We start from the raw sequence: 72,089 nt of genomic DNA on the forward strand, positions 1-72,089 counted from the left end.
CTGTTTTATTTTCTTTATTATGCCTACCCTGGACACACACTACTTATTGTGTATTTTTCTCCTAGTACATACACTTTAACACTCTCCTCTGAGTGTGACTGAGCTTATTTCAAGGGAAATTCAGGCACCTTCTCCTGTGCATGTATTTTCATTAATCACTGAAGTGCCAGCAGGGAGAGTGGTAAAATTTACATCACTCCAGTAATCACTGTGGTCTGATCTAGGTGGAGACTGAGATTTCCTGATCTCAGACTCCTATCTGTCTCAGCATTTCAGAACAAACTTGGTTTTCCCCTTTTTTGCTTTTTAAAGTATCAAAATTTCTGATTTATTCATTAGAATAACATGTAGGAATTGACTTAAGGATGTTTCTTGTGAGCCCAGTTTCTTTTTAAGACAAGGAAATATGAAGAACAAAGCTAAGGTTGAGAAACTGTCAAAAATAAAGTTACACACAGAAACTTAATTTTAGTTTTTTTAACAAACACAGTTTTCACGGAAACTTTAAGAATTTCATCCTAAACACGAAGGTCTCTTTGTAAAGGTACTGCCACAGCCAGCACATGGGTTTCAGTGGTACCTACCCCTCCTGTTCCTGTAACCATCAGAGACACGGTTATTTATGAAGTAGATCAGCAAAGAAAAGAGTAATGCAGTGTTCCTCAGAACAAAGCAGAATGAGGTTGATGTCTCTTACATCCCTATAATTCAGGTAACAAAGCAGGAATGAAGGAGAGACAGGACTCTTGTGTGCTCAAAGCACTGAACTGGAGTATCAGGGAAACGTGCTCTTCCACTGCCACTGACACTGTTTTGCCATACACTTCGGGCATATGATTAGTCCAATGATTTAGAAGTGTTCTGTGAGGGGTGTTTTTCAGGATGGATGAATATTTACCACTCTAACAAAACCAAATGGGAACAGTCAGTCCTTCGGTGTTTAAGATTTTTACACAAGAATGAGGAATACAGCAGCAAACCATTTAGAAATTTGGGGTTTAATCTCTCTGCACTGTAGTTCTCCCTATAACAGGGGGAATAACAGGATTCCTTAACTTCACACATGGATTTGATGTCTAGGGTCCCTTTATAATGCCTTAGAAAGTAAACTACCTGGGAAAGACATTCCAGTGCCCTGCTCCTAGCTGCCCTGTTTAGCCAGGGGCAAACACAGCAAAGGGGGGAAAGGAAGGATGTGAGGGATTTTCAACATATGTTTTTATGTATTACTTATTTTAACAATAGTTGAGAGCTAGCATGCTCTTGGGAACTGCTGGCAAGCTTCCATGCCTGGCTGAAGAGATTTGAATACCTATCTCACAGAAAAGTCCTTCCTCTGCTCTGCAGTGTATTCATTCTTGCAGGAGGGAAGGAGTAGGAAAGGGAGAGTTTAGTATTTGTCTCACTGAGGACATCCCAGTGTGCCCCAAATTATTAGATACTTAGTGGACGAGAGGATGAACTACCTTGAGTCTTACTTTTTCCTAGATTTAAGTAGTTGAGTTTAAAAGCTTAATCTTTTTCTAAACACGGGCTTTTGTCAAAGTGTGTTGTAAGCTTTATAAAAACATAAAGAGGGTGTGAAGTCTTAGTACTGTTGTAGCAACCTCAGACTCTGTGGTTTTCTGATTTTTAAGTGGATACTTGTCAGCTACCCTTTTTAGCCTAGCTTTTGTATGTTATTTATCTTTTTAGGATTAAAAAAGGGCAAGAAACAATCTGACCATACACATGCAAAAATTGTCATTGTACTGACTAAGTAAGATCATCAGGTCTGATGCATAAACTGCTAAGAACTGGGAAAGGAAGCTGACAATACACAGATATACTGAAGCAATGATGTATATTTTGTCTTTTTCAACTCCATTGGTCTTAGCAGCTGGGGTTCTTGACAAATGCATCCATAACTGAGATGTCATTAAAGATATTCTTAGCAAATGAATCCCTGGCAAACTCATTTTAAACAAGGGTTTAAAAACTAAATTAAGAAAAAGAGAGAGGGGAAAATGAAAGAGGTCTACAGAGTATGCAGAAAAAATGGCAAGTTGATTTAAAACTGCTTAACCAATTTTCTTTAACGTAAGATTGTTTTCTTGAAGAGGCTATATTGCAAGCCTACACAAAGATTTCAGTCTTGCCATTTTTGACTTAAACAGTTACAGAAGATTTCGATAACAACATATGGAATATATTTTTTTCACATTCATTTAGCTGAAAGAATTTTGTTCAAACTTGTCTGATATAATCCAAGAGTAAAACCAAATATGGAAATCCCAAGTCCCAGAAGAATGTGAGAAATTAATGAGAGCTGCTAAGTTGATGCTAAAACGAAAGTTGGCACTGAGCTTTACCTAAACAGTCATGAGGAGGGATTTTTAATAGCAGCCATCTTGGGCACTTTGTTAAGGAAGGATAAAACACCAAAACCAAGCAAACCCACAAAAATCCTCCCTGGTCACTCATGGATCTTTTAAAGGGCAGTATCAGCAAGCTTGCTACTTGAATTTGAGATGTTCCACCAGGCCTTTAAAGAAATATCACTTCTACTATATACTTAAGACCCAGTTATTAAAATTACTAGAGAGATTTCTCTGCTCAAATTAAGGTGCAAACAAGACCATATGCTGAATTCAATAGTATGTATTTTTACTTAACAGTAAATGAGATGTAGAAAGGGGGAGAGAGAAAGAAATAGGAAAAGGGGTCTGTATAGAAATAGGAAAAGGGGTCTAAGGCAGGAAAGAAAAAGAGTGACAGAAAGACAGATTAAATAGAGACAAATATCACCACTCCATGGATCCTGACAGCATCCATTTGGTCCTCTTCTGGTCTTCCGTGCTGTGGGCATCCCAGCTTTATCAAAGTGATGGTTGCAGTCTAGATCCAGTGAAAGAAGCCCACAAAGCACAGGGTCTACTCGGTTTATATTTGCTCAGGTTCAGGTGGGAATGCCCAGGTACCTCCTTGGTGGTCTGTTGTGTGTGTCATTAACCTTTAACAGTCCAGTCTCTCACAGATGTAGATCTAAAACCCCGTTTGTCTTACAGGAGATTACTATTGGCATATGGCACAAATGAACATCAGCCATAACTTTGAAAACCAGTATTAAGCATGGCTGCAAACATTTTGGTGAAGGATGGCAATTGTATACGGTAACTGTCAGAACAGAAATTGGTAAAGGCATTCACTACACCACTGGTGCTTTGAAGTCCATTGAAATCGTGGCTTTATGCAATACTAGAGTCTCCTCATCGTTTGAACACAATAAAGGTTTTATTTATAAATTTTCCCAGTATGTTGTATCGCTGGGTTGCTGGTTTCACCATGTCAATTATACAGTCCATGGTGAGAGCAGAGCTTTACCTGTGTGAAGCAAACTTTTCCTCTCCACTGAAGAATGTGAGATGAGGATGCTCCCTTGCGTCAGTCCCAGTGCTTTCAGGTAGGGCTGAGGGGGGATGCAAGTGCCCAGGGTCTGCACCCTCACGATGTGTAACCAAGAGGACAGTGTTGTAGGCAGCATCTGTGACAAATGTTCCCCCAGCCCATGGGGACAATCATGAGCAGATAGGCAAGGATGTGAATACACCAACAGCCACACCAACACTGACATGCACTGCAGGAGCTGCTTTGGTGGCTGGAGGAGGTGAGGCTCCAGCTGCCCTGGACGAGTCTTCTCCTGGCCACCACCCCAGGCATGAGTTACAGCACAAGGTTCCCCCAGCTGCACACCAGACCGTGCAGCCCTGGGTGGTGGCTGCTCTTGGACTCTGCTCAGAAAACACTCCTCAGGGATGCTGAGTGCTGCCAGCAGTGTAATGCAGTCTGGCTCCTTGCAGTTGGGGAGCAAAGTCAGCTGGATTTTGGCCAAGCCTTTCATAGGAGCCCAGTAGGGGAGTAAGGGTTCCCTCTGCAGAAACATTCTCTGTGGCTTGCTTGTAATTTGATCTACAGCTGTCAAGTCTGAATGTTGCCTATACTTACCAACTTTCATAAAATAGCATGTATAGGGATGTCCCTTGTTAAGGAACACCCATTAAGTGCATTAAATAATGGAAAGAAACACAATTTTTATACAGAGAGCATTACACTAAATCCCTAGCATAAAATATGTTGTGTACTAATTGATTTTATCTTGCTGTGTTTTAGTCAGCTTTTGCTGTGATGGCCTGAAATAAACAGCAAGGCCTCAATTTTGCCCACTGTGAAACCCAAATTCTGCATGTTTGTTTCATGGGACCCATCTAAGTAACTTCAGTGCCAGTACACAGAGCTACTTCATGTGGCAGGAGCAAGAGCTGGCTCTTATCTACTGCACTGTGGTGGTAAATACTGACTTAAAGGCAACTAATTATACAATTAATGGACAGACTTCATTAACTTGTTCAGAAAATAAAACACATTTCCAAGCTCTAAAGAAGTCAGTGAACGTTCAGAAAAGTTGATTTATCAGTAAGAGGCAGCCAAAGCCTTCTGTATCCCTTTCAAATAAATATTCCTTTACAAAATTAAATAAGTATATGAACTGCTACAGAATATGTCTGTACAAAGAAAACCACAAGTCATAAGATAGTTTCTGCTGATCTTTCTCCTTTACCCCTTCAGGTTTTCTCTGTTGTCAGCAATTTTAAATCTTAAAAAACCCCCATAACATTATAAATGATCCAGAAAACCTCACTAAAGCTTCTAATTTTTACCAAACTGACCATACAAATTGTCTAGCATGGAAGTAAAACAACTGCATTGGAAATGTGATGTCATGCTATTGTACAAATTAGGAAGCATCATCACAAACAGATTTTAGTCCTCTTTCAACTAAAATTATAATTTCTTCTCCAAAATTTGTATTCTTCTGTTTATAAATTCAATGAAGCACCTTTTGCAATTAGTTACATGTGTTCAAACCAGAAGGCAAAAGCCTATTAGAATAGTGTGGTATGTTAGCCTTTTATATGGGAAAAGCTGGCTCCGTCTCCTTGAAATGTTTCCATTTTGACTTTCAAAAACCACCAAATACAATTATTTTAAACAATAAAGCACTTCAGACATATTTCAAGCAGGGAAACCATTAAATTAAAATTCTCAGAATCACAGGTCATTTTTTGAAGTGTAGATCATTAAATTTAATTGTCCCTTACAAGAACTGGGCAAATCAAGCTCCTAGGATTTAAAAAAAAAAAAGATCCAGCTGCTGTGCTTGAGGAAGATATAACTATTCACATTATTTATTTTTTATTGCACAGCAGTATTCCATGTAGTATTTTAGACAACTGTATTAAATATAACACTCTCTGACCATTTTTGAAATAGAGACACTGTCATTTTCTTTCAAAATAATTTAAGCAACGTAGATCTGAGTTAATAGAAAAATTTTTCAGGATCATAACACCTATAATAATTATCTTTCTCAGTATTTTATTTCATAAGGGCTTTGCAGCTGACGTGCTCAGCACAACAAAAGGAGTTGGTGAGAGTTTTGGAAGATACTGTGAGCAAAAAGAGCCACTGTCAGCAACCCATCAGGTGAGCAACCCCTGGCTACTGCAGGGCTTGTCTCCCCCTCACTGTGGAGTCTGCCCAGCTGCTCACTGGATTGCTGTTCCAGCAAGGGTATCACATCTCCACGAATGAGCTTTTTTCACAAATTCATAGAGCATCTGAGACTGCCACACACAAGACCCCCTGCACAGTATTTGGGTTGCCCTAGGAAAAACAGCTGCCCACAGCTTGTTACATCGTTCTTTAGAAAGGCTCTGCCTCTTTGTATTTGTAGTAGGTTAGCAGTCCCATGCTCAATCCTGTAGGGTTATATGCCTGCTACCCTGACTTTTTAACACCCACACGTCTCATAGGGCTGCAGAGAAGTAAGAAGGATCCCAAAGTTTCCCTGTTATCTACAGAGAAGGGGATAAAACCACTTTTGCAATGCTTAGTGCCTGACCCCTCTCAGTAGGGTCAGTGGAGTGGTGAAAAAGCCTTTGCTGTACCAAAGAACAGGGCAGACCCCACCTCCTGGGCACTCGGGGTTAGCACCGCTCCTGGGACCACCCTACTCTCCAGATGTGAGGTGATCAGCCTGGGGCTGAGTATTTTAAAAAGCAAAAGGCCTCTTCATGTCCCAGTATCAAGGTGAGCTCTAGCCCTGAAGAACAGAGTGCTGCTTTCTGACCCAGCAGAGCTGCATGGTGTGTCTTTCTCCCCTCCTCCCCCCCCAGGTCCCCAGGTGATCAACCTTCTTAATTCGGCCCCTCGGCATGGGTGACAGAGGCTGGGGGGTAAAAGGGGTGAGCATGAGGGGATTATATGTTCCTAGCCCACAGGATGAACAGCTAGTTGACTCCCGCTCCTACCACATCTCAGTGCCTCCTCAAAGACCACCCTTCACCCATGAGTTATTTGATCTCAGAGACAAGTTCCACATTCCCAACTTTTATCCCTCCTTTGACCCCTCCTAGGTCAGTGCTTGGAAGCAGCTCCTCTCCACTCAGTTTGTAAGCCCACCCCAATGTTTATAGCAAGAAACCATGTTCTGGAGACAGGACATGAAAGGGTGGTGTCTTCAATCTGCATGGGATAAAAGGGAGGGATAGACCTAAGGGCCTTCCCAAACAGCAGTTAGTCCCGAGGAGACACACTGTGAAACGCAAAAATACTCTATTGTTGTCAAGTGCAAACAAATTTTATTGGCCTCACACAGAGAGGCTGCTGGCAAGGAGCAAGCTCTGAAAGCTAGTCCATGCTTCATAGCCTTTCAGGGACTGTCTTCCCCACTGGGACACTAAAAGAAGAGAAAATATGTATGCAGAAGTCAGGCTTTCTAACTAGTCTCAGCCTACATTGCTATGTTCACAACGAGGAAATATTTCCAGATAGGCCACCCTTGTTTACTGGGGCCATTTGGATACCCTTGGAGTCCATTCAGAATTAAATGCATGTGGAGGTCCTTCTCAGGCCATGGCATAGTCGGGTTACTCTGAGAAAAGCAAACATAACACAAACAGGCTATGTTCTGGCCTGGCCCATAAAAACACCTGAAAGACAGCAAGGCCCCCATCCTTCTAAGGACCACACATCCTTAGAAACAGAGTAAACAAAGGCAAGTGCCCATAACCCTTCCCACCGTGCAGTTCTGAGGCACAAACCCAGACAATAGGCTGTCTGTCCGTGCACTCATTAAAAAGCATCTGTTATTTCAGGCTATAAAAACACAGACAGGGCACTCTGCTCCTGGAGATGAAAGCAGGCAGAACCCAGGAAGAGAAGAACTTTATATCCCACAGTGATCCTCTAGCACCCTTCTTCTGACCTCCACACCCATGAGCTCCCTTGTTCCTCAGGGCTACTGGTTCATCTGCTATGGAGGAGCACACACTGCCAGCATTCAGGAAGCTGCAGCCTCTCCCACCAGTGCCTACAGCACTACAGACACTCCCACCACTTGCCAGCTGCAAAGGGAACATGCTTTCCCTTTGCAGGGAATCTCTGGCAGGGTAAGCCATCCTTGTAGCAAAGCTATGGCACTCTGCCTTCAAAATACCCCTCTTACCACCACATCCTTCCTCCCTAGATACCGAGGGGTCACAATATTCCCACTTAACCCAACCTTTCAAGCGGCCTGGAGACACATGTAGATTGTATATACATGTAACACCTACAAGAGCTCTGCAGGCAGCATGTGAATTGCTCAGTGTGAAAAAAAGTGAACAAGGCAAGGTCTGAGCTGCTCCTACCCTTGCTCTGTTCATTCACCTGAAATGGGAATAGCTAGAAAGGATAACACAGAAATGTTTTTGAGGGATAGTGTAAAGACTGCTTGTCCGTCTCTTCATATTGTGTGACCTAGAAAGGAAAGAGAAGTGAATCCTTTCTTTGGCTGTTGCAATTATACAGCTTGAAGCAGTCAGGCTGTCTACCTTCCTGCAGGAGATGTGACAGCTCCCAGCGCCAGAAAGCTGCATTCCTCTACTTTGAAGAGCAGATTTATAATCCATGAGCTGCAAAATCTAAAGGGAGCCATAAAGGTTTACTCAAATAATAATAAAAAAAGAAAAAACTGCTACAACCTCAATTATGGAGCCTTTGGATCTGTTTTTAGTATTTTCACATGAAAAAAAAAGCGCATCAGCTGAACCAGAAAAAGATGACATGTGCCAGATGTTACCATGCATTATAGAAGATTTCTGTCACTGCCCAGCATCAGGCTGTGATGGGCTTCAGCAGATGCATCCTTTGGTCAGGGAGGATTCCTCTTGCTTCTTCCGCACCACACCCTCAACAGAGCCAGTGTGGCAAAGGCAGGCCGGAGCTGCAGCCAGCCACTTCAAAGCAGCCAGCCTCACTCAGAACTTGCCTCCGGTGGCCCAAGACAAGGAAGAGCCCAAAGACATCCGTTTTACCTTTCTTTCTTAACTGCTCCATTTTGTACAAGTCACATTAATGGGTCTCTTTGAATTCAGCCTACAGACAGAAAAAAAATCTCCAATGATTTTATGAGAAGATGACTCTGACAGTTTTCAATGCTCCATTTTTCTTCATACAAATAATGGAATTGCAGATTTAATTTTTTCCTTCCAAAACAGTGTTGAAAATTCATCAGGCAGTCGCAAAATCTTCTCTCAGTCTGTTTTCCTTGTAAGGGCAAAAGGCTTTTAAAAACTGGGAGCTGAAATGTAAGAACTGGAAACATGCTGGCTGAAACTAGCATCTCATTATTAGAGTACATGTGCAGTGTGAGGGCCTCCCAAAGCTCATTTATTTAAGTGTTTAGCCTACCTTTTAAATGACAGACATGACAGACTTTAAGCTTGGCCTTTTCTTAATGACCAGGCAAGAGCTTTATATCTTGATTTTCCTAGCAAAACGATGACTGTAGGGAAGTTCTTCCAGCCTCATCATATGCTTAATGTACAAAGTAAGCACTGCTCTTTGCCCTGCTCCACCATTCCATGGGATCAAGCTCCTCTTTGGTCCCAGAAGATTTCTCTCCCTCTTCTACCCAGAATTTGCACGGAGTGAATGGACAGTGAGAAAGGACAGGTCCTTCCAGTTGCTTGGCTCTCTCCTGTTCCTTCCTTAAAGCACATGAAATACACAAGATTCCAATAGCTTCACCATCTGCCTGACTGCCCACAGCCAGAAATGCGAACTGCAGTAACCCAGTCACTTAGTCCCTGTCAGGCACTGCTGTGCTGATAGCCAGAATTTTCCACACAAAACCACATGTGCTTTCTCCAAACAGCACAGACACAGAGTCCACAGAGACACCCCATACATGCTTGTCTGAATCCTGCATGTCAGGAACACTGTTCTTCCTAACTGTGATTTGTCTGGGAAAATCGGATAGAAATATTCATAAATCTCAAATAGTAAACTAGGCATCTTAAATTGTACTGAAACAAAGTTTTCTTCTTTTTTTCTTTTTTTTTTTTTTTTTTCTGGAAATACTGTAGTTCTACTACAGATTCCTTATCAAGAGCTCAATCAAAAGAAGAAAAAGGACAATATATTTCTATTTTCTGATTTCCCAGCTTGATAGCTGTTTTCTTTTTATTATTATTTTATTTTTATAATTTTTTACTAGTTTAGACAATTTTGCTTGACCTGAAAACTAGTCCCAGCAGCATGCTATCACAGGACTACCTCCATTGCAGCTGGTTTTAGGTACTCATTTGGTTGGAGAAGGGGGAAGTAATTAAGTCTTTAAGTATTTATTCCCAGCTGCTACTAAGCTCCTGTCTTTGTCATTTAAACTAAAATGAAGCAGCCACAAATTAAATCTGCCTTTCCAGAGGAAGAAGACTAGACTTTCATGACAACTGCTTGCAGTCATCATAAGAAAACCTAAAAAATAATGTACCAGCTGGGTGTTCATCTATAATATATGGACTGGTAAGTCTGTCGTGCAGTGGGGATAAAGTGTGTGTGTGGTCCCTGGGCAAGCCTTCTAAAACAGAGATGTGTCTGAGAAAGATTTGAAAGATGAAATGTAATATCCTAAAATTTGTATGGCTAAAGAAGAAAACATAGATGTAGCTGCCTTGTAGAGATTTTCCAGGCTCAAGGGGATCTGGAAATGGTTTTTGGGCACTTCTACAGACCCTACTGTTGCATGCAGGTATGACACAACCTCTCTGTTTCCTGTTCCCTCCCTGGAAGTTGGAAGTGGTCTCTTTTCCCCATGGTGGAGTGTTTGCTGGGCTGGTTTCCTGTTGGTAGCTTTATGAATGCAGTATGTTGGCTGGCCTGTCTGTCTGCAAAGATGGCTTGAGGCTGTCCTTCGTGTGTGTCCCCTGCAGCTGTTAAACTGATGGCTTTAACACAATGTTGAACAAAGGAGAGGAGAGGCCTCCAAAGTGTTTGTTGTGCAATCCTACTATGACGGAAATGAGGTTCTCTGGTTTCTCCTGCCCAACACCTCTAGAGAGAATGAATCCTGTCTTTGCAGCTGTTCCGTGCCTAAGGAAACCCTGTCTCTCCCTATGAACAGTCCACTCTTCCTTGGTCCACCAACCTGATTTTCTGCCTTTTGTTACACTTCATTGCTGTGGATGTCTCTCTCAGGGGCCAGTGCTCAGGAACATCTCAATCGCTTTGGTGTCATTGACTGTGCCTCACCTCTCGGATGAGCCCTGCACAGGACCAAACTAATATGGGAATACAAGGAAAAGCATAATAGAGGCTCTCACATATTCAGGCAACTTTACCTGCTCATAATCTCTTTTCCTCCCTCCAGATGTTATTTTCATCCTTGCATGTACTTATGCTGTTTCTTCCTGCTGAAATAGATCCTCTCAAACTTGGAATCTTAAGGGATAAATTTGCTGATATTTGCGGAAGTCGTGAGGCTGAAACTGGTGCTGGGTTGCCTCCATGCTGCCAAGCCACTGCATTCCCCACCCAGCAGCCAGAAGAGCTCCAACCCTGCATCCCAGGGAAGATTACTGCCCTCTCCATTCCATTGGGAGTATAATGTTGTTTGGTATGTAGCCATAAAGGAGAACCTGAGCCCTAAAAGCATGAGAGGGACTGAACTATTCCCTTCACACGTAACCTCAGCTGTGTTATCTAATTACTATTTCACTCACATAATGCTGTTTATTAGGCTGGGGCTGAGTAGATGCAACTAAAATCAAAATTTGGCTCTTATTAAATTCTTTCTGCAGTCAAGAGAGATAGTTTGTGGTCCCAGAAGATTGAGAAGGGATGATCATGGAAACAAAAGAGTAAAGCTGGGTCATAAAATAGCCTAAAAAACTTCTATAGTTTTTCTTGGGTCATTCAAGGACAGGAGGATGATGTGCATAAGGAAAATGGATAGAGGCCTAGATAAAAGAAAGAGGGAATTTAGTCCAACCTACATCTCAAACTTGTTGTCCTGGGAAGCATCTTCATTGCAAATGTATGCAACCTAAAGAGTCTAAACCTCTATATTTTTGATGGAAATGTTTGCATAACTTACTATGACAAAATCCAGCTCTGTGTAACTCTGAAAATGAGGTCTCCAGGTAGGCTAAATTTTTTCCTCTGTTGCTGCTTTAACCTCATTACTTCTGTCCTGCTCTCATTAACTAATGATAGGAATTTGATTGTAGCCTGCTTTTTCAGTCTCTCTTAAAAAAATTCAATGATCATGTTCACTCCTGCTTCACCCATCAAAGCAAACCTTCATTAAGAGGCAATTAATGTTGCTCAAGCAATATGCCACCATAACTGAAAGGAGGGACCTCTTCAGGTCACCCTGTCCCCATAGGTGTTGGCTTGTTTTCTCTGGAGCACCTCATCTGCATCCACTGCTCAGACCTTGGAGGCTTTCTGCAAGACCTTTCAAACCCCAGCAAATGTCATTGTCTGTAATGACAAACTGGTGAAGTTTTGGATAGAAATAGCTTCCTGTTTCACTGAACAGCTACTGCTAAAGCCTGTCTCGCTGGCAAAGAGGTCTGCCATTGCTAGTGGATCCTGTGTGGCTGTGCTGATTAGTGCCACAAAAATCCCATGAGATTAAGAGGAATAGAGGAACAACTTCTTGTACAACATATTTGTGCACTGGGGTGTCAATCCATGTAGCACTCTGGCTGCTTCAGGCTGAAAGAGAAATGAGCTCACTGCTTTCAATACTGAGGTGGCCAAATGCCTCCTTCAGCAACAGTTTTGTAGAACGTTTGTACATTTAAAATTTACCTTGCCTCTGGCTGTTTAGCAAATTCCATGGTGGAAACTAGAAGTCCATGAAAAAGAATTTTACAGGAAAACCCCTACATATAGTAGTCAGGTCTTTTTATTTCATATATTTAAGAGATTTATTACTTCTTCTGGGAACATTTGGTGCCTACAGAAATTTCGCAAGCTATCTACCCCAGCCTAATTTATCTGGGTAATTAATTTTGGGGGGCTATAGAGCCCCTCAGGGAGCCTATGCTTTTGCTGCTGGGCACACAGAAAAATAATATCTTGCCTTCAGCTTTGGACTAAGGTGCCTAAAGAACGACCTTCCACAGAATAGAAGTAATAAAGTCCTGTTCTGGAGCTGCTGCTAAAGATGACCAAGTTTAAGACATAGTCCTGTTTCCCAGTTCCACTTGTTTTACAGGTCTGCATCCCAGTCTCAGACTTGCTTTTGTGGATCTGATTCTCTGAACTCTGAAGGACCATATACAGACATCTGAAATTCCACCTAAAGCTGTATTTTCTGATGGCAGTGTTAAGCTCTCAGAGGCCTCTTGTTGGCAAGACACTGCGAGCTCAGGTCAAGACTGGAATTGAGGTCCCTGAGTAAGGCTCTGATGGCTCTCTATACGAGGTTCTTACTACCTTAAGAGAAGGGAGGGGAGTCTGGAAGTTAGGGCACTACATCACCCTTGTCAATATGTTACCTTCTTTTTTGCCAGATGTCTAATAAAATAGTCTGTGGAATGATATCCTCATAGATCAGTTTTAAAGTTAAATGAAAATCTCATGTTCTAAAGAAGAAAAATGCTGATCTATTACCTACTACTGCAGAAATAAGAACCACACAATGTTATAGCTAGGGCATATATATGAGACTCTGTATCAGAAAAATTCTAGATTCAGCAAAAAAACCCCAAAAATAGATATTGCTGGAAACACTTTGAGCATTCCCAAAGGAAAAATGCTTTCAAAACTATATCTAAATCCTGTCAGTCGGAGAAGAATAATTTTCAAGGTAGGGTAAAAATACTGATCTGCATGAGGTGTTTCTGATTCCTTCTTGTCCCCAGAGAAGCACAGGTAATACACAATTACAGGTACTCTTCCATGCTGAAAGTTCAGTGTTAGATTACTGGTGGAGAAAGTGGACAAAAAAACAAACAGACTTTAGCAAAACTCACATGGTAAAAGTAGAGTCAACTGAAATATTTCCAGTCTTCGCAGACATTTTCCTTCTGGAGTACTATTGTTACAAGCAGTATATTTTAATTTACCAAAAGGCAGATTGCTTGCCTTTCCCTTTTAAAAATATGCTCAGATTTTGTCTCTTCCATTTGCAATTCCTAGTTGCATATTTTGCTGTGTTCTTTTTTAGCTGCTACTTTATTGCTAAGCCTAAAAAGACTAAAAATTATCTAAAGACTAAAAAGACTAAAAATTATCAACCACAAGATAAAATTGTGTTAGTATCGATCAGGTCACCCTGTCTATTTAAAACAGACCAAATGTGCTGTAAGGGACATTTCTGCCACTCTGATAGTCAGAAGCTTCTGTAAACAAAATTATTTTTGCTATAACTATCAAAACATTAATTCAGGAAAGCTGGAACTGAATAAGTGGAGTTAACCTGTATTTGCCCTCCTCTTTACACATACACATATTTACAGAAAGTTTCTGTCTCTTCTGGTTGTGAAGATAACCTTTCAAGTATAAACTGAGAGGAATGCTGGCTTGAGTCTGGAGCCAAACACATGGAAACAATAACACTAGACATAAGCTGCCTTCATTCATCTCAGTGGGATTCTAGCAATGAAGTCTCCTTGTGACAATGTAAAAGCCAGACCTGTTAACTCTTTCAGTGCTACATTTTGGTAGTGGAAAGTTTCATGTAGCTGATGTATCCGTCACAGCCTAATTGTATTTTCTTTTGAAAGGATATGTAATATGACTATGTATTTGAAATATGTACATAACCCATCTTTATTTTTGTCTTGTCCAAACTTTGACTCTTTTTATAGCTGATGTTCTGCATATCAGATTCTGCTCTGTACTAAATGGGAAATAAAATCCTTTCTTGAATAAGTTTTCTTTTTCCAGAAACGTTTTCCCCCAAAGGTTTTCTTTTTGTTTTCATTTTTCCCTTCTCTCTCACCCAAAAGGCAGTTGTGCCTGAGCAATCCAAAGACTAAACTTAAACCATCTTAAAAGCACGTGGACCGATCATCTGTCCAAATGTCTGTCTGCCCCCTGTTTTTATGCAGAAAGCAGCGTGTCAGTTCCTATGGAGAGTGAACATGGTGTACTCATTCTATCAGCAAGCAGGCTTGGTCAAAGGAAGACTTACAGGATTCACTAACAGGATCTGCAGGATCTGATATCAGTCTGCCTTAAACCTCTGCTGACTAGGGTCTTTGGCTGCTGTTACCGAGCTGGGAAAAGTGAAGTGTGACAAACCTCAAGGCTGAGCAGGAAGCTCCTATGTCAGAAGAGAAATGTAGGTCAATGTGCTTTGCAAAGGAAAACCTCTGTTTTGAATTAAGTACATCATAAGAAGCAACTGTCAATTGTCCCATCTCTGCTTTTCCCAAGGAGGCATCTGCTCTTTCAATCTGTCTGCCACAACTGGAAGCAAGGGCCATGGTAGGAATCAGTAGTGGTTCTTCTTATCACCTTGCTCCAGTTTGTATTGGGACTGACAGGAAAAAATGTATTTACTAATATTATCATTTAATGTTATTTACTCTCTTTTGCTATCTCTGTCCTCCTTCCTCTGTCCCTTGCTAGGGAAACAAAGTTAAAAGAGAATCTGATAGCATCACTCCAAGGACTGGGCTGGGTAATAACATCAGAGTGATACAAGACCTTGGAGTAGTTAATGTTACAGCAAGCTAAAAAAAAAAAAAAAAAGCTAAACTATACTGACTTCTCAATGGTGAGGAATCAATCCTGTATGATGTTTTGCAGTTTGTTCCTAAGAAAGCCTTAATAATCTTTTATTTCTTTCTTGGCTATTTGTTCCAGTTGCATAAAGTGTTCCATTCAACTCAGTCCCACTGGAAAATGAGGAGAGGTTTGGGTTTTTTATTTCAGTGGATTTGTGATCAAGCTTATAATTGAGATAAAAAAGACTACATGAAAGCTGTCTAAGCAAAAGTATTGACTTTTGCTGAACCCCATGAAGCTGAACAAGTTGCAGTAATAGTAAGAAAATTTGAAGTTTCTTAGTCTTAGCAGAGATATCTGTTACACTAGGTCTTGTTTCCAAAATCTATGAGTGAGTTTTTTAGAAATTTTTATTCAGGAAAACTGCATTTTCTCCTCATCAAACTGTTTAACATAATTCCTAAATGATTATACATAAATGGTTGTGGCATTCTCTTTCTCCAGCTGCAAGCCGCTGTATTTCAGAAAGTGTTTAGGTCTGTAGCAAGCATTTGTAGAAGAAGTTTACTTTCTTAGAAGTATCACTTATCTAATTGTTTTTCCAAGCATGAAACATAATCATGATCGTTGTTTAGTTCTGGGTTTGTGTTTTTGTGAAGGCTGCTGTTGGTGGGCCTGAAGGAGGTTCTTCACTGTGGGAGACTTAGAAGACTTCCCCTTCTCTTCTTTTGGCTTTTAGTCTTGATACATTACCCTCTGAAGATACACCCCTGAATCCAATTTAATATGCTGCTTTAAAAAGTGAAAAGTCTGGATGATTGGGGAAGACCAGGAAGGTTGGAATGGGGTATGATGCCTTCCTACACTCAGGCTAGTAAAATCCTAATCCTCCAGCAAGTTACTCAGAGCTTTTATCTACATGAGGGCTCTTCAGTACCTTATGTGAAATATGTAAGATGTGCTCAGCCTAACTCTCAGGGGAAATATGTTTCTCTGAGAAACATACGCTCCTTCTCACTCAAGACAGATGGGCAGCTCTCTGGGATGGGGGAATGGAAGGTTTTACTTCCAGCTGTGATTTCTGTTTGGGAATCCAATGGGTGGGTCATCCTGTTCTTGGGCTGCCGGGGAGCTGGTTGCTCACATGCAAACCTACACAGAGGAGCAGCACCTTTATGAAATAAGCTGAAGCACCTCAAGGTAACTGGGGTTGAGCACAGCCTGTTGGAAGCAGAACACAGGTATACTGATGCACAATATGGACTTAGATCTGTCATTTTCTTTCAAATACTCCTCGATGGAGAACAGAAATTGTAATTTCACAAACATTAAAACCACATTGTTCATTCAAATAGGTAAATTCAGGCACAAATATCAATCCTAGTGGCACAGACTTATTAGCTTTACACCATGTATAAACACAGTTTCTTACATTTGCAAGTAATATTGAATCCCCTGTGTTCCAGTCCGACTACTATAATTACTACTATACACCTGGGTAGAATGCCAGTGCTGACACTTTTGGGGAGGTTCAGTCTGTTAAGCTGTCAATCAGTAAGTGATTTTCTCATGAATCCTGGGTGCTGCTGAAAAGAGCCAGATCAATGGGTTGACTACATTTAAATTTTCTTTTGTTTCATACTTTTTCTCTCAAAACTTTTAATGGGCTTATAGGAAGTTAAACTATAAACTTGTCCATCTAAAAGCCTTATTATAACAATGCAGTCCTGGCTGAAACAACCATTTTCAGTTGGATTGTGCTGGGAGAGCAGCATACGTGTATACACACACACACACGTATATGGATGACTAAAATCTCATGCATAATACTGGTTTTACTATTGCTGTGATGGTAATAACAAAAAACTCCAACGTCCCTCTAGACCATTAAACAAGGAGAATGCAACAATGTGGTGTTTTCCTTCCCTATCTCCTCCCTTGCTTGCAAATGTGATTTGTCCTCAGCAGTGCAACACTTACCACTTTCTGTCCGGGTGGAAGAAATTTAAAGCTCTGGAAGTTTCAGGGTTGTTTTCTTCCAGAAGGATGAACATCTGAGGGAAGTACCTTACCTTCCCACATAACTTGGTTTGGCTAAATTAATTTCTTCTTCGCTCTTCAGCTTAGCTGCTTGGGTTTCTGTCCTTTCTCCAGCACTGACGTCGGTATTTTTATCCTGAAACCCAAGCTTTTGTGGTTGAATGATCATTACTCTTTTGTTTGTATATACATTAATTTGCGATTCTCTTGAGCATTTTTTCATGCTCATAATTTTGGTCCTGCTCACTATGGGGATTTCAACTAATGCATTGTAAAGAAACAGTATTACCTCAGACTAAAAGAACGGGGGTTTACCAATCCCCCAGGCCACTAGATGCTCCCTTAGCAAAACTGAATTAAACAAAATTGTATTTCATAGGGTCAGTGTTTGTTAGCTCAAGGCCTGGACATTACACAGTATAGGAACAGCCATTCATTCTTATAGCTTTGGGCAGACAAAAGGATTTTGTTAACTGAACCACTTTGGAAAAGGATATGTTGACTGTCTTTCTGTAAATTTTCTTCACTGCAGTATCCATGCCCTGGTGCCGCCCATCTGGTGAACCTGATTATTTCATTTCAAAGCTGGCCAACAGCACAGAGCAGTTCCTGGGGCTGCTGTGCACGTGTGTGGTGATGCACAAGCAGAAAGTGCTCTGATGCAGGACATGGTGATAGTCCTGGAACAGCCTTGGGAACACTTGGGTCCTATCATGAGAATGCTGCGCGCTCATGAGGTTGGCGGCAATGCTTGTGGGGTTTTTTTCTCCTGTAGGTACAGCACTAGAGGAAACTGGGAGAACACAAAAGTTAGAGACCCATTTATGGTTTGCTTCTCTGAGCCGCTCTGCTAAACACTGGTTTTGCCAGTGTGGTCAAACCACCTTGAAACCTTGCTGTAAAAGCCGAAAACTCTGTTGCATGTTTAAAAACTAACCTCCCTGTCCCTGCACTCAGGTTATGGCATTGCTGCACTAAGGAAGAGAGCAGGAGCAGGACTGAGGCCATTGTGCTCTGAAGCAGCCTGGCTGCCTGGTTGACAGCCCAAAAGCTTCCCACAACTGGGCTGCCTGTGTGTGTCTGAGAACACCTGGAGGCACCTGGCAGGCTGCAAGGGGTTTTTGACACAGGGAGTCCCACCAGTGCCAGGGATTACTTCAGCTGTGCATAGGACCAGGCTTACCCAGGCAGAATCCTTGGGGTGAAAGAAAAATGTACTTCTATTTTTGTTTTGTTTTAGTTAGAGAGCACTTTGGAAAGCTGACACTGATTTAGTCACCCTGAGTTTTCTCTTTGAGCTCCTGGCACCCTGCTGGGGACAAGCATGTTCAGGGAATGCATGTTGCTTTGCAGAAGGAATTGCTGTTCACCAGGGCATGTTGGGGGGACACCCGAAGGAAAAGAGTTGCTCTGGAAATCTTCTGCAGACACTACTGCCACAGGTAATATTCCCTTCCTCATGAAATTAAAAGCAGACAGATGTAAAAATGGGGTGCAATATATTAACTGCAGTTTTTCATAGCAAAAAGGCACTTCTAAGCCTCTTGTGCTAATGATGAATCATGAATGAGTGTCTTCAATTTACAGGGCAGGCTTTGGCTGTGTGGATATGGCTGGGATTAAAGAAAATGCGTTGGCACTCGAGAGGTTGGTCAGCTGCAATACACAGATCCTGGGGCTCAAAAGTAGCTGGGCTTTGATCCAGAAGCTTATATCTGTCTCCCTGTGAAAAACAGAATGAGGACTCTCTAATGGAGGAGACTTTAGTCTGCCTCAGACTTCTTCATTTGCAGCTAAATCAGAGGCACACACAGTTTGAAATGCCAAAGTAAGTAAAACTTCATAGTTACTGCTATCTTTAAAATTCTCTTCTCATATCTTTGCAGAGATAGGGAAGATTTCCTGTCACCTCCATGCAGACAGCTTTTATGTAGGGGAAAAAGTTAAAGAAGCAGTAAAAATAATCCTCTGTTGGGATCTGCATACAACAGAGTTTGTGACTACAGTTTAAACATTTTTTTTTCTGTTTATGTAAGTAAAAGGAGAACTGTGACAAGCTCTTTAAAGCATGAATATTGTATGCTCCTGGGATGCTGTAAAGACTTATTGAAGTTGTAAGTTTTTCTCCAAGCTCAGTATTATTCCATAAAGACTGAGGATGGCATTCTTGTTCCTGAGGGGAAAACCTGTGATAATCTGTTACATTTTCTCATTTTGAAAGGAAAATAGTGAATCAATTCTGTTATGTCTTTGGATCAGTTTGAAATCTGGTCAGTGGTAATGGCTCTTTCCTTGCAGTTATGTGCCCTAGCACATTGTAATGTCAAACAATAGGCAGTGGACTTCAAAGCTGTTCTTCTAGGTTTTAGTCTGTATAAGAAGTGGATTTTGTTTATTAAATTTAATACCAATAAATCAGTAGCTCCACATCCAGTGTCATATGTCACCCTTGGTTTATGCTTAAAGATCTCTATACATTATTTGATCACCGCCTTTATGAGGTGTGAAAGTCTGCTTTTGAATTCAACATGTATACATTAAATATTCAGCCTTGTCAATGCACATGGCTCACCATTGCAGTCTCTGTTTAGCAGATGAGACAATCACAGTCCATGTGGCCACAGACATAGGTAAACTCAAGAGCTCAGTGAGAGTCTGGTGGCTTCAGAACTCACCAGGACACCTTGGATTTCAACCTTACCCCAAATAAACCCTACTGTGTTTAGCAAAATAGCATAAAAGGGAGGAAATAAATATATTGCAGCCCTAATGAGAAAGCTGACGTCCACCATGCCAAATTTAAAGGTTAGAAGCATCTAAATATTGGCATGATACAGGCAAGTTGCTACTTGTTTCTCACTCCTTTTTTGAGGAATAATTTTACTCTGAGCATCCTTAGAAACTGGAACATAATTAGGGTAATGACTTTTCCAAGGTATAGGTTTATGGTTATCATTAAGCTACTCAGCAGTGTTGAATGCTGGGCAATTCTGCCTCAGCAGAAATGGGGTAGTTAGGATTTATTTTTTTTTCTGGAATAAATTTAGGAATTGAGACTTAAACCAACTATTTATATACAATGAAGCAGAATGGTAATTTTTGTAAATGCTCATCTCAGCTTCCCATCTTACAGAAATACGTGCAGCAGTTTAATGCACATGGACTCAGCAGTGTTCCCTGCTCAACCTCAAAAATGAGGCTACTCATGTCTCAGCAATCAGCTGTATTCCTGCAGAACACACTGTCAGGCATTCAGAGTCACTGTGCCAGACTGTCCTGAGGGAAGGAGACAAAACATAAGGGAATAGAGATAGAAATGTCCACGCTGCCAAACTTTTAATCTTTTAAAATATGTTGGATTTCAGGACATTCACCCATCATAGGTGCCTGAGTTAACAGACCTGCAACCCTACACATTCAGGGGTTAAATCCTCAGAACAGATTGCTAAAGTATGTTTTTCATTTGGCCTTAATTATGCAGGAAGGTCAATGTAATCATAGTTATTATTTACACATCTCCTGGCATCTGCTCAAATCCATCTTTTTTGCTACTTCCTGGAAGAAGTTAAAGTATTTTCATTTCTTGGTAGAGTGATGTTTTGTTAGTACATTTAGTAAGAATGGATGTTCAGGTTGCTGCCAGTACTGTTTGGGATGCATGTATTACTGAAGTATCCCTTACTGTAAGTATCATTTACCCTCCCATTCCAAAAATGGGTAGGCTACTTCCAGAAGTACCACTCTGCTATTACATTCCTATGATAAGCATGATAATGAACCAAATACTTCTTTTGCAGTTACTGTTTTCCAGCCTCTAAGAGGAGGATGAGATTTACATTTGACCTCTTCCCCTTTCTTTGGCTAGAAAAACGGCATGATCTATTTCAGCTTTATAAACCCCAAAGTCCCACTGCACTAAGAAATGTTAAATCTATCCAATAAATTATCATTAGGATAAATGAATGAACACAGTTTAAGCAGATCTTGGAAGACTATTCAGGATTCTCCCAGAGAGCTAATTTCAAAGGAGTTCTGCCCTTCCACTGATAGGTCTATCTATTTCTACAAGGTGGTTAATTTCAAGTGTAACTGTAAAAGTATGTACCTATCCATAAAAACATTCCTTTCCCTCTTCAAGGAAAGATCCTATGCTGGCACAGGTTTTCAGCTCTCAAATCACGAGATTACATAACATCTAGAAGTCATGTCATATTTATGCACATGCCTCCCTTCCACTCGAGAGGTGGGCCAGGTCGACAGCATCTGGAGGGCTGCTGGATTTGTGTGCAGTTAATAAAGACAGCAAGACAGCAACCTGGAAAGGAGGTGCAGCTGCTCAGATATTCCCATATAGCTGCTACCCCTGTACCCACATCTTGCATGTAATATTGCATTATATTTACCCTTGTACAGATCCTCGTGTGATAAATGTGTCTAGTTCTCAGCTGAGAGAACAGAATAAGGAGTGATCCCAGAACTGTAGGGAAATGGGAGATGAGTGTGCAGTCTTCAGCACCAGAACTAGGATGGTTCACAGGTTTTCTTTGGGTTTTGTTTTTTGATCTTTTTAAGACATCCAAAGCATATTTTTCCTTGACAATAGGAAATTATAAAGGCAGAACTCACCACTAATTCAAGTTTATTCTAGATTCAACGTTTACTTAAAGGTTGTTATGTTGTTGGAAAGAATTGTTAAAAAGAAAAGATTTTTCAAATTATATATTTGATCATTCTGCATAGTTTTAGCTTTTGGAAGTGCTCAAAATGGTTTCAGTTGATACTAAGTGACATATTTTGGGAGTAAGATCTGAAAAACTTAATCTTATTCTTACTCTGAATGACCTACTTTACAGCTGGAACCAGGATTAAAAAAAAAAAAAAGTTAAAAATCTGGAAACAGTTGACAAGTTTAAGAGCTTAAGCAAGGACTATGAGAGTGGATAAGTCAAGCATGTCATGGTATCAGCAATAAGAAACAGGGAGCAGCTTTGCTGTGTGCAGAGGACCAAAATCTGTAACTTGTTGCATGTCTAAACAGCCCACTTGAAAAAGCAAGTGAAAGGTTTGCTGAGATAGCAGAAAGCCTGAAAAGAATTGGCTCCAAAGCAGGAAGAAACTGCAAAGCATTTTCGATTTTACAAAGAAAAATTAAAGAAGACCAAAAACTTTTCAAAACACAGAATTCTGGGCTCTGTTCTTTAACTGAGAATTATCAGCAGAGATACTGGAAAGCTGCATTTGCAACATGTGGTGTGTTCTGCAAATTATTATCAGGCAGAAGTCATCACATAAAGAACACATGCATTCATACATTAAACACTTTCACAGCAGTTACACTTTTCCTCTCAAGAACAAACACTATAACAACAAAAAGGAACAAGATTGTGAAGATCACCAGTTGACCTAAAAAGTAAAGCTCCCATTTTATGGCAACCATTTTATTTCTTAAAAGCAAACTTCCTCCTGCTAATATAGATGAATTGGCAGAGAATAGTATAACTTCTCCACCAAGTCTCTTATTCCAAGCTCAGTGAGCAAACTTGATCAAGGATGTGCTGATTCAGTAGTGCCACAGCATGGCTATCAGAACTGATGTATTTGTGTGTGTAGATATACAGAGCTGTAAGAAGCTACAGAAAACGTGGTGTCTTCCAAAAATGTACAAATCCTCTTTTCCCATACAAGGCTGTAGATGGTAATATGCACCACGTGCTAAGTTACCAGGCTATAAAAAAGGATATTGTGGGCTTTTGGCACAGAACAACAGAGAGCCTCAGGTAGATTGTAAAAGCACTGAATGCCAAAGGTTTAGAAAATCAAAACCTCCAGCCAACAGAGAAAAATAAAATGAAAAAGGAAAGTGGTGTTTTTTAGGATTGTGCCAGGACCTTAGGATTTGCTAATGTAAATTGGTTTTGAAGAGGGAGAAACACGTTTTCCAAATAGAGGGAAAAGTTAGATGTAGGACTTTGGTATTTTGAAAGCCTTGAGTTATTCACCAAGCCTGGAACGAGAAGGGAACCTACCAGTAATGGAAAGAATCATGTTGTCCATAGATATCCATGTGAAGCACTAGCATAAAATGGATCATTGTTTTCTTAAAGCAGACAGTATGTTTTCCTCTAGGCTGAGGAGTATTTCTTTAGTACCTACCTAGATCAAGCTTGTGTGTGAAACAGACCAAAGATGAGCTCGAGGTGTTCTTCACAACCAACACACATTTGCACCCTTACAGCCTTGTTTCAGTACAACATGAAAATATTATTTGTACATACAAGCTGTTGCAGACACTGAGTGTTTCTTGGAGAAAAACAATCCCATGAGAGCATCTCAAAAGACACTTACATCCAAATGCAGTCCCGTGTTAAGAGAGATCTTTCATGCTAGAAAAAAGAGCAGGTTATTGCACATTCTGCTAAACAAGACCATTGATGATGGATTGATAAGATAATTAAAGCTTTTATCCAGGCCTTTAAAACCCTGACCTACTGTAGCCTACAAAGAAACAGCGAGCACAAAGATTCTCACTGAATGCAAGATCAAGCAGTCTCAGATACCCACATGATTTTCACATGGAAGAAAAAGTCTTTATAAAAAATTCCTGAGCTAAGGAACCACAGAGACCAGAAGTGACACCTAGAATGAAATGCATCTGCTGCCTGATGGAGCTGAATTAGTGCCTAATGCACGGGGGGAGGGAACCAAGGACACTCAACCCATGTATGTGGCAGAGTATTCTTTGCCCCCTGACAGTTCTGAACAATGCAGCTTCACTGTCTTCTGTGGAAAACAGCACACCCACACTCTGCTACCAAAGCCAAGACCTGTGTATTGGAGGGTAGTAAATAGCTATTTAGTGAGCAGACATATCAATATATTTTTTTGTTTTCTGAACACTCTATAGCAATAGCATAGTTTCAGCAGGCCTGATGTCAGTATGGCTGGGTTTACAGGCATCAGCTGAGAATTTTCCACAATGACTGTCATTCAATGCACTTTTACAACAACTTCCCAAATGAGGTATTTCCTCATCATGTCTGTTTGACCTTTTAAAAGATGTTTCTCTGCAGTTTCCATATTACATAGACACTTGATTTTGAATTATTTGTCCCTTTTTTATGGATAGCTGCTTAGAAATAGTGTGATCAGTTAATGTAGAATATCCTGTATGTTAAAATAATACATATGCCTTTAGGGTGAATTCAACCTGAGTATCAGATTCGTAAGATAATTGGCAGATGATTTAATTGAATTGTTTCTCTGTCTTAATCCTACATGAGGTTTATAATTTTATTTTCTTTCTTTCTTTTTCTTTTTTTTTTTAATTTTTTTTTTTCAAAAAAGTGTTTTCTTCAGCATGGCCATTCCTAGGATAAAAAAGGGGATTACTGGGTTTATCAACAGAGCTACTACAACGATTATCAGAAACTAATTTTTAAAAGTGTCTGTTTAAGCTTGTTAAGACTTATCTTTCTGATTTCAAACATGAACTGAAGGATTTGACCAGCTGTGCATTGGAGAGCCAACAGAGATGTGCAGCTACAGCACTGCATTTTTAGAGCTAAATACAGGTCAGCCATGCCCACACGGTTCTGCATCAAACAAGTCCTCTCCTTCAGCAGAACTTAATTTGGGGAAACATTATCCAATATGATTATGCTGCACCTAGCTCCAAAGACAGCTCAGGAATGCCTCATCCTCATTCTAGGATGAGATGTTGATGTGCCATAAATATTTTTCTTGAACTCAAGACTCTTCAAAAATTCCAGGTTTTTAGTCCTATCCCTTCTCAACATCTAGTTTTTTACTTTTATAAAATCCAAAACTTGAGTACCTATTTTCAGAGGGTCCAAAGTAAAGAAATTGAAGGGAAATGAAGCATCTCTGTGTCTCCCAAGGGGAGCTTGAGAGATATTTCTAAAACAAACATCAGCTTCTATTAAGGCCTCCTTTAAGAAACTATGTGTTCAGTAGGCTTCCAGTGGAATGGCCTCACTTGTATCACAGAAAAGTTGGGAACAACACTTTAGAATCTGCATGCATCTGGGCAATCAATACAATACAAGTCATGCTAAAATTCACAACACTTAGATCCAGTTTACCCATGTAACCCTCAGCTACCCCATGCAGAGCACAATTTCTTGGCTGCTGAGCAGAAAGGAAAAGTTTACCTGAATAGATATACATAGTTAAAAAAGCAAAGTCTTAAATTTTTTTAAAAGATTTTAATAGGAAATTATTTCACAAGAGCATTCCAAATGATGGATCCAAAACACACAAATAGATTGCCATTCCACTTCAGCTCTTTTGGTCTGCTATTTTAATGTGAGTTTTCCAGGAGACTTTGGGTCTTGGAGAGAGGAGTTCAGTTTGCCAGTACTAGGCTTTTGAAAATCTCCAAAATGCATTCCTACTCCAGTGTACAATGTGTTTCCATTTCAAGAAAATGACAGTGGAACAGTGAGCTAGAGGTGATGTTTGTTTTTTTTTTTTGTTTTGTTTTTTTTTTTATAATGAGGGTGAGATTAACAAAAACTGATTTATTTCTCAGCATGCTTTCTCAGTTTTCAAGCATTCTGGTATTAAAGGAAAAGGTCAGCAGAATGTATGTGTTGCTAAAATTTTTTACCCTGTGCTACGCATGCTCTTTCAATGCCTGTCATGTCATGTCTGCAGCTATTCAGCTATTTTCACTGGATCTTTAGCTATTTTCTGCTTCAGATCATAAAAAGGACACTCAGTGGTGGTATGAAAACTTAAGAGCTGGGATGGAAGGGAAAATAAACCAGTAAAAGAATGTCTTCAATTTGCACTGGCTTAGTGCTTACTAACTGTTCCCTCTGATTTTATCAATAAGAGGAAGCAATAAAGGTCAGCTCAGAAGGGCTCATTCAGAAGTACACAAAGTGCCAGCTCATCCCAAAAAGTTCAATAAAGCAACAATTTAAACAAGGGACTTTACATGAGTAAGTAAATAATTCTGCATAGTCTCCACAACTATTACATTTGGGGTTTATGATGAATCAGGAAAAACTGAGCAGTAAAAGTAGGGATAGGAAAAAAACCCATAAAAGCAGCTGCAAGAAGCCTAGGACAATAAACATTTGAAGGACGCGTCCAAGTATCTTTGGCAATCACACACTGAACACCCCACCCCTTACAGAACTCACCAAGCTGAGAAACTCCAAAAGAATTTACAAACAAACCCTCCATCTACAACAAAACTTTGGGCAGAAGTGAAACAGTAAATAGGACTACACGTAGTAGCAGGACCACAAGTTTGTGTTTGTAACAGCTCTTCAGTTCCTCACAGGTAACGTGCAGCACCATTTCCCTGACTTACCACCTGGGGCTGGAGGACTGACAAAAGGAAAAAGAGCTGAAATAGTGAAAAGATCAAACAAGACAAATTATTTTGCAGTCAGACCTCTTTTTTTGATGAAGTAGATAAGGCTTTACCCTGATAAAGTAGTCATGTTTTTATCACAGATTTGACAAGATGTCCTTGCTAGAGCAGCAGCCTAGGAACTCAGTGGGAGTTAAACAACAAATGTGCAAGTCTGCTTATAAAGGAAATAATAAATTGGAAAGGAGAAAATCCTTTTAAAAATCAGGTAGTATTTTCCAGTAGTATTATTGAGAAGGACTGATTTACTCCCTATTTGAACATTAATACTGAAAAGACTGGTCACCTTCAGTATGGAATACATCCATAGCACTGCTTTTAAACTGATATAATTTGTACCCTGGGAAGCGAGCCCTATGTGTAACAAGGAGGAGGAACACCAAAGAGAAACTGTTAAGGTTTTCTTTCAGTACTGGTACCACAGTAGGTAACCTCTGCCTCTTCCATTTACCATCCACACTACAGTGGTGGCAGCCTTAAAGAGAATGAGTGCACAGAACCTTTTTGCTGGGTCCTTCCAAGTCCCAGAACAATTCTCCAAAGCAGCTTATTATGTCACCTTTGACTGCGTTACTGGCACAGGCTGAGGAAGTGTAAGGGCAAGAAAAAGAGCAGAAATAAAGAAAACAGTGCTTGAGCTGACACTATGGAGACGAATGCACTCATCCAGTGCTCTCAGTCTCTGGGACTGGGGTCTTATTCCAGCAGGGTGAGATGGGGATACTCTGAACACATTTTAGCCTTGAGAAACACTTCAAATTCCTTAAACAGGGCAACAGTGATTTTAATGACCATTCAGAAGTTCAAGAAAAAGACTGCAGGATTTTACCACATGTTTTCTGAGCTTCTTTTCAAAAAATCAGAAGCATGTTAGTTAAGTGCTTGGTAATGAGGGTTTTGGCTCTGTTCTTTTGCTGAACAGTTTCTCTAGGGCCTTGCACATCTTTTATATTAGCTGTGTTTAGATTAACAAAGAACTATCACATGCAGGCAGCCCTTGTTTACGGCATTTCATTGCAAAGGAGAGCTGACTGAGGTCATACTGAAAATACCTCTTCTGTTTGTCCTGGAGGGCAATGTCCCCACGGGGTGAGAGCCTCCCATATAACTTCCTGCACAGGGAGGAGGGAAGAGGTGGAGCCCCTGATTCCTCTCTTGCTGGCTCCCACCCCCTCAAAGGCAGCAGTTCATGCTTCCCAGAAATGACTCCAGGTTCTGGTTGGGCACAAAAACCTGCTCATATCCACAAGCTCAAACAGCACAAGGACTACACACAGAATTAAGCTGCTCTGCCCCACAAAGAGAAGTGATCCACCAAAAGAAAGGGAACAGAGGAGTGCGCCCTCACCAACCTGCAACATCTGAAACTGTAAACACCTTTACCCAAAGGCCGTTCTTGCAGGGTTCCGTGCTCCTGGTAGCCAGGAAATCCCATGGCTGGGCCTGCACAGGCAGGACCCGCTTGTTTTTAAGCAAGCAGAGATGAGATTGCTGCAGGGGAGAAGGAGGCAACCCTGGTGAAGCGAGATCTCCAGGACTAAAAGTGAAAGTCCCATTGTTGCACCCTCTGATAAGACCAGCAACAGCAAGATTTCCTTTCTATTTCCTTTCTATAACTCAGCCTTAACTCAATTAACTGTTTCAGTCTTAAGATTAGAGTTCAATGCCCTGCTGTTGGAACGCATTCAGCCAGCACTGTTTCATTTATACACAAGCTCAGCCTACCTGAGACCTATTTTTAAATTTTAAAATAAACCTGAGCTGAACTCTGTCCTGGCAAGACTATTGCTGAAAGCCGAGCAAGGTCGTTTCAAGCCTTAGAAGAGACGCGCCTTTATTTGCGGTCTGTCTCAGTGCTTGTCCCTGCAGGAGCTGCCCCAACCATTCATCAAGGTTTGTATCACTCTGGGCTTCAAAGAGCCAAACCAGCCATGGTATCGTGCCCTGCTGCTCCTCTGTGGCGTGCCCAGGCATGCTCAGCACACACTGACAATGAGCCCGCTGGGGACATGCCAAGGCCTGCCTTGCAATTCTCCTCGCCTGCCTTCAGGAGACAGCTTGGCAATCTGAGGAGAGAAAACAAACAGCAAACTCCTCCTCCTACCCAAGTGGATTTGTAGCAGCACTGCAAATACTTTTAGTATTTAAAATAGAAATTTGTAAAGGAATTTTTCATGTCATTATGTAGAGGAACTTTGATAGGCAAGTATGTAGTAAGTAATGATTGTTGCTGTCACATAAAGGCTTAACTCATGCTCCAAAATTTCAGTTCATCAATTTAGAAACTACAAGATGTCAGGCTCTCCATAGTAACTTTCATTTGGAGGCATTAATTTGCAGAAATGCTGTTCATCTACCTGCCTCTCAACATCAAATCCCAAGTAGCTCTTCCCCTTTAGGAACCCAAAATAACTCATAATTTGAATTTACCTCATGTTTTAAGCCTTAAGGCACCATCCATCTGAGAACAGGAAATAATAGTAAGGTAAACAGAAGAGAAAACACTTTTGTCAGACTTTACAGATACCAGGGGCTGGATTTTTCCTTTCTGCAAGCCTATTTCCCTCTAATACAACAAACATAGCTCTAGGCAGAGGCACATAGAATGGTTTCCAAACTAAATAAGTTTCAGAGCTTATGTGAGCCTTAGAAATGTCTCTCAAATGCAGTCCAGGCTAAGCAATACCTGCCTGTGAAAAGGAAACAAGCGAAAGTCTAAATTAGGCTGAACAGAGACCTGGATTACCCCCCTTGGACTTCTGCTTCAGCTTCTGAAAGCTGAACAAGTGCAAGTGCAAGTGCAGTTCCCTCGGGGCTGCAGAGAAGCACAGCCTTGCTGGGGTGCTTCTTCATGCCACAAATCAAGCACAAGTCCTTACTTCTGCAAAGTACCAAGCTCTGACTCTTTAGTTTTTGCTCAGTGTGTGCAGGTGTCACAGACTCCTGCTTGGTGTGGATAGAGAGATTGAGCATCTGTGTGTTACTCCCATGTTGCTAATGGTTTAGACCAACACCTGGTTTGAGGAAAATCTACCATGTTTAGTGGTTTTCTCAGGTGGAAGAAGCACGTAAAATTCTGCAGGGCAATTCTACAAATATTTTGCTTTTTCTTTAGGAAAAAAAAAAGAAAAAAAGGAGAGTGTCTAGCCTTTTAATGTTCAGGTGCACAGCACAATTTTTTTGACTGGTAACATATGTATCTGCAGTTACAGAAGCACTGGCTATTCATGGATTTCTTTTGTGTTACCACTCACTGAACAGGGAATGAAAAAACACTGCCAAAAATAGCAGGGGAAGGGGACGAAGGAGGCAAGGGAAACAACACAAAAACCCTGCACAGTAAGTAGGAAGACATGGCCCTTTCACTCACATAATGAAAAGGTTAACATGAAAACTGTTAGCACAGAAAGGATCCATTTAAAAATCCATGGTGCTTAAGTATTGTTCTTCCAATCTGAGCTGTCAGAAATCTCCCTCATAATTACATTCTCCACAGAAAGGTACTAAGCAGAAACTTTAGAAGTATGTTGCTATTGTGTTTGAAAACCTTCCTGACCAAATGAGGTCTCAGTCAGCCACACGACAGCATGGCTTTCTGACTCATAGTCCTTCTCTGATCATAACTAACTCTGATCTTCCCTCCACTTCAAACCCAAATGTCGATTTGTCTGTCTTCAATTGCTCACTATCCTGAAAAAGACTGCTTTTAAAATACTGAGTCAATTTTGTTCTAGGCTTAATACAGCAGCACGATACAATCTGCAATGATATAGATTTTTTTCCTCCACCAGCCAAGTCTCTGGGGCATTTTATGGAATCAAATATTGCTAAAAGAGTATCATATAAAGAAAGTTTTAAAAATAGATTTAAAAACAAAGAGCAATTCAGCATATGCATTACCCATGTGGAGATGGTTTGGCAAATGCGACATGGAATTGCTTAAAGCTTGCCCACAACTTTTTTCTTTTCTTTCCTTTTTCGGGGGGCTTTTTTTTTTTTTTTTGGTTGGTTGATTGGTTAGGTTTTTTTGGTTATTTCTAATTATGGCAACATGACCATAGAAAACATTAGGCCTAGACTGTTATTAATACAAGTTTGTAATCTAGGAAGTTATCCTTATTTCTGCCTGCTGGTATCCAGCTTAAATAGCTTGTTTTGCCAGGTCATCCGTCTAAAATGAATGTCATGTCAAAGATATAGTATTTTCTAAAGTAAGATGGAAAGAAGTGAACACTTCACTAAATTTACTGTTGAGTGTGGAATATAACATTTTTTAAAAATAAGCTCATATAAGCTGTGCCAAGACACAGCCACAGAGGGGGAAGAGAGTGCAGCTACTGTCTTGCCATAGGATGGGGAACAAAGAACATATTTGGTGGTGCTGAGGAAACAAGGGTGATGGCTGCACTTCACCAAATCCCCCCCTCTGCAAATACATCATTCATGCTAGTGCTTCAACCATACCCAAGCACAGATGCTTGCATTTGCATTTACAATTCTATTTGTTGAAGTCAACCTTCAAACATTTGGAGTGAATTATAATATGACCAAATATGGTCACACATTAGTCTCCACGTTCTATGTCTTCACCTCAGAAGTAGATAATTATTACAAATTACTCTTTTAAAAAACAAACAAAAAAAAATCCCATGGTTGATAACTATTGATAATAGTTAAATAAAAATACCTATTGATAATAGGTACTTTTCCTGCTGGTGTTTTCTGGATATTGTCTTACAGGCTGTATGTTTGCAACATCTATTAACCATAAATAATAACCCTTTCTAATATGGTTCTATTTAGAGATTTCTAAATCACATTGAAAACCTGGCTAAGCACAGCCACATCAGCCATCTTCAACTACTAGCATAGATATATGTACAGAAGTAAGCAATTCTATGCTCTGAGCAAAAGAAATTCTGAATTCACTTGCATTTTTTTTCCTCCCCACACACAAACTAATGTTCCCAGAATGCAACCCATTGAAAGAATGGGAAACTGCAAGCACCTGAATTGTATTTTCTTTGGGGCTTGCAAATCCATAAAAGCAAACCATTTATAAGCAAACCAAGTTATAAATTCAACTTTTTTGGCTACAATTACAAGTTCATTTTGAAGAAGGTGATTTGCTAAAAAGAAAGGACTTGTGTCTGAATCCATGGTTCAATCATGAAAATGAAAAAGCAGCAACTCTTCCTCAAGACTGTTAAGATCAGAAAAAGCATCTCTGAAGTTCTAGGTGCTCTAAGGGGGCATATATGATTCACTGAAAGATTAAATAAGTTAATGTTTACAGCAACCATCCAATCCCTTGCCCAAACATTCTTCCCCAGTCCTCACAGAGGTCAGTCATAGACCATGACCCTTTTACAGCACACAAAGGCTGCAGAGGCAATGTTCAAAATATTAAGTAAAGCACCTTTCCACTTGGAGTGGGTTGTATTTTTTTTGTTGGTTTCATTTGGGGTTTTTTTTGAGGGGGAGCAGTGTGTTTAGTTTGTTTGTTTTGTGCATGTTTTTTGGGTTTTTGGTCTGCCTCTCTGGGTTCTTTTTCAGAAAAAGTGAGCTGAGAAGTAACATAAGACAAGAGGAAGGCAAACAGACCATTTGGCCAGAGCATGGTCCTACAGCATTTGCACCTTACCTACCTCCATTCAAATGAAACAAAGAAGCAACACTTCATCACATGGGTATTTCTGAAGAGGTTCTCAGTCTAGCAGAAACATGTCATAGTCCACTGCCAGCAACAGTCTAATCCATATAAAACCCTCCCACTGTTTTGTCCTCTTAAAGACCGTATTTCAGTCCACAAATTCTACTCTCATACTTAGTCTTCATTTCCAGCAGAACCAGCAATTAATCCACAAATTATTTAAAACTAACAGCGTCTTAAATGACAGAGAATTGCCATCCTTTTCTAAACTTCAGATGAAAAGCTAACAAACACTTGAAGCAGGAAATTAAATACTAATTTTTGTAGAACTGAATTGTAAGTATTCTCTGTAGTCATATATAGGAACAAGTTAGCATAATACTTAAATCACTGGGAAAATGTACTTTTAAAAGATCATGCAAATAGCAGGGAATCACCGGTCAGCTACGCCGAACTGCAGTAAAATTTTAAAAGCGATTTTCCAATAGAGTAAGACAAACCCTAATGAGAGTCTTATGGGTACTTTCCTGGAAGAAAGAATATAGCACGTGAGTGTTGAAAAAACTTTTTATATCTCTCCCTACATGTTTAAGGATCTAACCCTTATTAAGTTTACCAAATTAAATGTTCAGAAAGATCAAAGACTAAAAAAAAATCAGAAACCAAAGCATGTACTAAAAAGGCATAAGAAAATAAAACTTTTCTTCTCACACAATATTGAAAAACATCTGAAAGACAACTCAGTCACTGGTCACAGTCAGCATGGCTTCATTGCAGGAAAGTGCTGCTTATCAAACCTGATTCCTTTTCATAACAAGGTAACCCATCTGGCTGATCAAGGGAATGCAGTTGATGTAATCTTTTTTAACTTTACTAAACCTTTCAATACTTTCTTTCACAGTATCCTTCTGGACAAAATGTCACACAGCTGGATAAACACATCATGCCATGGGGTAAGCAACTGGCTCACCAGTCAGGGATGAAGGGTTATAGGGAACGGGGTGACATCAGACTGGTGACCTGTCACTGATGGGTTTCCCACAGGGCTGCATCTTCAGCCCCATGCTCTTCAACATCTTCATAAAATTACTTGGATGTAGGACTGGAAGGGATACTGGGAGGAACTGTTGACTCCCCTGAGGGCAGGAAGGCCCAGCAGAGACCAGGACAAAACGAGGGAAAGGGCTGGATTCTACACCTGGGATGGATACATGGACAGACTGGGCGATGAGATGCTGGAGAGCAGTGCTGTGGAAAGGGACCTGGGGGTCCTCGTCGATGGCAAGTGGAACATGAGTCAGCAGTGCCCTGGCAGCCAGGAAGGCAAGCTTTGTCCTGGGGTGCATCAGGCACCATATCAACATATACCACAACACAGAGAGAAAATAAGTTTAAAAAGTAGTAAGAAAAAATTATATTTGAAAAAAAGAAAAAAGATTGAGTAGCAGTGTAGTTCTGCTAACTTCTGTGTTCACTGTTTTGAAATATTGATTTCAAAACTAATATATTTCATTAAATATCAACCTGTAAGACCATTACACCATTCCCATTAAAATGCGAGTTCATACAATGACATTATTCCAGCATCCCTTCACCCATTTATTCAGCCTGTTCAAATCTAACTTGTATACCCATACATGTGTTTGCACCTCATGTAGGAACCACTGGAATGTGTGGAGTCAATGAAAGCAGCACAGTTCAACTGGCCTGTTTGCCAGCTGTCCATTTAAACTCACTAGGTACTCACAGATAAGTCTGCCTAATTTATACAGTTTTTCCTCTTTGTACGTCAATGATGGACAAAAGACAACTACGTGCAATTTTTTTTTTTTTTTAATAAAGATAAAATTACAAAAAAGGTAAAATCAGCTCAGGAAAGGCAAATTACTTTAATAGATCAGTTTAGACATTTAACATAATAACTCACATCCATTTTTAAATACTATTACATAAAGCATGGTGAAGAAAGGAATTTCTGCCTCATAATTAGAAAACTCACAATACAACTTGCCAAAAAACAGAACAAAGCCGTTTGAAAATAAATACAGTCCATGCCAAATAGTACAAAATGAAATCAGCAGTCTCTCTCGATACGAAAACTTTTCTCCTTTTAGGTATTCTCAGACTCTAGTATTATGTTCTGCAACTGATGAGAGGCTATCTTTTGTTCAAGGGTTGCTGAGCTGTTCTGATTTTGCTCTGTACAAAGGTAAAAAAAAGTATTGTTTTATTATATTTACATTTATTGTTTTTTAATTAACTGATATAGAAATGCAATTTTGAATTATTAGTCCTGATTCTAAAATATTTAGTATTATGACGAACTGAAAGTGATCTCCACAGAACCAAAAAATATTATACAGTACTGACTTAAAAAACACTTTGCAAAAAATGTCATTATTAATTAATTAGTGCTTACCCTTTGGCGTCTGTCTTTTCACCACTGCTGTCCTTGGCTTTATCCTCCTCCTTAACATCTGAAAAATCACAAGATTTTAAATATACCAAAAGATGCAAGAAAGCCTTAAAATTCTTAAGAAGAGCATGACCAAGTTTATTATTTTGTATTATTTCTAGCCAGAGGAAACTGGCTTTTATAAGAAGTCACTAGTTACATATTAAAGTAAGTGTTAAATCCAAAGGAGAGGTCTGGGCACAATGCCAAGTGATTCAGAATGCCTCAAGACAAGGTCTCTCTTGACTGGCCATAATGATGGCATGCAGTAATGAGACCTGGAGTTCCCCTGAGCTCAAGATGTATCCAGTTCTTAGAAAAATCAAGAGTCCTTGGAATTACACTGTCCCCATAAGCCTATCTGGTTTCTGTTTCAGAGAAAACTAGCTGGCTCACCCCACAAAAGCAAACAGGAACAAATGCTTTGCCCAACATATATTTTTTCATCTCTATTTTCATTAAGTCATACAAATCCCTGGCTCTAAGACTTCAGCTTGTGGGGAAGAAACAATAACCCTTGCCTCAAAATATTGTACTAGTCTGAACAGCTGTATCTTGAAACTGATTAATTTAAAATAGATTATTTAAAAATGATGGAAAAGAATATATCATCTTAACAGCAAATTAACTGTTACCAGACAAAACATCTCTCTTCTGGCAGGACTGACATTAGCAGTTCAAAAATATAGGATGAAACCATACTGCAGTCCTACCTGCTTTTTTGTCCTCAGTCTCTTTTTTGTCTTCTTCTATTCTGGCTTTCTTTGCTCCTTTCTTATGATCTGCAACATTTCGTCGTCCACCTTCCCCTTCATCTTCAGAATCTGAAAATTCTTCATCACAGGCTATGCGCTTATCAGATGCTCGAACTAGGATTCAGATTTATGACATTAATTAATCAAAAAGTCCAAATACAACAGGCCTAATAAAAAGAACTATCAAATTAAGAATGAGTAGTAATATACTGTAATGATTTAAAGCTGATAAACTAAATTACAGTCAAAACCACTTATTTTTCAAGATACCCTGGAACTCACACAATAACTTCCAAAAAATAGCTTTGCAGAAACACAGGGGGAGAGTGGGAATATTTTAACCAAGTATCAAATAAAATTTCAAATACTGAAAACTAAATCACAGGAGAAAAGAATAATTATTTCAACAGTTAGCAAATGGATGGTGCACTAATAGGAGGTTATAGAATTATTCTAATCTTCATCAAAAAAGACTAAAGGTAGCAGGAAACTCTTGATTATAGCTCAAGAACAACTCAAAGTTCATGGAAGGGTTATGGTAATAAAGTCAAGGGTATTGTCGCAAATATGGAAAATCTCTGTCTCACAAGATAGAAAATAAAAGGCTTTTTTTCCCCCTTAAACACTGTATCTCATGCTACTGCAAAGGGAAACATAGTTTCTGTCTTTTGTAAGTCACAAAAAAAAATTACTGATTCTTTAGTTAAAATTCATTAAGTCTTATGAAGTATCTATTATAGATTTGAAATAGCCATGCTGTTCCATAAGATGCAAAAACACAGGGCTCTTCCAGCACTTCATTAGACCCTTTAAGAGGCTCAAATGTGCACATGGATGCCACCATAAAAACATCAAAATTGGCAGACAAGAGGCAAAATTTTTTGTTCAGGAAACAAAAGTGCCAGTCTTCTAATACTGCGCACTACTACAACTTAGGTTCTGAGCAAATAAATCCAAAACAACTACGGACATGTTCTATCATGAAAAGATATTTCTTACTAGAAATGCGTTTGTCTGGATCTTCTCCATCCTCATCTCCACTGTCTTCATGAACAGCATCCTCAGGAATGGCCTGCATCTGTACGCCAGGTGCGTGAGGTAACATGCGTAAGTTCTCAAATAAGCGTTGCCTGCGAGTAACAGACAAGAAAAGTTGTTACCACACAGAAGTAGCATTTCTTTGGATTTCTATGTTCTGAACTCTGCATTCAAAGTTAACCTGGCTTTGCTTTAGAGTCAGTTTCATTTTTCAATTAAAAAAATTAGCATGCCAAGTTCAGGAAGTTTTCCATCCCTGTGAGATCATTAGTACCCACAGTGTACTTGAATATAATTTTCTTTGTACTTTACATATACTTATTTCAATCAACTTCAATTGTTAATTCCCCACAGAGTCAGCACAAGTACTGCCCTTGTGGGCTAAACTGGTGTCAATACTACTCTGTTTGTAATAAGCTAGAGTATTAAGTTAGATAAATACACTATTCTCTAGTTTCTTAGAACGACAGTCAGATACTTAAAAGCATGAAGACTTCCCAACTGTGAGCAGCAATGACAAAATTAATTCATCTGGATATGTTTCCTTATTGGCTTTTCCAGGAAGAAAAGAGACAAGTTCTGTCCTGTCTAAGCAGCCTGATGTGATAGATTATATACTCCAAAGCACCATGTACCAGAAGAGAGGATACTGGCCTTCTTTTGGGACTCAAAACTATCATTCCAAAGTGCAAGTAGAAAGACAGGCTTGGGAAGCATCAAATATCAGCATTTGCAACAATTATCTTAGCATCCTTCTGCACAATTTGAAGGGTTAAAGGGTAACTGGTGCTTTTTTGGAATCTTTAGAGTCTCTCCCTCTGTTTAAATCACATGACCTGCCAAAGTAGTTTTGCCATGCATGAGAGCTCCCTAAAGCCAGATGTCTATGAAAGCACACAATGAACTGAAGGAGGATTCTCCAAAATGAGTCAATGATCTTGTGAGTGCTATTACAAGAATGTGAGGCTGCTTTTTCTATTGACAGAGAGCAATCTCTGCCTGGGATTGTAGTAGCAAGTTTTGCAGCCTACTTGTACCACAAAAGATCAACAATACCATAAAGCAAGCAGCCTGGCAGATCACCAGCTGGAGAACTACATTACTGCTGTGAAATTTTGTACAATTATTAACAAAAAATAAGTGGGCTTTTTCTCCCAACACACATTATAAACTCCTCTAATTTGATTGTGATTGATACAGTTGTGCTATGAACACCCATCACAGTCTATACACCAATCACTTAAAAATTAGTATTTTAACAGCTTTGGTGAAATTTGCAATTTGTAAGTTTTAAAGGTTATAGCAGGTATTGGCAAACTAATACATGCAATTTCACATCTTTATTCAGCTATTTTTAGTAACCAAAAGAATTAGTACCATTAACAGCCTGTTAGAACTCAGGTCAAGGGTGGCAGTTTACTCTTTTAAACCCAGAGCAAGGACAAACCACAGTAAGCCAAGAGTACTTCAGGCTAACCAACTGCATCCTACCAGTTCAGCACAAAATTGATTTTATGTATGCATTACTTCATCCCTGAAGTAAACTATTTGTTTCCAATGAAAATTCAAGATGAGAGGAGGAATAAACTAAATATCAAAAGTGGCACAGCCTAAAAACACACAACCACCATAGCTTGTCAATGAGCACTAATCAAACCTTGTGGATTTGTCAAATCACAGCCACTCAATTGCCTGCACACATATCACTGTCTTTCCAGAGTTCTGGATTTTCTAGCTCACATATGACTTTTTATTTTTGCAACTGACAGCTACAAAGAATAACATTCTCAGTCCATGTTTAGACATGGAGCTGAGAATTAGAAATCCTAGTCATCATGGCACACCAGCTTCTTTCCTGGCAGAATAAAGTTTCTACAAAATTAGAATGTGAATCTAAATAAAACAGTCATCTTTTCAGATGCTGGAAAAAGGAAAAATCCAAGCTGGGTCATAAATTTTCATATTTATAGTCATAAGACTTCATAAGTATGCATTCTGTTGGAGGAAGAGGCTTCCACAAAAACCCCTGATAGAAATAAAAAACATGTCAAATATCTTCTAGTAGTTATTTTTAGTGAACAGTGAAAGGTATACAGTTTTCAAAACTGCCTAACAATTAAACCTGCGGAGAAACATGATCCACATGACCTACTTGATAGATAAGATAATCATTACTTACTTGATCTTCTCCATATATTCTGGTGTATTCTGATTAGTCATATTTGAAGGACTAATATGAAGCTTGAAGTCTGGTCCAAAATACTCGAAGTAGTCATTGTATGGCAACTCTATAAGCCAAACACCAAGACAACTTTGTTACCCAAAAAAGATTTTAAACATTTTAAATACAACAGCAGATTTGACAGGATTTTACTTAGATAACCATCAAACCCTAAGCATTCAAACAAACAATACTTATCATCTGGATTCCTCAGTGTTTTTCCTCTAAATTATTCAATAAATGAACTTAAATTTGCTGGCAAAATACAAAGAGAAAGATCTACTGCAATTATACACTGAAGAATTCAATAACAAATTTGAAAAAATAATTAAAAATTATACTTCTGCAGGAAAAAGAAGATTCATTGATGATTTCTTGTAGGTGTTTTCAAAGTTAGTCCAGTCTGAAAGGTTTAAGTGAGCCACTCAAAATATTCCTTCAGGACAAGCTTTAATACTTTTTGTTAGGCTGAAGATCACAGCTAGTTCAATATCTTTGCTAAGTGCTGGACATTGGTTCAGTGGTGCTCACTGGTTCAGCCTGTCTGTTTCCCTCTTTACCCCACTTTTTGTACTTTCACAGAAAAAGGTCCCCTGACTAGAATACTGAACCACCAAAATGAAGTTGATGAAGACTACATAGCCAGGACAACAGCTATTTTACCTTGATGTATTTTTCAGTATTTTGTATTGAATATGACTGTATCATTCCAGATAAAGTAAGAGAAATAAAAAAAATAAATCCATAGAACCTTTAAGAAATAAGACACTGAAATCCATCTTAAAGTGTCTCTTTTGTCTTTCTTCCTTTATGATTATTACAGGATAAGTGATCTTGGTTAGGTGGATAGAAAGCAGACTGGAAGACTAAGTTGCTATTGCAACATTTAGAAGTGCATGGTTATTTCTCAGAACAGATTAAAGATAACAGGGACCCAAAAAGTAGAGAGGAATGTTAAAAAAATCCTTCATTTATATATATATATATATATATGTAATCCACTGAAAGGGGGATGCTAATGGAAAAAAGAAGTCCCAAGATAAGGAACTGCTACTGTGTTTTCAAAAGCTTTGGCTGACAAAGAATATATTTTGACATGAAAAATATGTATCTTGAAAGGCACATTCCAAATAGTCTTTTCACACTGACAGCAACATTCTGCTGAAGTCAGGTAGAAACAATGAATCCACCAAGAGACACGTGAATAGCAAAAGGTTATCAGCAAAAGTTGCGGTTCAACATGCAAACTGCCAGTGACTCATTTGCAACTAATCAGTCCAAACAGCAATTTTATATAAATGGCATTCCAAAAGCATATCCAGGAGCATATTGAGCCAGAAGTAAAAGGAGTCCAGGATCTTTAGGGATCTTCCTCAGAGAAATTACGTCAGTATTCAACTATTCTAAAGCAGTCTATTTGTTTTATGTGGTTTTAAATTTTAAGATAGCTTGTATAACCAAAATCGAGTGAAATGGAAGAGTGGAAGTCAATACACTTTCACAGCTACTTCTGTCAGATAAAATGAAGAAGCAGTACTTTTGCTATGTAAAATGGACACTTGCACAGTCAATAATTTCTTAGGTACACCATATCTGTGTTGTACAACTTACAGGTTGACACCAGTACAATCAAAATGCAGTATATATTCTTTCATAATGATGATATTCATATTAGAAATACTTACAAGTATGGTTCCATAAGTTTTATATTTTGAATTTCTGAAAAGTGATTCAGTCATTTAAAGCTTTTTGCTTAGGCATAAAAAAAGCCCTAAATACTTATGTTTATTTAGTGCATAGGATACTGAAAATTTATTGGCTAAATCCTAGCAGTCATTTTATACCTAGTTTATTCTAAACTGATGCATTACAGCTAGATATACAAATATCTGATGTTTACTTAAAATTTCCCATTATTATTTCTTAATAAAATATGAATATTTACCATTAGGAATTTCACAATCTAAGGCAACAGCAGTTTCATATGTCCAGCATCGCGCAACATTACGAATTGTGTAGCCTCCTCCTCCTAACATCAGCAGTGGCAAGTTAAAAGTCTTTACAACTTCCACACATTTAGCATGACCTGTAAAACAAAAAGAGTTGACAATATATGCAAAATATCTATTAAACAGAAAAATATATAACAAACTATTTAATCACACATATGCAGTCACACTTAACAAGTAAGAACTGAATTGATTCAAACAGAGCTGTCTCCCCCTAGAGCTAAGCACAACCTCACAAGAAGTCAAGACCTACATATTAGAAATGTACAAAACACAATGAACATCATCCACCCCAGTCTTCATAGATTTTGCATGATGGTTTATTGCTGTAGTTCTGAAATGATACTAGAATAAGTGTTTCATCTTTTCATAACTGATGTCATACACAACGACAAATTTAGGGATACCTTCTCAGTCAAATGCAATGGGGGAAGAAGGGAAAACAAAATCAGTACTTGGTCCTTTCTACTTCTAAATTTGAACCTGTATTAGAGGTTGCTAAGTCTTGCTTACAGAGTGAACTGGTGCCAAGACAGTACACACTCCAGGGAGATACAGCATACTGAAAGGCATCTGTAGGAGGCAGCAGCTCTCTTGGTTTCCAAGATATGTAAGATGGAAAAAAATCTGAGCTGTATGGGCAACTGAAGTAGCTTTGCCACCTGGTGCAAATCAAGAAAAGAGCCCTGAAACACTACAGACCCAACAGATACTATACTTAATTTTGTTGCCTACGAAACTCTAATTTTCTCATTAAAAAACCCCCACAAAACCAAGAAAACCCATGATTTAAACAGGCTGGATTGCAGGCTTACCAAAAGTTTGCTACACATTTAATATTTTGTCATTTAAAAAAATTATAATAACAACAATAACAACAGTAACAGTTATGCTACTTGCTAAATAACATCCCAATTTAGAGAATTAAAATTGCAGATAGCAACTTAGGTAATACTAAAATAAACTAATTCTATGAGAATTAATTGAAATGATGGTTAACATATGGCTCAGTATAACAAACACCACTATAAATTTAACAATGCAGTGAAGTATTGTCATTTCAGCAATACAACCTATTTTACAACTAACAAGGTGTTTGATGTTTAGCATCTGTAGTCCTACTAAGTTGACTACTAACTAGTTTTATTTGCCCATCATTGTAAGTGTCGCAGATGCCTGTTGTCCTGTCCTTCCAGGACGCTGTTTTAAAGCTACAGAAAGCCTGCACATAGAAGAAAGGGAGTCACTTGAGTGGCTAGGAAGCACATGGAAAACCAAGCTTCTTAACTTTTTTAGATGGACAGAAAGAAAGAGGCAACTTCTGGGTTTCTTTTGGCCATCCCTGTATAGTAAAGAAAGAAGTGATTAATCATAGTAATGAACAAAACCTTTGTGACTCCAGTCCTCATCACGCAAGTGTCTTGAAAAACAGTATGAAGGGTAGAGGTTTCTAATAAGTAAGAAGTTACAGACACCAAACAGACACTTCTCTGCTTACCTTTAACAGTAAGATTAAAGCATCCCAGTCTGTCCCCAGACAGTGAATCTGCTCCACACTGCAATACCACAGCACTGGGCTGGTACATCTCCATTACTTTAGATATAATCTATAATCAATATAAAACAGTGAGTCAATAATTAGCACAATTAAAATACAAAGCTAGTAGTTTTCAGAGAGCTTAAAAACAAAAAACAAAGCACTCACTGGTTTGAATATCTGTCCATACGATTCATCATCTATACCATCCCTCATTGGAAAATTGACAGCATAGTATTTGCCTTTTCCAGCACCAATGTCCTACAAGCAAAGATGACAAATTATTTAATACAAACACAGAAGTTCATAGAATGGTATAATGAAAAAAAAGTCTAAACAAGTCTGCTGAACTATTCTGTATCATTATACATATCTGTGAGGGATAAGATGCAGAGTTTACTTGATACCTGTTCTCCTATAAAATCATTTTACAGTGTAGGAGTTGGACACCAAGATTAAAATAGCAATAAGTACACTCAATTTTTTTAGTTCAAAGGTTGAAGACAAAAAGACAAATCATAACCAATCAGTTTAATCTGGTAATAATAGCTAAGCAAAAAGAAGTATGAAAACCAAGAAAAGAAAGTTGATATGCATGTTTTCAATGTTGCACAGAAGATTTGGACTTGAATAGGGTTTTAAAACCACACTATTGCCCTAAACATAGGATGAGTAAGTAGCTGCAGCAAAAGGGAAAGAAGAAAAATCCAACAGGGGCCACTTATAGAAGCTCTTAAAGAAACTGAGACATCTCAAACAAACAAACAAACAAACAAAGAACAAACTTGCAAATTATTTTCAGTTCCATCAGGTGTCAAAACAGGAACTGTAGTAGTCTATCTTACCAACTTTCCTAGACAACCTATGTATTAAGATAAAAGGTTTGTTTAAAAAAAAAAAAAAAATCAAGTGAATAAGTGAATACAACCTGAATCCAACCACTCCTACTTTGATGATCACCTTAAAAGCTAAAGATCTCTGCTTCACGCACATTCCCATTTCTTCCATATATTTCATCACCATCACAGACAGAAAGAAATGCAGAGCTAAGTGGAGCAGACAGTGAGAATTAACCTGTTCAGACTGGCTGTAAACTATTATCAAGCAGCAGTTCTGAAGAAATATCCTAGAAAAACTACAAGTCATGTGTAGCATAACCCAGCAATACAAATACTAAACTTCTCAACACTACCTATTGAAAGTCATTGACTTTTCCCTATTCCTAAACAAAGTTGCCTTAGCAGGGAATGTACCAGTAATGTGCCAGTTCCAATAACCAATCTTTACTGGGGGTGTACTGAGTGAGGGGGAACTGACAGAGATGAGGAGGGGGACAAGTGGCCCAGTGAAGCACAGATACAATGTTAACAGTTGACTTTTTTTGCCCACAACACATTATTAACATTTCATAGTATTGCAAGATAAGTGACACTAAAGACCCCTGCTGAACTCAGCTCTGGGTGATCTGAAGTACAAGTTATCCAGAATTTCCCAGAGTGAATCATCTAGACTTTCACATGCTGAATTTTCTGAGGTGATCACAGAATGGCCAGTATTGGAAGAAGGGACCTCTGGAGATCATCCAGTCCAACACCCTGATAAAGCAGATTGCACAGGATCACATTCAGGTGGGCATTCAGTATACGCAGAGGAGACGTGACAACCTCACTGGACTATTTGAGTGCTCTTGTCACCCTCAAAGTAGTTTTTCCTCATATTCAGATAGATCTTCTTGTGTTTCAGTTTGTGTTCATTGCCCCTTATTCACCAGATCCCATTCTTTTGACACCCACCCTTGAGATATTTCCAAGTATTTATGAGATCCACTCTCAGTGTCTTTTCTTCAGGATAAACAGGGCCAACTTCTTTAACCTTTCCTCCTAAGAGAGATGCTCCAGTTGCTTCCTCATATTTTTTGTTCTCCACTGGACTCACTCCAGGAGCTCCATGTCCCTCTTATACTGGGGACCCAGAACTGGACACAGCACTCCAGATATGGCTTTACCAGAGCTGAGCAGAGGGGCAGGATCACTTCCCTAAACCTGATGGCTATGCTCTTCCTAATGCACCCCAGGATACCACTGGCCTTCTTGGCCACAAGGACATATCTGGCTCATGGTTAACTTGTCCACCAGGAGCCCTAGGTCTTTCTCACAGAACTGCTTTCCAGCAAGTCAACACCTAACCTGTACTGATTCATGAGGTCATTCCTCTCCTTGTCTTGCTTTACAGATTAAAAAACCAAAACATTAAATTGATCTTATCCTAAAACACAGCAAAGTCAAATGTTCACACAATTTCCATCTAAACAGAGTAATTGCTTGAGCTACTCAATGGACCTTTGTTGTAACTGATGCTTGCATTAGTTTTAAAACCTAAAGAAACAATATAGCATTGTGGTAGCCTCCCATTCACCAACAGATCAAACTGCCTCGCAGAACCTGGGCCACTATGGAGAACTATGGTCTCAACTGATCTATCTGCGCGTATAAATGGCAAAATATGTGCTATCATCTAAGATCTGCAGAAGGTCAAATAACTTAATGAGGATACTGGAAGTTTAGACTGAACAATACATTCAGTAGAAAATGGATAAAAGCTGCTGAACTAGAAAACCTCAGATTCATTACACTGACAGAGCTGCAATCACAGTATCATCATTTTACCTATGATTTGTTCATGCATCAAATAAATGTAACCTGATCAGCAAACTAGATCAACTAACTAAAGAATTACAGAAACAAGCTGTAAAACAGCCCATTGAAAAAAACCAAACAGATTTGGCTGGAAAAGTTGATAAAAGTAACCATCAATGGCAGATCAAGTTAGGCAGAAGGAAGCAACACAATACTGGCTTCCAGAAGGAACACTGACTTTTCAGAGAATTAGCTCTCCCTTCAGTTCAATTAGCTTTGCAATCTCTGGAGATAGGAAAAATCCCTATGGCAATGCAATAATTGCAATAAAGCCTGCTAAAGCCTGCATGCAGACAATGCTGATTTCAAAATCCTAACTAGCAGCTCAGGAACAAAGTTGCTATGTCTGAGATACTGTTTTTCACTGACGTTGCTGAAAAAATAAATGCCAAAACCCATAAAATATTCTTCCATTTATTTCAACTATGCTATCTTTTAATTCTTTGTTCTGGGTGTGGTGAGGTGAAGAGTCCACAAACTTCCCTGTCAACGGGAAGTGCTGCTTCTAAAAAGCCAAGATATCTAAGCCTTCCAAAAAAAAAAAAAAAAATCTAGCCAAATTCAGCAACAACAGCTTGACATGATAAACATCCTGGTCTGAGCTGCTTTTAGTTTGAAACACCACTACCACCTTGTGGCCAGTCGAGTTAAACCACACAGATAAAAATAATCTGATTTCTTCCTAAATCGATTCAGAACACAGAACACAGTTTAACAGAATCTAACAACCACAATAACATTCAGTAACAACAACCACACTGAACTGAATGTTTTGCACCCCACTGCTCAACTTTGACTCATTCCTGTGCCTTCTGGGTATCATCAACAGGCTGGGAAACACACTTTTCAGGAGTATTAGCTGAAACACGAATATTTGTTATCTTATGGATCAGTTTAAATATATTAGGAAAACAATGAATTTTTTTCCCAAAACAGCATTTTCACAGGCCAACTTGTTAGAAGTGTTTACAATTTTTAAGAAAGGTTTCTAACTGTATGCATAAACTAATGTGCAAAGTTGCTAACCAGAGGAACACCATATCCTGGGAGTGTCTCTGATAAAAGAGATTTAATTTATGATTTTGAAGCTAGGAATACATTAATCCTAATACTTATGATACTCTTCCAAGCTGTGAAGTGGAACAAGTTCCTGTTCTAACAGACAAGTGTCTAACATGAGCAATGACTAATTTAAAATTAATATGAAGGGCCAGGAAAATTGGTTTCCTGTCTCAGCTTTGCCAGAGATTCTACAACAGTTTTAATGATAATTCTTCATGGGCAAACGCTCCCTCTCTCAGGCTAGCTATAATGCTCAGTACATAATTCCATATCGGGCATGCTAAAGTTCTCAGGTGGTAAGCATCATGAGAACTCAAAACACACTTCATGACACAAGCAATATTCCCAAAATGGGTCAACTGTATTACTAGGCAAATAGAACATAGTAAATTCAAACTTTAACTTAAGCTTTGTGACTGTTAAAGGGTGATTAAACAGTTACTTTTCACTGTAACTGCAGAATTTAAATGTCCAGATAATCATAAATACACCACACTGTCTTCTCAGAGACATCTCCAAAATCTGTGAATTGAACTGATATTTGAAAAAATATTTCAGCCTATTTATCCAGAAGTGAAGATGTTAACTTCATGTAGAAGTGAATATTTTAGTTCCCTACTAACCTGTATTATTTTTCCTAAGATTTCTCAACTAATACATCACTCTGGGCTAACATTTTTTCTGAAAACTTACTGTTGCATACCATTATTGGCCATAGTTATTTTAGTCAAGTGCAAAAAAAGTATCTACAAGGAAGGCAGTAGGAGGGAATTTATCACCTAATGAAATTTTATGTTCAACCTTACCCTAAGGTCCCCTGTGCCTGGAAAATATTCACCATACTTATGGAATGATACTGTCATGACACGATCTGTGGTATAAAATGCTTCTTCAACACCATCACCATGATGGATATCAATATCAATATACAGCACTCTTTGGTGATACCTAGAAAGAACATAAAAGAAATCATAATTTTCTGTTATATTCATAACATACTCAGAGCAAACAAGAAAAACACTAACAAAAAAAACCTCAACCAGACACAAAAATCCAGGATTATGATACTGTGATAATTTAGATTGATGTGACCATACGCTCTTAGAATTCTCAGCACAGTTTGAATAACATTAAAAGGTTTATCTTCATCAAAATAAGGAATTTATTTAGTATTTACCACAAACTGTCTCACTCCATAGAAGCGATGCCTCATGCTTCTGCTGACATCGCTTTGTTGTTCACATCTGCTGAATTCACCCCCTTCATTAACCCCAAGGCCTTTCTTGCTGCCTTCTCAGTAACTACCAAAACAGTCTGTGTTCCATAAGCTTGCAAAAAATAAATACTTATTTTCCATTGACTTTTCTTCTTCACCTCTCCAGCTTGTAAAGAAAGGTACATTCTTCTTTTCAAATGTGTTGCACTTGAATTTGCATAAATGTGTTACACTACTGTTCATTATTTTCTTAAATACTGCAAATTTCAGGACAGTTTGAGATGGATAAAGAAATCAGGGATTTATTTTAAGCCTTGGAGCACTAGAAACAATAAGTATCCCTTAAATTTTACATTTTCCAGTAAAGAACAAAATCTGTCATCAGAAGATGCATTTCCATCATGCTTTGCACAGTACTGAGAATGTGAGCACCCATAATTTCAGGGACAGTTTCCTATGGTTACACAACTCATAACTATTCACAAGATTCCTTCCTTCCTTCACAAGCACATTAAGCTAAAAAATTCAAGACTGGACCACAGAAAATGATGTGTCATAGACTGCAGACAACTCCTGAATATATGTTGCCCATTAAAATGAATGTCTTAATGTGCTAATATTAACTATTCTTAGTGTCTTTAGAAACATTTTCCATCTCTAGATTTCCAGATTGCAGCTACTCCCCTCATTCCTCACCTGCAAAATCAGCTGTCCCATTCACAAGAGTCAAATACCAAAAATATTTTTTCTAATAAATGGGATTTATGTGTTATTAGTAGGGATACAGTCCTCAGAAACAGTAAAAGCAACACTCAGGACTTGAAATTTTAGTGAAGCATAACTGACTGTTTCATGTCAGTTATATGATCACTTTTCATTATTCCTCATTTCTTATTTTGCAGTCACAGCAGCACAGCTGTTACTTCATTATTTATTAGAACCAGCCACATTAATTCATGTAATAATCCAAGGAAGCTCAGTGCATGATCTTCCCTGAATATTCCTGTTTGATTCAGTAACAAATCAAGTGACAGGAAACAAGAAGACATATTGTGAAACCAAATGAGTATAAGATTGAGTACAAATGACTGCCCTAAGCGATCAGGGCAGTGATCCATCCATCTAGCCTACTATTCTGTCCCCATGCGTAGCAAAGGGAGATTTTACAGAAATATTTACAGAAAGCAAATAAGCCTGTCCACTTTCTGAAGTCCGCTACTCTAGTCCTTCCCCACCATCTAGAATTACAGCATGTGGTGTTTCACAGGGTGCATTGTTGCTTGGATTTATCTCCTGTTAGTTATCTTTTCAGTTTGCCTGCATTTTATTTTGCATATCTTGCTGAAGCCAAACCAGGCAGAGCTTGGAGCTTTCTTAATTGAAACTGTAGAAGTTCAACATGGGCTATGAAAACTCAGTCAAATAACTACAATCCATATCTTCAAACATTTAAATATCTGAATTTAACACTTTCTATAATTTTAACTTGTGCCTATCACAAACTTACTTCAGTAACTCAAGGATGGCAAGCACAATATCATTGACGTAACAGAAACCAGATGCCTCCGATTTTTTGGCATGGTGAAGTCCCCCAGCCCAATTGACAGCCATGTCTGTTTGTTGTCTGTTCAATTTTACTGCCCCAGCTGTAAAAAGACACACAGAAGAATGAAAGCAAATGGAATCAGAAATTTCTGACTGCCTTTAAATTTTCTACATGAAATATTTTATTTTTTAAATAAGTTGATTTAGAACAAATCTCTTACCGATACTAAGATACTTGATACATCTCATATTTTACAGTCTGTAACTGATATGATTATTTTTTAAATATATTAAAAAACCCTTATGTTTACTTCATTTTTAGATGCACAATCAAAATTTTAAGTTGCTGATATCAACCCAGTAAAGCTATAAAATAGTTGGCAAGCAACCAATACTCACCAACAGAACCTCCAGTTGACAGCTGACAAAACTCAAACAGGCCATCAAATACAGGACAATCTTCTCCAACATTAACTGTATAAGAAATGCAGTATTTTTTAAAAATACCATTCCAACAGCATCGATACACACATGGATAACACAGATGCATAATTCATCCAACATTTTAATTACTTATCCCCCATCTCATTTGTCAGGCTAATTTAAACACTGAAAACAATACAGAGGCCTAATAGCATAATTCATATAATATTTTTTTCTTTTTAAATTCTTTTTCATTTCTTTTGGAAGATTTGTCTCCTCATCTAAAGAAGAAGTTCGATCATTCTTAGATTTTTGAAGAAATGCTGATTGACATAGGTCATGTTAAAAAATGTACAATTACTAAGAAAAATAATCTGCTGGCAATAAGGCATCATAAAGAGGTTACAATACTGCCTTTAAAATTGATATAATAGCTGTCAAACTGCAGTCCTAACAGTACTTGGAGCTTCTTCCTATAATTAAAGGAATAAATTAATAGAAAGGAGAACAGTGAATGATGTACAATTTTTCCTATCTCCCTCCAAGAGGAATGAGCAAGTTCTTTTCTTGACTTAAACACATTTTCACACATTGATTTTATTCCTCTAATATTTGAAAAGCCATTTTTTAAGCAAGATCTCACAAACAGTTCACAATCTGCACATCAAGCCTTAGTATTAGCAGCAGTATTTCACATCTAGAATACAGCCTGTGAAAGACGAGGCAAAAATCCTTACATATGCTTAAAGAACATTTTTGTCAAGATGACTGCTTTTCATGGAAAAGTGTAGCTAAAGACAGGCACATGCTACTTACTCTTGTTACAATACTTCTCTAACCTCTGTACTGGTGGATACTGAGCTTCAAACAATGCTAACCATAAAAGCATGTACACATAGATTTAGCCTGATGTTGGCACTTACATCTCTGCATTTGCTTGCTGTACTCAGACATATTGTCAGGCCTTATTGATCGGAGAAATTTGATGTATTCATCACTATGGTACTTGGTCATTTCCTCAGCAGTTGCTTTGTGGGGTCGCTGATAACAAGAACAAGTTAAAGAAACAAATCAGAGTGCTCTGCAAAATCAGCTAACTGTGTTAAAACAGACAACTTAAAAGAAGTCTCACCTACTTTGAAGGGAAAATGGTAAAAGGAAAATGATAGTAGTAGTGTTTTACATAAAGCAAGGGCTACTCTGTTGTGATATACAATTGCATTAAATACTGCTTCACTTCTAAACAAAAGAGCTCTGAATACACTATTTACATATTCTCTATTTTCACATCCACTTCTCTCCATTTATTAGCAATAAATACTTGAAGCCCTTTAAAAATAACTTAAAATACTTCAGTGGACATCATGTTGCCATACTTACATAAATTTCCATTTTTCTATATAAGCCATAGTTTAGCAGCAAGTTGTGAGTCATTCGGATTCTGTGAGGTTTCATTGGATGTCCTTGTCCATAGTAATAGTTTCCAATATCACCTGCCAATAATACACAAAAGAATAGCTATTCATATTACAAAACAAGTTTCATTGCCCCTTAATCATTCTCAGAAGATAAGTAAACAGGTATGATCCCAGAAAACAACAACAAAAAAAACCACAAAGGGAATACTGTCTACTTCAAAAAGGATGCAAGTGAAAAAACTGCTGTATGTCAGAAACAGAGGAGAAAAAATAAGCCAAATCTAACACTGATTATAAGCAGAGAGTAGTGGGAAAGCAAATATATATATGTAAGACATGGTTTCAAATCAAGAGTGAAGTTCTGGCCCAATAGTGGGCTAGAATGGAACAATAAAATGGGAAACAGAACTGGAATCAAGAGGAGAGGAGACACTACTGATGACATTGCCACATAGCATCACAACAGAGGCCCTAGTAAAACCTACCATTTTGCATGAGCTGATTTTATGATACCATCCTCAGCCTGTTCTTAACTACTAACCCTGTTACACCCAGAAGTTAACTCCAGATCCATTGTGGCAACCACATGCACAAACATTCACCAGACCTACTGCAGGAGACCCACAGTAGTTTAACAAGACCCTTATAATCCAGATTAGCCTGTTACATTGGAGATCAACTAAGCACACAATTAAGATAGCAAATTTGACACTCATTTCCAAGTAAGGAATAGCTGCTATCATGGGCTAGTACTAAGTTTTCTTCTGAGCTCAGGTATTGTTAGAACACATACCACCCCACTTTGAGCACTGACATTCTCAACACATGAACCATTTTAAACAGTCTCTGGAAACATAAACAAGCTTATAAATTAAGTCCAGTTGTCAATGCCATTCAGCTGGAGATTTCTAAAACACCTCTTCACGATAGCACCTCTTTTCTTTTTGACCCAATTTCCCGACAGGATTTCTGAACTTTACCTTCTTGAACTTTTTACTTTTCTTTCACATCCTTCAACATGCTCTGCCTTGTCCACTGGGAACAAAAGAAACACTATTTTCACAATGTCATACTATTTTGTAAATGTTATCAGTCAGAGGTAAGAAGCAGCACTACTATGAAACAGCTTTAGTTTCACCTCTTCAACATGGGCTTCGTGGAGGAAGGGGAAAGGTCAGCTTGCAGTAGCATCACCAGCTACCAAGAAAAACAAGTATTACAGTAAGATTAAAAGTTTCAAAGCATTCTAAAATCCTTCAAGCTTTCAGTTTTCAAAGAGACAAGGAGAGTAAGGATACTTAAGAAAACAGATATAACCTAATGTACCATAAGATGTAGAAAAACTACCCTTCAATATCTAGCTTTTAGCTATCCCATAACAATAGAAATACCAAGTTTTAACATTAAGAGCTTTGAAGAGTTTGGACCTTCTAACTTAGGTACTTAAGTGGAAGAATAGCATTTTTTGTCAGTTACTTATTGCAAGACTATAGGTTTGGTCACATGCAGGTCAAGAGCAAAAGTATAAAGAGTGTAATAAACTCCTTCCTTCCAACAAAAACATTTTGAAGCGCTTTACAAAAGAATACCTTATATATTTGATGTTTAGGAAAAAATCTATCACAGCTCTTTGAAACTAATGCCTAGAAGATGAAAACCAACCATTTACTAGCTCTACTTTATGCTTTGAAGTTACTGTTAAGTCCCAGATTTTAAAAAATCTTCAGGCTAGTAATTGCTTTAAATTTTGAGACTTTTAGGAAAATAACGATTACAAATAATTGTATTATTGAGGAAACTTCATTACAAATGCACCTGTGGCTTAAAAATGGGAGTTTTTAAGAGACCATTTCAACTTCAACTACTTCAGCTTCTATAATCATCACTGACATTTTATTCAGAATGCTGATGGATGGGGAAGCATACAATTAAGAATTATAAGAATTATTTTATATCTTATGTATGATGTAATTGTATTATTTTTCCCATATGAAATAGAGAAAAAAACAAAATTAACAAATTTCCCAAATACACTTGCGACATATCCTTCAATATACCACTATTAACCAATGAAACAAATTTTAGCTTATGCATACTCTATTTACTATACACTGCAGCATACAGTCATATAAATAAATCAAGCACACTTTTTAGGTTTGTTTTTTTGGTTTTTTTTTTTTGGTTTTTTTTTGCTTGTTTGTTTTTTGGTTTTTTTGGGTTTTTTTGTTTTTTTGTTTTTTTACCAGAAAAGATAATTTTAAAAGAATTGGCATATTGGTAGATTTAATGGGAGTTTATTTGTCAAACAGAAGCTCTGTAGGTGAGTACCTGGCAGAAGAATACTGATTCTTCTGTATTAGAGACCAGTAGTAGTGACTAACAATAGATATCAAAATAATACACTTTAGCAACAGGCAGTACAATACCATTTATATTTTTCAGGTCTTAATATCACCAAGAAAAAAGGTTTTGGCATTAGCTTCATAAAAAAAATTCTTAAAGCATATGGACAAAAAGCCCATCAAGTATCAAGGGGTAAGTGATGCCTATGTAGGCAGGGGTGAGGAAGGAAAAGATGAAAGATCCTCTTTCTTCATTAGTACCTTGATTTTCAACCAACATCATGAAGGGGACCCATCATGGAGACATCATAGTGTGACGAAGGTGAAGTTGTCAGAAGCCTCTCCTCCTTTACCTAGTGAAGAAGGTGGTGCACTTCCTGGTACCAACACTCCATCCTAAAATTTATATATCTCTTCTTCATATGTCACAGACTCACTAGAGCACTTTGGGAAGAAAAGCAAGCTGTAGCAAGAGCTAGTGTGTGTGAGGATGGGACAACTCACTCACTGATGAAGGTAAAAAGCTCTACAGAAACATCTGCCAGACTAACTCTGACTAAAACGTGTATATATGAGGAATGGGTACAGTGAGGCCAAGCTCACAAGATTATTATTGCAGATAGCACGAGTACTTGACTTTATACTTACTAATATAAAGGTAAATTCTTACTAATATAGAAGTAAAAATCATACAGAAGAGTTATGAGCACAGCATATCACTTACCAGTGTGGGAACACATGGAAAGCACAAAAAAAGGAGAATGTAACTGAATGAGGAAGAGAAGAGAAGAGAATGCAAAGTAGTATGTCCAAAAAGTTTGAAAATCTATCAGTCTTTCACAGCAAGACTTCAAAAACTGACATTTACTTTTTTATATTAGTAAAAATGTCAAGTAAATGGCTCCCATTGTGAAGTAGCAACATAAAATCTCTGAAAAGTTGAGTCCTTAATTAAGAAGAGACAAACTAAGTGCCCATTTAATACTATAGAAGTTTACTGCCCCACACTGTTCACTATGTGATACAGATGTGATACAGAAGACCTACCTGACAATTGTTACATACACTGTCATGTTTTGTGTTCAACGTATATATTTTTTAAATTTTTTTTTCTTCTCAATTCATGCCAAAATGATGAGAACTATCAAATAAAAATGAACCCATGATTCCTTTGATGAGCATAAGTTTTAGACACCCACTTCTCTATCCGGGACTTTAGCAAGGCCTACAGAAAATATTCCAACACATAGAAAAATACAAGAGGCTACATGTCCTAAAGGAATTTTAATTCTACCCAAAATGACACAACTAACAGAAGCTATGTCCCCAAAAAAGTATTTAGTATGTCCCCTAAAAGTATTAGTATTAGTTTCTCCAGTTACTATGACATATTGAAAAATAACACCATTAAATTTACCCATTACAAAGCAGTCTGAAGTGACTGAACTAAGAGACAGGAGATGGCATCTACACTTGTTTTTTAATACTTTGTAACTTGTATGTTACATTACTTTATAACTTTTAACTGATAAACTGTTATGTACATGGATCACATCCCTGCTTATTTTAGGTATAGTTACCATGAAATGACGAAATTATTTCAGAACTGCACTATGCAAAGAAACCTAATTGCCACAACAGAAAACACATGAAAAAAAACATATCCTAAGAGCAGCAGTTACATTGAATTGACATACAAAGGGGTAAAGCTGAATGTAAAATAAAAGATCATCAATGCCTGATGGGTCCAACAAACAGCTATTCAAACATGCCTAAAGTTACGGCACTAGTTTCTGAAAGATTGGGCATTTTCTGGTTTTAAAATTAAGCAGCCAGAAGAGTAGCAAAGATCTGACTTCTGAGCCCTGAGCAGAGACTGGACACCATCAACAAATTTGGAAGGCACTGCACAAACTAGTGATGAATTTCCAGAAAACACTCCCATTTAAGTTCATTTTATCTGTAGATGTAAGCTTTAACTAGAAGTACTACTCAAACAATGCCCAACTATAGTAACACACTGCCCTACTAAAACAGGTTTAGTCTCGTCTTTATGGGTGGAACCAACAAACTCTGATGCAGATCTCTCAAATTTTTCATGAAGGTAGAGCCTTTTGAACACCCACACTAAATTATGCACAAGAACAAATCTAGACAATACTGCTAGTGCACTGGCATGGAATAAATACACGAACTCACAGTAACACTAGTTGCTGCACAATTCTCCAGAGCTGTGCTGGTCCGTGCAGGAGCACAGAGCTGGAAAGACCATCTGGGGCCTGTTCTCACTGCTGTGGGCAACTGTACAACACCTTGGAAGAGCTAAACTACCTGAGCCACAATGCTGCAAAACCATGACAACAATCTGAAGATACATGGTAAGAGACTAAAATAAAAGCTATGATAGCTTTCCACATCTAGCATGGTTTAAGCAGTGTGAGCAGCACACTTTGCTAAGCTGTATCAAGACTAGAAGCATCTATGAAAATACTTAAAGGAAGATCACTAAAGTATTTTAATTCGTATTTTAATTGGTTTTTCCCATAGTATTCTGGTTTAAATCTAAGCAAAATTCCTGACCTGAGCATGATCACAAGCAATGAAGATTCTGCAAACTGGATGTGGTTGACTTTCTATTACAAGCAAACCCAAGGTAATGAAATCAAGCTTCGTCTATTCAAAGCATTTTGGTTCCAAGTACAGTATGAAGGCTATTGAAAGTATTGATTTAGAAAAAAAACCTTAACAGCAATACACTGAGAAAATGACAGGCTAATTAAAAAAAAATCAGCCTTAAATGACAATCACACCAAGTTTCACAAAACGCAGGGGGAAGTTTATTGCATCCCAGAAGATAAGCGTGTATGCTTCTTGAACTTTCCAAGACTTTTTAGTCTGTAACTTTTAAGAAAAAGTATGTGTGGAGAGCCAATTATGACCCAAAAAAGGGGTAATTTACTTCAGACATGACATTCCTTTAGAGATATACCACTACCTCAGTATTTTTTTTTTTTGTTTTGGGTTATTTAAGGCTTCAAACACCCCCTTCACTGTGATTCAATGGCTTGGCTGGTACAATACTTAGAAATATTCAGACTTGCCAGATGAACCACACAGTAGCATCAGGATATTTATTTTAGGTATAAACTCTACAATTTCTTCTAATAAACCTATTTCCAAAAAACATGTAAAATAATTGTTGGATTTGGCAACACAAATAATGAGACATCAAAAATATTACAAAACTGTTTCTCTTATATATAAAATATTTATTTTAAGGCACAACAGATACTATTTTCTCTACATTATTAACTACATTTATCCTAGTTTACAGATGATCTGTAACTGCTTTAAGTCGCCATTATCCTGCCACCTCCAAACTTGTTCCTCTTCCAGTTTCTCCCCACTCTTCACAAGTATAGTTTTTTTGGCTGTTAAGGGAATCTAATGCTAGCATCAAGTACCAACATCCAGTAATCACAGAAAAACAATATATCAACATCTAGTAAATTACAGCTACCTGACTTTATCAAAGAAAAAAAAGGAAAAAAAAACCAAAACAACAAAACTGATTTTAAAAAAAGGCAAATATTTTCAGAGAGAAAGCTTCTAAACTATCACTGTTGTCTTTCTTTCAACAAGGCGAAAAGTTATTCCTCTTCCCTAGGAAAAGTAAGATCCTAACCTCAACAAAAGTATCCCTAACAGGGGCCTCCTTTCCCCTTTAGGCTGAACAAAGAACCAGTGCTAGCAACAAAGAGAAGGGGGCGGCAACCACCACTCTGCCTCCTTTAGTGTGGTTAAAAAAAAGCCAAGACAGGCCTCACAAGATCTGCCATTTCCAAAGAACAGCAGGTTTGCTACAGCAACACAACCTTTGATATCCTGAGTGGGTTTAGCCACTCATTTTCACTTCCAAAATGGTGAAAACACCAAAGGTCTAAGGCTGAACATCCTCAACCTCTGTTTCCTGGCTACTACCAAGACCAGCCTCAGATGGAACCGTAGAAGATTGTTACAACAGGAGGCAATTTAATCAAATCTCTTAACTAATCTGCCCATCCAGCTCACCTCCCAGTACAAAAAGGGCAAAATAAATTCAAGCTCAAGAGGAAAATGAAAAGTTATTGTTGCTGCGGCCAGAGAAAACCGCAAACAAGTTGCTGAAAATATCTCAAACCAAGCGCTTTTTCGCCATGACTGACAACGGAGATCGCAAGCCTCCGTGTCCCCACCACACAAGCGTGCAAACTCAGAGGGCCTACATGCAACTCAAATTCCACTATTATTAAACACCCACGCACATAACTTTCCACGTTTTGCGGGAAGGGAGGCTCGTGGGAGCCAGATCTCTGTTCTGATCCGTGTTCGGTTTGGGGAACGGGGGAGGAGGGGGCAGAGTGCCCCTGTCCCTGCGTACCCCAGACCTCGGTACGAAAGCCCGAGGCAGGGAAAGGCCTCAGCTCCACAATCACCAGGTGCCAGAACTACACATGGCCCGGACTTTCTTTGCAGGGGAGGAGCCAGACACAGCAGCGGCTTCAACGCCTCCCAGCTCAGCGGATGGAGGGGAGTGTCTCAACTTTTCGTCTTCTTTTTTTTTTGCCGGGCCGGGCCGGGCCGGGCGAGAGGGGGACTCGTCCCGCGGGGCAGGGGCGGCCGTGCCGGCGGAGGCCGGGGACACAGCCCGCCCCGGGCGGCCATTAGAGGGGCGCCCCCCCGCTCTTGCACGCGCGCTCCCGCGCCGGCCCTGCTCACCGTCGTAATAATAGCAGACTTTCTTCTTGCCGCCGCCCTGACTGTACGCCATAGGGCTGCCGCGCCGGGGCCGTGGGCAGGGAGCGGGAAGCCGAGGAGAGCGCGGAGCCGGCTCGGAGGGTGGGAAGGAGGGGGCGGGAGAGCGGGAACTCACGACGCCGGGACCGCCAGCAGCGGGAGCGGGCCGGACTCTCGGCAGCGGGAGGGGCAGCTAGCGGGACGCGCCCAACTCGCCGCCGACGGAGGGAGGAGAGGGAAAGAAGGAGGAGGAGAGGATGCACGCGAGCGGACGTGAGCTTCTACCCGCTTCTTTGTAATAGTTTCTCTTAGTTATACACAAAATTCAGGGAAGGCGACAGCGAGAATTTTTCATTAGCGAATTCTTGGAGAAAACACTTTTCTGGCCCACCCCCAAAGTGCGCAGTGGTACGATCCACCGCGGGTGTCGGGGCTGTATCCCCGCCCCTCAGAGGAGTCGTTTGGCGCATGCGCGGAGTCTCCCACAGCGGCTGCGGCGGGAGTGGGAATGAGGAGTCCCCGCGCTCGGGCCGCGGCGGGCGCGGGCCCCGCCGAGCAGCAGGGCCGCGGCGGAGCCCCTCAGCCGCCCCCAGCACCGCCGCGGGCTGCCCTCGTCCCCAGCCGCACTGGGGCCCGAACCGCATCCTCTACGCGGCAGCTGCTGATGCTCGGCCGGCTGGGGCGTCGCGTCTTGTCCCCTCCCCAAGTGAAAGAGTCTGCTCTTTTTCACAACAAAACCGGTTTCTGTTTTGTTTGCTTTTGTTTTCTTTCAGTACTCCTGTCTGTCAGTACTCAGCCCTAGTGGCAAGTGTTGCACCTCTGTATCCCCAGTATTAAGGAAGTTCAAAGCACACTAGCACACTTCACGTAACAATTCTCCCAAAAAATCAAGACATGCCGCACAAAAAGCAATTAACATCTGAATCATTTTTCTTCGAGAACTATCAGCCGTTTTCTCTCCTTGCATCAGCTCAGGTACAAACTCGGGAAGGAGAGGCATGGTGGCATTCATGCTTAGCCAGCTTGCTTGTATTTGCATTTATGCAGGGGTTCACTCTTGTGAGGCCTGGTAAGCAGTCTGGGGATACACATCAGTTACACTAAACTTTACTGTTTCTTCAGCTGACACCAAAGGCCTGTCTTTAGGGACTTCCACCCATCCAAGTCTTGACCAAGGTTTGTTGGTTTGCTGGAGTCTCTAAAAGTACCTTAAACTCCTGATTATTGCCACATGTACTTCTCTCTTTGATAACAGGGCATTTGTATAACCTATGTCACACAACAAAACCAACACGTGCCCGAACACAGGTTTGGTCTTTGTTCCCAGGATTAGGTTGCTTTCACTCCTAGAGTTACCTCACAGGCATCTGGGTCCTTGTAACTGATTAAAAAAAACCCAAATAATTTTATATTGTTAGAGACAGACAACTGTAAAATAAGTTTGTTAAGCACATGTATGCACAGGCATCCTGAGGATAACTTAGGACATCCTGGATTTCTCCCCCACCCTTCACCTTTTAACAAAAGGATACCATATTATTATGTAGTCAGGTGGTATATAATTTTAAATAGCTTTTTTCATATTCCATTTGGAAATGTCTTTCTTAGAAATAACATACAAAATTGATTTCTACCCCTTATAATATATATGATGTTTGTTTATTGGTGCAAAGTACAACAAAATATCTGCATAACACTATAAGAGGCATGACATTATCCATTTACCAATAAATTCCTTTTTGTCTCAGCCTTCTTAGTGCTGCCACTACTTGAACAGACTTAGATTGGACACTAGAAGCTCCAGACACTATTTTGTATTAGCCAATCACTGCATTATATGCTTCTTTGACCACTGAAATTCAATGTGTTTACTCAACATTTTGTAGTTGCCTGATAATTATTTCTGTCAAAACAGTACAACAATGCATCAGCTGGCTCAGTATCAGGAATACTATTATTGCACCATATAGGGAATTGAATAAAAGCAGAGATGTACTGTTGAAGTTCTTATTAGGGACTTCATGTGAGGAAAAAAGTTCATAATTTCAATTAGTTTCAAATAGATACTCAATCTCATATAGGAATAACTTATTTTGGTTGAAATGGGCTAAATCAAGAGAAGCTATATTGCTTTCAAGTCAAAAATGACTATTCATGGTCTTCTAACATCTGAATTCAGGCAAGTGCATCTCTCATTTAGACAAACTCCTTGAACACCAACTCATACCCAAATTGAGAAAGTGTCAATAACATACAAAGTTATCCTTTAGTCAAAGGGGTAAAAACTCATTCACTGAATTCACAGTAACTCAGTATGACAGTAAGGACACTATTACATTTAAAGGTCAGTAAACTTAAATATCACATTTCATGGGTTGTGCATACAGGGGTGATTTCCTAGACCAGTCCTGCTTCTAGAAATGCGGGTTTTGCAGATAGATTCAAAGCTGCTTGTTAATGGAACAGCACAGCAGCCGTGCTACACTAAAGCTAATGATATAGAAGAAACTGCAGCATCCCTTGCCCGGGTAAACAGGCATGAACACCAGGCAGCCGAGACCCAGGTCCATTATGGAATGGACTCTATAACAAAGTATCACTGGAAAAGGCTGCTATTCCTTTTATTATGTTGCGACATGCAGACACTTTATAACATAATGATGATATTTTTTATACCTTCCTGTAATTGCTGGTTTCTGTTACTGGGTGAATGCTAGCTTTATTTCACCCTTTCCCGGCCTCCTTATATTAACATTAGCTTGTTCTTTCATGCTGAATTTATGTTATGCCTTAGATAGTAGGGGTTGTTTTGGGAGGGGACATTTAAAAAGCAGCAATAAGGATCTTTTAAACAGAAGAGTAACTTCCATCTTCAACATATACATCCAGCGTTGGAATAGAAGGTATTCTTACATACTTATCCTAAATCACATCTACTGCAAAAACAAAATTATTATGCAAATAATGAACAAGAAGTTCTCTATAGGTAAAAGTTTATCCCTTTACTATTCTTATCAAAAGGCAACCTATAATTCTCAAATCCCTTAATTCTCCCTACCCCCACTCCCTCAAAGATATTTTTAAAACAGTGTTTAGATAGAGGATCTAGAGCACCTAATTTTTTCTCTTAACTGCTGCTATAGAAAAGTGGTATTACCTTGCACACCACAGAAATTATGAACAATTCACCTTCTTTCTCTCTCCTTGCATAATCTAAAAGCAGAATGATACAGCTAGAAAGTTTGCCATCATCCAGCTTATTGCTTATCCAGACTGCTCAAGCCCATGCACACATGTAGGTATAGCCATCTTAATTCTCTCTGACAGAACTCAACCAATTAATTAATTAGAAAAAAAAATTTAAAATAAAATTACATCAAAACAGAAAAATGAAATCCATAATAAAGAAAGAAGAAACCCCAAACAAGCAACCAAAATTAAAATCAACAAAAAAGACTTGAAGAAGCAACACAGCTTCTCTTTAAAACACAAAGAAAATTTTTCACCTAAGAATTGATGAATCTCTGCATTAGCAAAGGCCTTAAGAAAGAGTCTTCAAGATTACCTCACTCTAGACCGTACACTCAAAAAGGAGAAAAAAAAAATCCAAACTAACTTAACTTAGAGAAACATACCAAACATATTTACAAATTCAACTCCTCATATAAGAGTTATGTCTTATATCATTAAGCACAACTCAGCACACCCACCCACCTCCCTTATCTCTAATCATATTCCTTTCTCCTCCCACCCTCTTTTTGTATGTGAAAGTGGCATTTTCAAGTGATACCTATTAGCAGCATTCACACCTGCAAGCTTGTAATCACACACACATAAATGTGTGGAGAAAAATCGCAGACAATGCTATTGACTTGTTCTGTTCATGCTGTTGACAGACCTTACATAAGCTCTGGAAAGCATAAGAGTAAATAAGGTTTTGGTGTCACTTTTCTGAGAAGAGAACTTAATTTTCATCATGCAGATGCCTTGCTAGTGAAATCATTTTATGCAGAATGTCAAAATCATTAAAGAAAACATAGATAAAGAGAACTAAACAGAAAATTAACTGTGGGGTTCATATTTGCTCAGATTCAGTTTGCTTATTTGTGCACTAAGCACTGACAGTATTGCTGTCTAATAACTGCTTTTGAATTTCAAGAGAGTAGGCTGCTGAATATTCTTCCTTAATTGCTGCTGGAAAGTGCTAAGTAGTAGTAGTTTTGGTTTAGTGTTATGCAATAGTCTGGGAGCTGGGGGAACTTGCCTTGCTCCTGAATGCTCATGTTGATTGTAACATGTTGTTAGTAATGACTTCTTTTTAAGTTTAAATAGTAGCAGGCCAGTATAGTCTCTTAATTGCCTATAATTTTTCTGTGCAGTGTCTTCATGTCTATGTCTTGTGTATAAATATAACTCATCTGTATCATGTTGTAACTGGGATAGATGTGCTCACTTCTCTGAATGTCTCCTGCAATTGCCTGAAACTGGTTCCCTCTGCAGTTGTGTGCCTGGCAGTTTGATAGCCAGGGAAACTCTGTCTTCAGTACACAGCACAAAAATGCAAATGCAGGTTTTATTGAAAGTGGCATAATTCAGTAGTTCTAGTGCTCATCTTTAAATAAATGGCTAGAAGCATCAGTATTCAAATATTTTCTTTTAGAATCTTCCTTTTTAAAGGCTTGTAGGAGTAGGAAGGTGTATTAGAAGAAAACTGAAATTGAAGATATAGTATAATGAAAGCAAAGTTATTAACTTTTCCTATTTGTATTGAAGGTTTTAACAGACTTAAGGAAAATGGTACACATTCACCTTTAGAAAAACTTAGATGTCTCACACTATCTTTTTTTAGTTTAAATACCATTTATTGGTCGCTGCTGAAATGCCTGGTATATAGACTTTTTCAGTGGTCATTGTTTGCAAAGAAAGATCAATTTCAATCATTCTTGCTTTCAGTGAGAAAACAATGATATCCTCTGTACCTGGTAATGTCTGAAGAAAGGCTTTTTTTAAGAAAATCTGACAGATGTTTATGACATTCAAACGGTATTCAAAAGATTATAAAAAATAACCATCCATCATAATATATTTCCCAGAGACATGGACCTGCATATTAAGCACAGTATTTGTAACTTACTCATGTCTGCTTTACTTTGTTTTATTCTATCTACTTCTAAGCTAAATACTGAAGTTGAGTGGAAGGTAGACTTGTAAAAAATAACAGACAGGCCTTCTCAACCTATAATGGTGCTTTAATAGCTCTGTATTATTATGCTTGCAAATTGCTAGGGTTAAATATTTTTGTTCTTAGCAATAGTATAATTTACAGAAACCTGTATGGATGTAGACAGGTGAGGGTTTGTTTTCAATATGTAGTGGGAAAAGTAGTGCCATGCTAGTGGAAAATTGTCTGCCAATAGGAAGTCCCCAAACGAGGAGTAGGAAAGAGTCTGCTGGTAGGAAGACCCCCAGATGAGGACCATTACAGGACATGGATGAGCGTGGTGAAGAGTATCATGGTTCTCCGGCAAATTCTGAAGAATGAGTCTTGAACTTCCATAACCTATAAACCACTTCCTTGTTTCTTCCATGTCTCAGCAGCTGAGCAGGTCACAGCTGATAAGACAATCCAGTCCCTGCATGATTCACTCTTCCTCCTGTTTCCTTGATTAACCCTTGATCTCTCAAGCAAGAAAAAACAGTGAGCACTGGTCATTTATGCATCAGTGTTAGTTTTTGTGTATCTGGTGTACCGTGTGTAGAGTTATTAAATAAAGATGTATCTGCAAAAGGAAAATTCACCAATTTATTTTAAATACAATTGAAATCTAATTTATACTGTCATGAGGCTTTGTATAAGCACTATTTCAATTTGACAGTGGTGGGTTATCTTCAGTATAAACTGACTGTAATCTTTGGAGACTAATTGATATAAAGCAGCATCCACATAGTTATTTGTATCAATTAGAAAACAATTAAAGGTAAACAGGGGAAAATTTCTTTTAGAATTGGTACCTATCAGTATGAATTTCCTATTTGACTGAATCTTTGTGATAAAAATATTGCCAATGCATAAAATCTGACAAAATAAATGGAGATATGGAGTCCACAGATATTTCACTGCTGAGAGGACAAGACCACTCACCACTACTTTAGCCATAACAATAAAAGTTTTAATAACAGAAAGAGTAATCTGAGGATGGATGTGTCTGAGGAGATGTGCAGTTATCAGCATGGAGATGAGGTCTTTGGCAATTCTATTTGACTTTATTTCCTCTGTACAGAAATTGCCAGCAGGTTGTGGATCAGCAATCTCATTATTGCAAAGTCATGAATGTTCCTTCTCTCTTCATCCGTTGTTAGGGTGGATATATCACAGGTGCAATGTACCACAACATTTCTTTGCAGCACAACAAACCTGGGTGTCAAAAAACAGAAACAAAGATGAGCAAAGGTTTCTCATTTGTTGTCTTAAATCTAGTCAGAAAAAGGTCATAATTTAGAACTTTTTATGCATAAATGATTTTTTTTCCCCCAGAAATACCACTAAAAAAACAAAAAAAACCCAAAAAAAAACCAACCAAACAAAAAAAATTAGTCATTATCTCTCCCAAATACCAAAATATCCATTCTACAGCACTGATTCAATATTACATTCTAGAAACCACATAAATTTACCATTTTAGGGCTTGTGCTTTATTGGTAGTTTGTAAGAATTTGTTATATTTTATCCAGGTGAAAATACTGCATTACATATACTGTGCATATTTTGTTCTTTTACATGCAACACTGCCTTTGGTAGAGGAAGCAAATCCTTCTCTACGCCTTTCTGCCATCATTTTTCCTGGAGCCATCAGTGTTGATGTGCTGGCTGAACACTCACTTCTCTGTTAATATTCCTGTTTCCTTGCTTCACCCCACTCAGTAAGTAGATTTCTTCAGGAATATTGTATTCATGCAGATGGTGTCTGGTAGAGCAAAGCATTTGGAGGGCAGGATGAAACATGTTTCTTGTCAAGGGAGTGATTAAGGAGCAAGCTACAAAAAATAAAGGAGAAAGTCAGTGTTACATATTTATTCCCCATTAAATTGCCCATGGCATTTTATATGCTTTTAAATCAGTTTTAGCCCACGATATATTCAATATCAGGGTTATATAACAGACATCTTGGAGGACTGTCTGACAGCTGGCATGGCCACAATCTATCTTACGTGACCTTACAACCCTATTTTCAGGGTTGACTATACACCCTAAAAGCAGGCCACCTGTATCAAGAAAAGGGCCTACTTACTGCACCACCCTCATCTCTTCAGTCCCTTCCTGGATTTCTGTGCAGGTCCATGTGTCCCTAGACTCATCCATCAGAAGGCCATTGTGGACAAAAATCAAAAGGGAGGTGTGTGGGAAGCGCCTCAGTGCTCCACCATTGAGAGGACTGTTGGGACCCGTGATCTCCAAAGAGCAGAGCCATGCAGTGAGTCAGATCTGCTGAGTACTCTTAGGATATTACAGTAATGTCCATTAGGCTACAGCTAAGAAAAAGAGCAAATATAATGGCATGAGACTAATAGAAATGTTGCCCTCTAAAATGATCAGGAGTGACAAGGAATCAGTGTGCTTTAGCAGGATCATAGCTGAGAGGTTGTGACTAGCTGTGCTTTACATGTAGCCAAACTCTAAATCTCACCTGATTCTTTCATATCTCCAACCCCAAGTGTGATTTCTCACTCTTTCCAGTGTCACAAATTTCAAAGTCTCCTGGTAGGCAGCCATATCTGTATTTTAGGTTTTCCATGATATTTCCTGCCTGGGGAGAGAAGGCAAGTCAAAAAAATGCATTGAGCTGATTAGAGAAGCAGAGGGAGAAAGCTGGTTCAGGGTGTAAGTATGACTCCTTTAATTCTAAGCTTTAGGTGGCTTCTATCAAGTATCTTTTTTCTTCTTTTCTTCAAATGGTGGTTTACTTAAGCCTAACTGTCTACACGAACAGCTGGTTTAGCACCTCAGCTAATTATACCAGCTGAAGAGCTGGACAAGCTACATTCCAAATTATTCCCAAACAACTTAGTTTCACTGCAGTTTACTTAAATATTCAAACCTATTTTGAGAGCACTGAGTGGTTATTTCTGCTACTGTTTTTATGTCAAAAGTTTTAACAGTTCCAAATATATACTGAGTTTCCCAAGAGACCTAGACTTCAATAGCAAAATATGGTAGAAACCAAAGACAGAACTAAATCTCATATCTTTTTTTGACTCAAGCATTTAATGCTCTGTCATGGACAAAATGAAAACTTGAGGCTAATCTGTCATACATAACCTGATAGCCTAAATCTCCACTACTTCATTCTTCATGCAGTCCTGAATTAAAACAGAATTTAAGACTGTTTATGAAGTGTTCCTTGATTCAGATTTTTAGGTGGCAATGATTAAACATTCTAGCATGCAGCATTCACAATATTGTGAACTGCTTTTTTGAATCATAAGATGGACACAGGAAGCTGCATCTGCCTACCTTTTGTTCTAGGTGTGGGAAAGAAGTAGCTACAGATTTCTTTAACAAAAAGCTAAGGAGACAAATATTTCCAGATTTGGCAGTTGAAAAGAAGGGATGATAAATTTGCCAGTTAGGAGAATTCACCCAATGAAGTTGCTGCGTTTTGGACAGCTGACAGATTCTCTGCATGGAAAGATTCTCAGTAAGTAGAAAATACCCCCAAAATTTTAAAAAACCAAACAATGAACCAAACAAACAAACAAAAAACCCCTCCAACTTTGGTATTTTTTCTTCCACCCATAACAATAGTTGCAAAACATTTGCTTCCACAGATCTGCTTGAGGGAATATGTCTTTATGTGAGAAGTAATTATGTTAGCAATTAAGAGCATTTGCTATTTATAAAATAAAAAACTCCTTTCATAAAAAAAATATTTATTCAGACCCAGTGCTGTCATATGATCAGATGAATGATAACACATGCATGATCTCATGAATATGTACCCCATCATCCAAATTAATGTAGAGGTTCCTGAACCCCGTCCTCCTTCTGACCTTCATGTGTCCTTGGCTCAACCTCAGCTTGTAAAGGCACAATATCATTGGTAAGTATTTTAAAGCTTTTTCCAGCCTGGGGTTTGGAGAAATTTGGTGGTATATTGTAGTCATTCCTCTTCTGTCTCTGATGAGCAGTGATAGAAGGATGTTGACATTTAAAACATTATCAATGGGTAACTAAGTTGATACTCACTGAGAAGGATGAGGAAAATTATTATTATATAGAATATTTTTAGTTAAGGTTCCAAAAGTGCAAGCAGGTGCCACTACATCTGTTACATCCTGTTCCCATGTTTGAGAGCATGTCTCTCACCATGTTAGCTGGAAATTTCATTCTGAGGCAAATAGAAACAAACATAGGTATTTCCCCTCACCTCCCAAGTCTTTATGATCTGGAGAACAAAGAAATAACATTTAAAAGATGCCAATGTATTTTACAGCTTACTTACCAAATCTGAACTCTCTGCATGTGTTTACTATTAATATCATGTATATGATGCAGAAGAAACTTTTTTTATAAATTTTGGGTAAATAACTAAAAATGTGTGTGCTAAAAACAATGTGAGACTAGAATCTAATGAAATATGTCTCTCCAATGTGAGAAACATATCCAATGTGAGAAACATATAGGACAAAATGCATTACATGATCTATATGGCAATTTTCACAAGGAGAATTGCAAAGGAAACAAGCTGTGAGTGACTAAGTAGGAAGCAGCATATTTTCATGATACTGCTTGCAATTATGGAATACTTATAGGTCATTCATAAGAAAGAAATGTCATGTGTTTTTTTATTAGTCTTTTTGTAAAAGTAATTAAATCATTTGCATATATGTATTTTTAGCATGTTGAATTAGTTTTCCTGTCTTTGAAATATTTCTATATATCTATTAATAGCATGGTTCTCAACATCACATGCTTAGAACGTATAGAATTAGGGTCTAAGGGCTGTGAATCATAATTTAAAATAATATTCAAGTCCTGTTGCTGATTTTGGTTTACCAAGGCAATAATTTTCAGTGGCTGCACAAGTTACCTTTTTGAACTTTTGTAGCATTTATACTACAGTAAATCTCAATAGACTTAACTGTTGAAGCCAATGGAATAAAATAAGCACAGTGTTTACAGGCACTTATTTAAGGGTCAAATATCAGGGAATTTGTTATAAAAGTCCCCAAGAAGCTCTGTTAGAAGTCAGTAGGAGAGCCACATGTTAAAGGAGAGCTGAAGGAAAGGAACACTTAGTTCATAGTTACACAGTGAAAAATTTACCTGTTAAACTACCGTACAGATGAAGAAAGACAACTCCAGACATCCGTTAAAGGAAAGGTTCAGGAGAAATTACAGTCAGCACCAGCTTTCAGGAGCAGGCTCTGGGTTCCAACCAGACAGAGCACCTATCTTGGAGATCCTTCTGAGCTTTTTAATTAGCTGGCTATATGTGGCTTTCCATCAAACTGTGTTCCTGCAGACAGCCCCCATTTATCCTGCAACCTGATACATACCAAAAAGTCACTGAAGAGGGTAGCTGTCTCAAATCTTGATACATAAAAGTTTTCCTTAACAAGACAGTTATAGAAGTTCAAAAAATGCAAACAGATCCATGACTCAGAATTGAGTATGATTATGGATCTTTTCTAATAGGCAATTTGGATGTGGCCATCCTGTTTGGAAGGCTAAAGTAATTTTATGTTATGAACGTGTGCTGTACTCTTCCAGTTGACTTCAATGCCACAGAGCTGTCCTGAGCTTGATTAAATTACTAATTTAAGACATAGAAAAGGAATATGCTGCATTTAGGGCTTACTGTGTTATTGCACAATGTTTAAAATTCTTATTTTAGACAGAATCAAGACTTAATAAAGATCCCTTGTGCATAAAGTTTCTCTTTGCAGGTTTTGCTTCAGAAAAGTCATTCTAAGAGTCTATTATGTTGCTTTCCTCACCCATTATAAGGGACATTTTTAATTGACTTGGCAACACAATTAAGCAAAAAATTTCATGCCAGTGGGGCACACAGCAATATATTTTGCTTGGCTGAGGTATTTTTTAAAGCAATTCAAAGCAGAAGGTACTAAAATTCTCCTTTCTTTTTCATTAGGAGCAAGGAACATTTAAAAAAATTTCTCTTTGTTGTCATTAGTGACAATTCTGACCTTGAAGTCAATGTCTTCCATTGATGCTAGTGATTTCTTTTCCCTAGACCATGCAACCACTTCTTTAGACTGTACTTCTTTTTAATTGACTTGCGAAGCTTTTCTCCAAAAGATTTTTTCCCTTTTCTTCTCCGTTTCTTTTGAAATTTAGAGAAGGCAATTTTGACTTACTTCAGTCTGTTATAGATTTTGGAAATATTCCAGAGGCAAGTATAGGACTAAAGCAAACTGGAAAAATCAATTATTTTAAAGTTTTAGCTTTTAGTTTAGACAATTTTGACAATAATGCTGAAAGGATGTTGCAAAATGTCACAGTCTGGTCAGGAAACTGCAGTATAATGTGTGGTGAATAAATAACACACCAAATGACACTGATAAAAGAGTTCTGGGGAAAATAACACCCTCCAAATGTTTTCAAATTGTTATACCCCAATTTCTGGTCCCACTTACATCAAACGAAGTCTGCAGCATTTTCACTGACAACATCAAGAACTGGATTCTTTATTCCCATAAACATTTTTTTCATGGAAGGTGAGCCTCATTGGAGTTATTTCAGCAAGAAATAGAGATAGCTCAAGCTTTAAGTAATGGGAAGAAGCACAGGGATCATTATGTCTGCATTTCACCTAAAGAGTGGGTGCACAGCACAGACTGCTGGCCCATTTTCCTTTGCAGCAACCAGCAGCATTCCCAGGTCTGGGTGTCTGGCTTTCTTCCCTGTGAAAACCATATGAAAAGGAATGGGGCCAAGGAAGTGGGCTGAGACATTTTGACATCCTCTGATACTGATATATGTACCAGTACATACATTTACTAGTGTTTTAGAATATGTAATTCATCAGCTCAAACGAAACACTTTTTGTACATCATGTATGAAAATAAAAGGACTGGTGGATGAGAAGCTCAGCACAACCCTGCAATGTGCCCTTGCAGCCCAGGAAGTCAACTGTGTCTTGGCCTTCATCAAAAGAAATGTGGCCAGCAGGGCAAGGGAAGTGATTCTCCCCTTCTACTCTGCTCTCCTGGAGTGATACATGCAGCTCTGGAGTCCCCAGAATAAGGATATGGAGCTGCTGGAGAAGGTGTAAAAGGCCACTGAGACATTCAGAGGGTCGGAGTGCCTCTTCTGTGGAGGCAGGCTGGGAGACCTGGGTTTGTTCAGCCTGGAGAAAACTCCAGGGACACCTTATTACATCATTCCAGTACCTAAAGGAAGCCTACAAGAGAGCTAGAGAGGGAGTTTTTACCAGGGCACGTATTGATAAGAGAAGGGTGAAAGACTTCAAGCTGAAAGGCATTATGCTTAAATTAGACACTGCAAAGAAATTCTTTACTATAAGGGTGGTGAGGCACTGTAACAGGTTGCCCAGGGCAGTGGTGGATGCCCCATCCCTGGAAGTGTTCTGAGCCAGGTTGGATGATGAGGCTTTGAGCAGCCTGGTCTGGTGGAAGGTGTTACTGCTCATGCAGGGAGCTTGAAACTAGATGATCTTTAATATCCCTTCCAACCCAAAATTTTCTGTGATTCTATGACTGTGATTCATGTGCAATCCTTAATTCTGAGGATGTAGCACTGATCATTACCTTTTCTGCAACTTACATCATGACAGTTCTCTGCCAGTGTAATACTTTCCAGATTCATGAGCTGATGAGCTGTAAAGCAGGTGCAATATTCTCCATCATCCAGCTGTTCACTGACACAACAGGTGTGTACAGACAGTCCCATGTCTGTCCTTCCAGAAAGGAGACCAACTACCCTTCAAAGATTATATTCAAAGACTGTCCTATGGAGTAGTATTTGAGAGAATTACATAAAATGATATTTTAACAGAATTTCTGTGAAGGAAGTTAGGGTAGCATTCCAGTTTACCTGCATGTTTCCCAAGAGATATTTTTCTCCTTACATGTGACTTTTCTGTGAATTTCTTCAAGCACCACCTTCCAGTGAAACAAAACACTCTGCCTCTTAAGAATTCTCTGCTCCTTAAGGCATGAATATGCTCAAATATATACCTGGACATTTGTAAAGCCACGAAAATAGAAATAAACTGGTTTGCATTAATCCCAGGTGGAATGTTGGTTGTCATGAGAACAGAGTTTTGTCAAAGGTAAACCTTGAATCCACAAGATAAATTATTTAATATACTTAACCAGTCAATTCCGTACCAGAACTATGTCATTACTTTGTAATAAACCTAGTGTGACCATTCCTTCATCCCTTTTTAAGGTGCGTGTAAAATACTCAGTCTGAGCTGGTGAGTTGCTTTCTTATGTTTTGCAATAATAATACACGCGGCTTCTTTTTTTGTGTTTGTCTCCTGAAAGGTTCCCTACACACTATGCACTTTCTTTTATTTTCAGAAAATGAAGCAAGTGTTTGACTTACACTAGCTGAGGAAACAATCCTAAGCCCAACACTTTTCAACATATAGGATAAACCTGCCTTTATATTACTAAGAAGCAAAAGATTCCAATAGCATAAAGTGCAGATGGTAAAAAAATGGTAGAGGAGAAAATTTCTGTCTTTGAGGAAGGCAGCAAATGCTGTTTTCTTGCCTTGTCTCCTCATTGTTCACAATCTCCAAGTTTGTTTTCTGTCATCTTTCACAGGGCATGAGCTTGGAAGAGCCCAAATGCCACACATCACTATTTTTGCCAGCAAGAAAACTCTTGCATCTCTGGGTACATCTCTAGAAAAATTGCCTTTTGTTATATTTTGATTCAGCTGGCTCTGTGATGGAGTTCTGCTGCAATTGTTTGAACAGTTTTCAATGAAGATGGCATAAGGAATAAATGTTCACTGAATCCCTTGGGAATGAAAAGAATGCATCTGCCTGTTAAATGTCTCGGAGTTTAATTCAAAAGAGTCAAATGATCTGCCCAAGAGTAGGCGCCTTATTCTCAGAATTTAAAATATGTTGTCCCTTAGGTATCTTGAGTAACCTAAGAGTTATTTATGTATTTACTTTTGCTTGTTGTTCACTCTTGACTCTCCATCATCCAAATGAACACCTGAAGTAGGTGCAAAATGACCTATTAGCTCATATTCTCTTCCTGGTAAGTGGCTTGGAGAGCCGATGCAGATTAGCCTTCCAACACCATTAGGATTCAGTTTGAAATGACTGAACTCAGCTACATAGGGCTAAGGGAGCCTGTTGGATTATTTCAGGTGACTTCAGCCTTCACATGGCCATTTGATCAGCTCAAGCAGCACCAGTACTTTCCTATTTGATTTGTG

The 72,089-nt window shown here is 38.7% G+C and overlaps 1 protein-coding gene across 2 annotated transcripts; it reads right to left on the reverse strand.

Annotated features, from left to right (window-relative positions):
- Positions 1–33,965: 33,965 nt before the first annotated feature.
- Positions 33,966–57,815, reverse strand: HDAC2 (histone deacetylase 2). 2 transcript variants are annotated; one of them, XM_041478095.1, is made up of 14 exons: positions 57,626–57,815; positions 50,488–50,600; positions 50,031–50,148; positions 49,084–49,158; positions 48,647–48,785; positions 46,730–46,871; positions 42,334–42,426; positions 42,127–42,235; positions 40,565–40,705; positions 38,578–38,686; positions 36,360–36,490; positions 35,319–35,474; positions 34,570–34,627; positions 33,966–34,349 (listed from the first exon to the last, which is right to left on the reverse strand). In XM_041478095.1, the coding sequence occupies exons 1-14, from the start codon at positions 57,675–57,677 to the stop codon at positions 34,319–34,321; spliced, it is 1,467 nt and encodes a 488-aa protein (XP_041334029.1). In that variant the 5' UTR covers positions 57,678–57,815; the 3' UTR covers positions 33,966–34,318. The 2 variants fall into 2 exon arrangements, with proteins under 2 accessions (XP_041334029.1, XP_041334031.1); XM_041478097.1 differs by lacking the exon at positions 57,626–57,815 and adding an exon at positions 51,506–51,540.
- Between the last annotated feature and the right edge of the window lie 14,274 nt (positions 57,816–72,089).

Source organism: Pyrgilauda ruficollis, unplaced genomic scaffold (genome assembly GCF_017590135.1).
Source record: "Pyrgilauda ruficollis isolate IOZ18807 unplaced genomic scaffold, ASM1759013v1 scaffold43, whole genome shotgun sequence".
Classification (NCBI taxonomy): domain Eukaryota; kingdom Metazoa; phylum Chordata; class Aves; order Passeriformes; family Passeridae; genus Pyrgilauda; species Pyrgilauda ruficollis.

What these genes read in the sequence shown, in the direction of transcription:
- HDAC2 (XM_041478095.1), bottom strand. Translation starts at nt 57,677, where the DNA reads ATGGCGTACAGTCAGGGCGGCGGCAAGAAGAAAGTCTGCTATTATTAC. An exon ending in AGTCTGCTATTATTACGACG is followed by an intron (nt 50,601 to 57,625) that starts GTGAGCAGGGCC and finishes TATTATTGGCAG; the next exon opens with GTGATATTGGAAACTATTAC. An exon ending in ATGGACAGATATTCAAACCA is followed by an intron (nt 42,236 to 42,333) that starts GTGAGTGCTTTG and finishes TATTGATTATAG; the next exon opens with ATTATATCTAAAGTAATGGA.